A 72,089-nucleotide genomic window follows, 5' to 3' on the forward strand; every position below is an offset into this window, starting at 1 on the left:
TAAGTGTAAATATACTTGGAAAAGCAGTAAGCCTGAAATATACCTAAGAGTAAGAGAAATAGAAAACTAAGTAGGGTTATAATTCAAATGGCCTCACAAAGCCAAACAGAAATGGTGGATGCTAAAATGAAATGAGAAAATAGTGTAGCCAGTTCTGAACATACCAGCTTAAATCTGACAAAACTGCTTAAGAACTCCCAAGCTGAGTCAGAGGAGTGACCTAGCAAGTTCAATATTATGTCCTGACAGAGCCACTATTGGACATGTTTTAAAAGTATGGTTTGGTTTGCTCTTCATGACATCAACTTCAAAAAGGTTAGGGATGCACTAAGAAGATCCCTAATTTCCCCTTAATAACTCACTGGAGCCATACAGCTAAAATAGATTTTTGAAAGGTCATCTAGTGCATGTAGTCTATTCCCCTGCCTCTGCAAAGTACACCACCCTTCTAGAGGTGTATCGACTAGTTAGATTTTTTTTATATATGAGGAAACCTTAGGAAAAAAAAAATGTACTCCCTCTTGACCCCAATCTTTGAGACACTGAAGGAAAGCTACATTATTATTTAAGAAGAATAAAATCCAACTATTAAAAGATGGATTCAATGCCCTGCTCTGTTTCTTTCTATATTTGGGCAAATGTTTTCCTCTAACTTTTTCTTGTTGCTCATCACTTTTCTTTCGACCATTATCTGGGGAAGGACTTTATCTTGCTTTACCACATTCTATGCCTCATATTAATAATGCCATGTTCCATCAATCATGCTTGTTTCCTTTTGTTTTCAATTATATATCAAATATATTAGCTAAACAGCACATTTAAATAGTGTTCTATATGTAAAGACACTTTGTCTTAGCAAAAATATCATATTATTATTTTTAATATTGTAGTGAAGTCTCAAAAAAGCATAAAATAGTCTATTGGGGAACAGAGAGGTTAAGTGAATTGCCCCAGGTCACACAGCAAGCCAGTAGAAAGCTGGAAATATCATATTTGAATAATAAAAACATTAAGATGGGAGAATAATTATTTAGGGTCATCAGTAGAGGTGTAACTTGAAGTTTTGTGATAAGAGAAATGTATTCTGAATCATAAAGGAAATTTCATAATGGTAAGATCTGGTAGAAGGTAAAATTGCATCCCAAACTTCATTCTGCATAATTTATTCCTGAAGTAGATAAAACATATGTGAGTGAATTCTATTTAATCTAAATTGGTATATGAAAAATAATAGATAATATTTATATGTGTGGACAGGTGCAGTCATTCATTCTGATAGCTAAAATCAATCATATTCCCCCACATTTAATTTTCATGATAACATAAAGACCAAAACACTGAAGCACAAATAAAATGTAAAGGTATTGACTAAAGTATTATTTGGTTTTTTGATAAAGCATTACTTGAGGGCACTTATATAACACAAACAACTGATATACACATTGCCTCCTTTTCTGATTGATAATGAAAGTCAAAATGTTAATATGTGTGTACATATGTATGTCTATGTGTGTATAACACAAACACATTGTTAGAAAATCATTTCTTAGTTTAACTTCGTCTCAAGGTTATATAGAGAGTAAAAGTTTTCTAGACAAGACAAAATTTATAGTAAAGTTTTTGAAAGAATAAGAAAAATGTTATTTGAATATCAATATACTGATCACCTCCAGAACGTTGTTTCTTATAATTATAGTATGCAACTTTAAAGCAGCATTTCTCTCTTGCACCAAAATAGTCCTCATAAACAAAGATCACATTAGAAATGTACATCAGTCATAACTATTTTAGAGATTAGAAGTTAACAATAAAGGAGAACAAATAGACAACATAGGTCAAATGGAAAAATGGGAACACATTCATCATCATTGATATTGTTTTGTTCAATTCATTGGAAACACCCATCACTTCAGAGTCCTTAATGATGTTTTTTGTTGTTCAGTAGTTTTCAGTCATGTCTGACTCTGTGATCCCATTTGCGGTTTTCTTGGCAAAGTTACTTGAGTGGTTTGCCATTTCCTACTCCAGCTCATTTTACAAATACATTTTCTAAAAATATTTTATGAAAAATCAGGGCAGGTAGCTTGAGAACTTGAACACCTGTTACCTTCTTCTAAATCTGCTACTAAATAGCTGGCTTACTCTGATGATCTGAATTCAATTCCCAGTGTTTATGGTGATAGCTAACTCACAGCTCCCTCATAGGAATTAATTGAGAATATATATATATACACACACATTTATATACATATATATGTGTGTGTGTGTGTATGCATGTATATGTATGTATACACATACATATACATATATATACATACATATATATATATATATATTTACATGAAAGCTTTACACTCTCTTTCAGTCATACAAATAGCATACATAGTTCAGACCTTTATCTCTAAGAAAATGGGTCCTAGGAGATAAACGTGTTTCAAAAGTTGCAGTGTGAAGAATCACTGTGGAGTACAAAAACAGCATTCTACCTGCCCCAGTATTTATCATATATCTATTAAACTTCCCGAGGGTAAACAATATCCCGTTGGCCAAAAATGCATAATCATCATATAGAGTATTCTTAAAAACCTATGATTCTATCTTCTTGAAAGTTAGAAACATGGTAGAGAGAAGAATTAGATTAGGAAGGAAATAGTCCAATCCAATATATAGGTAAATCACAACTATTTAGTCACTGAATTGCAGCTGACATACATTTTCCAAAAATATTACATGTTGAAAGAGCAATATATTCTTTTAAAAGGGTTATAGCATCAAACATGGTGCAGTTTAATGGATTTAGAGTCATAGGACTTAGATTCAAGTCTTGGACCTGAAGTTACTGATGATCATCTCAGCTGTAAAATGAAGGACTTGGGCGAGGTGACTTCTAAGGTCTCTTCTCTAAAACTAGGAACCGATATTTTAATATATTCATAGCCACAATCTTTTTGTGAATAATCAGATGAGTTTTACTCCCCAAAGTTTGTGTGTTTATTTAGATACATTTGATTATGGATTAAAAAAAAGATGTGCCCATAAAATGCTTTTATAGTTTCCCTTTGGGGAAGCGATAAAACCTTGAGAAAAAAGGAACTAAAAAAATATACTACAAAACTATATTCAGACACTATCAGTTTTTTCTCTGGAGATGGACTGCATTTTTCATAAATCGTTCAGAGTTGTCTTGGATCATTGCATTGCTGAAAATAGCCAAGTAATTAAAAGCTGATCATCTTATAATATTGCTGTCGCATTGTATACATACATTTCACTTTGCATCAGCTCATGTAAATCTTTCCAGATTTTTCTGAGAGCATCCTGCTCATCATTTGTTCTTATTTTGTTTTTTGGTTTTTTTTTTTTTTGGTTTTCATTTAATTTAGAATTTTATTTTTTTCCCAAATTAGATGTAAAAACAAGTTTTAACATTGCTTTTTAAAACTTTGTGTTCTCAATTCTTTGACTCCCTCCCACTCCAGCCCCACTTAAGAACTCGAGCAATTCAATATGAGTTATACACGTGTAGTCAAGTAAAACATTTTCACATTAGTCAGGTTGTGAAAGAAAGCAGACAAAAAAACTTTAGAAAAAGGAACTAGGGGCAGCTAGGTGGAGCAGTGGATAGAGCACCGGACCTGGAGTCAGGAGTACCTGGGTTCAAATCCGGCCTCAGACACTTAACACTTACTAGCTGTGTGACCCTGGGCAAGTCACTTAACCCCAATTGCCTCACTTAAAAAAAAAAAGAAAAAAAAAAAAGAAAAAGGAACTAACCCAAAGAAATATGTTTCAATCTGTATTCTGAAACCATAATTTCTTTCTCTGTAGATGGATTACATGTTTCATAAGTCCTTCAGAGTTGTCTTGGATCATTGTATTGCTGAAAATAACTACTTCATTCACAAGAGATCATCTTACAATATTGCTGTTATTTTTAAAAGTACATCTCACTTTGCATCAGCTCATGCAAGCCTTTCCAGGTTTTTCTGATAGCATCCTATTCATCATTTTTAATACTAAACTACATTCATATAGTACTATAAGAGAGAATTCCTTACAATAAGCACATGAGGTTTATTATAGCAAAAATAATAGGGGGCAGCTAGGTGGAGCAGTGGATAAAATACTGGCCCTGGACTCAGGAGGACCTGAGTTCAAATCCAGTTTCAGACACTTGACACTTACTAGCTGTGTGACCTTGGGCAAGTCACCCTCATTGCCCTACCAAAAAAACAATAAACCAAACCAAACTAAACCAAAACAAAACAAAACAAAAAGCTTTATCAAGTCTTTAGGGCAGCTAGATGGTACAGTGGATAAAGTACCAGCCCTTGATTCAAGAGGACCTGAGTTCAAATCTGGCCTCAGACACTTGATACTTACTTGTTGTGTGACCCTGGGCAAGTCATTTGATCCTCATTGCCCTACTGAAAAAGAAAGAAATCTCCCTTTAAGGGGCATCTAGGTGGTGCAGTGAATAGAGTACTGGCCCTGGATTCAAGAGGAACTGAGTTCAAATGCGGCCTTAGACACTTTACACATACTAGCCGTGTCAAACTGGGCAAGTCACTTAACCCCAATTGCCTCATTAAAAAAATAATAGTAGATAACATTTATATAATACCTTATACTTGACAAAGAATTTTCTTCACAATAACCCAGAAAAGTAAATACTATACAGCACACAGTTTATAATCATCATCATCCTCATCCTCATCTTACATTGCTCTTCTCTGCTTCAAAATTTTTTCATTTACTATTGTTAATTCTTTCCCTCCATCCTATTCCCTCCCCATGATACTTACTCTATTTTCTATCTTCTTTCACCCTATCCCTCCTCAAAATTGTTTTGATTCTGACTGCCCCCTTCTCCTATCTGCCTTCCCTTCTTTCACCCCCTCCCACCTTATCCCCTTCCCTTCCTACTTTCCTGCAGGGTATGATAGATTACTATACCCAATTGAGTGTGTGTTATTTCCTTTTTGAGCCAATTCTGATGAGAGAAAGGTTCATTTAATCCCCTTTATATTTCCCTCCACTGTATAAGCTTTTTCTTGTTTCTTTATGTGTGATACTTTACCCCATTCCAACTCTCCCTTTCCCTTTCTCCCAGTGTACTTCTCTCACCCCTTATTTTAATTTTTTCAAAGATATCATCCCTTCATATTCAACTCACACCTGGGCCTTCTGTCTCAATATATTCTATTCAGTTTCCTTAATTATGAGAATGTTCTTATGAGTTACAAGTATCATCTTCTCATATGGGAATGTAAATAGTTTTACCTTTTAATATCCCTTATGCTTTCTTTTTTCTGTTTACCTTCTCTAGGGTCTTATATTTGAAAGTCAAATTTTCTATTCAGCTCAGGTCTTTTCATCAAGAATGCCTGAAAGTCCTCTCTTTCATTGAATTACCATTTTCTCCTAAGTTTTGCTGGTGGTTATTCTTTGTTGTAATCCCAGTTTACGTTCTCCTGGGATACAAGGAAAACATATATAAAAATAAGTAAACCCCAAATTCATGCAATGTAAATACAATTTAATTTATTTAGGAGTGGAAGAAGGGTTTAGGAAACATTATTAGGGTAGTTTAGTAATTTTTACTTCTCTAGAGTTATGTTGTTATATCATCTGTACATATGGATTATACTATGGATCCTTTCAGGAAAATTCCAGCATTAAAAAATAATAATTTTTCTTTTTATAAATTAATGGAGGAAAGTTCACAACAATGTTTGCCCAAAGTCAATGAGTATTATAGTTATGATAGAGGAATAGGTATGGACTTTGCCTGGGTAAGTAGGTACAATTGGTTAGCAGAGTACACAGTGATTCTGGAATATAGTGTCTGGAGTCTATTTGGCCAATAAGTATGTACTTAATCCTTGATTTCTCTCAATTAGGGACATATTGTTAATAGAGCAATCATTCATCAGAACTTTCTTAGAAAGAAATAAGGGCTTGAGACATCCTGAGAATGAAACAGTAGGGAAAGTATAAATGAGATATCTTTCTCTCATACGATAAAATGATAACTCTCCACCATCAAAGTCAATGAAATTGTCCATTCTTAAGTTTGAATCACTGATATGGATATATTTCCTATGGACTTTTCAATAAAGATGGTGCTCAACTGTGGCATGAAGATAGTAGCAATTGTTCTCATGTTGTAAGGGGCTAAAATTCTAGCTATACTATCTGAAATCTAATGAGTGGTCGGCAATAAATTATAAGCTTTAGCAAGAGTATTTAAGTGTTTAAGTATTTACTAAAGAGCATTAGGATCAGAGACAAAGGTAAAAATCTAACTATTTCTAAGAGACCCCATCCACCATGGGGAGGTCTGAAACCAAAAGAGACCGAACCCCTCCACCAGCGTTTGCTTCCTACTTTGTATCCTCCTCCCAGAAATGGGAGGCTCTTCAAGTTGATTGGCTGGTAGCCTTGAGAGACAGCACCCAAGAGCAAACATTACTTCCTGACGCCAAGGACCTTGACTGCATGACTTGTCATCAGAGGCCTTCTCCTCATGGTGGAGCTTTTCTACAGTTAAGTCTCCAGCAGGGGGTGTCATTCCAATCATTACAATGAACATCCATAAGTACAAAGTAACTTGCCATCTGGGGTGATATTTTGCAGACACCACCACACCAACTAGAATTGTCCAGCACCTTCACCTCCCAATAATATCTCTTGCAAATGATGGACTGAGTACCAGGAATAGGAACCATATCTCTAACATACTTCCTGTTGTTGGGCACTTCCTCTTCTATTCCTCCATAGGTCACACTCTTCAGATATTAAGATATGATGAGACCTGGATGGGTTGTGTTATGATCCAGGGTCATGTCCACTTTGAAATTGGAAATTGCTTCTATAGTTCCAGGGATGGTCCAAACTCATCTTTATGCAGAAATTTTGTATTTCCTTGTGGAACACAGATTCATTGCTCTTTAATATTTCTTTCTTGTTCTAGAGCAAATCCATATCAGGTTTCTTGTACTCCTCTAATTCTGTGATTCTTTTCTGTAATTCATCATGCTGTTTTTTTGTTAATTTTGTTTTCTTTTTTTTTCAGTTTGAGTTTAGGGTTTTCTTTTGTTTTGTTTTGTTTGTTTGTTTGTTTGTTTGTTTTGCAGGGCAATGAGGGTTAAAAGACTTGCCCAGGGCCACACAGCTAGTAAGTGTCAAGTGTCTGAGGCTGGATTTGAACTCAGGTCCCCCTGAATCCAGGACTGGTGCTTTATCTACTTTGCCACCTAGCTGCCCCTATCATGCTGGTTTGATAGTTCTCCAATTCTCTTCTTCATACTATCCAAATTGTCCTTGGTCTGTGTTTGAACTGTCATTCTTTCTGGAATTCAGACAAAGTATTTTTCTTCACACAATATTGCTGTTAGCATGTACACTGTTCTCATGGTTCTGCTCACTTCACTCAGCATCAGTTTCCTTAAATCTTTCCAGAATTTCCTGAAATCTGCCTGTTCATCTTTCTGACAGCACAATAGTATTCCATTATATTCATATACCACAACTTGTTCATCCATTCCCCAATTGATGGGACAATTCTTTAATACCACAATGAGCTGCTATAAATATTTTTGTATGTGTGGGTACTTTCCCTTTTCTGTGATCTCTTTGGGATACAAACCAAATAGTGGTATTGCTGGGGTAAAGGGTATATATGGCTTTATAGCCCTTTGGGTATAGTTCTAAATTGCTCTACAGAATGGCTGGATCAGTTCACAATTCCACAAACAAGGCATTAGTGTTCCATATTTTCAAACCTTCCCCAATATTTATTATTTTCCTTTTTTTGTCATATTAGCCAATCTGATAGGTGTGAGGTGGTACCTCACAATTGTTTTAATTTACATTTCTCTAATCAAAAGTGATTTAGAGCATTTTTTCATATGATAATAGATAGCATTGATTTCTTCATCTGAAAACTTCCTGTTCATATCCTTTGACCATCTCTCAATTGGGAAATGACTTGTATTCTTATAAATTTGATTTAGTTCCCTAAATATTTTAGAAATGAGGCCTTTATCTGAAACACTGGCTGTAAAAATTGTTTCCTGACTTTCTGCTTCCCTCTTAATTTTGGCTGTATTGCTTCTGTTTGTACAAAAACTTTTCAATTTAATATAATCAAAATCATCCATTTTGCATTTCATAATATTCTCTATATCTTGTTTGGTCTTAAATTGTTCTCCCCTCCATAGATCTGAGAGCTAAACTATTCCTTCTTCTTCTAATTTACATATGGTATCACCATTTATGTCTAAATCATGTACCCATTTTAACATTATTTTGGTATATGGTGTAGATATTGTTCTATGTCTAACTTCTGTCATACTATTTTCCACTTTTCCCAGCAGTTTTTGTCAAATACTGAGTTCTTATCCAGGAATCTGGAGTCCTTGAGTTTATCAAACCTTAGATTACTATAGTCATTTACTACTCTGTCTCCTGTGCCTGAACTATTTCATTTATCTGCCACACTATTTCTTAGCCAGTACCAAATAGTTTTGATGACTGAGGTTGTATAGTATAGCTTCAGATTTCCTATGGCTAGCCCACCTTCCTGTGCATTTTCTTTTTCATTAGTTCCCTCAATATTCTTGAGCTTTTGTTTTTCCAGATGAATATTGTTATTATTTTTTCTAACTCTATAAAATAATTTTTAGATAATCTGATTAGCATGGTACTGAATAGGTTATTTAATTTAGGTAGAGTTGTCATTTTTATTATATTAGCTTGGCCTATTCATGAGTAATCAATTTTTTTCCAATTATTTAAATCTGATTTTATTTGTGTGAAAAGTGTTTTGTAATTGTGTTCATAGAGTTCCTGGATTTGTCTTGTAAAATAGACACCCAAATATTTTATATTGTCTGCAGTTACTTTAAATATAATTTCTCCTTCCATCTCTTGCTGCTGAGCTTTGTTGGTCATGTATAGCAATGCTGATGATATTTGTGGATTTATTTTTTATCCTTCAACTTCGCTGTGGTTGTTTCAAGTAGTTTTTTAGTTGATTCTCTAGGATTCTCTAAGCATACCATCATATCATCTGTAAAGAGTGATAATTTTGTTTCTTCCTAGCCTCTTCTAATTTCTTTAATTCCTTTTTGGTGAAAATTTAACTTTCCACTAGAAACCATTTATTACTGAGCCCTATAGTATACTGCATACAAAGTGGTCACTCTCATATAATTAGATCATAAATTTTGGAATAGTAGGGACCTCAGAGATTATCTAATTCAGCTCTCAAATTTTACATGTAACCCAGTCTTGTCTGGGCATGCCCAGTTTGCTTAACATGAAGGTCCCTCATTCAGAGTCACCTCCTTTAATTGGCTATTTGTTTTTTTCAATTGACTGAGTAGTTCACTTTTTTCTGCTGCTCTCTGGGCTACAATTTTTTTTGTTTCTTTTGTGTTTTCCTTCCTGCTATGCATTTATTTACAGCATGGGTGATGCAAACTGAATTTGTGAGAGAAGGAATTCTTTCCCTGGTCTCCCTCTTTTACCCTAACTCCAAGAAATGGGCCTAGGGGTATTTGTTTCTATTCTGTCTTGATTGTTCCCCTCAGTTTCAGGTGCCAGAAGTGATCTTCACAAGACCTAGGAGGTCAAGTCATGATTACTTTGGAAGCAGGTTTCTAGGTAGGATCGTGTAGTTGTCCAATCTGGCATGGAAGCCATGAGAAGCCAGGATGCCTGACTTGAGCCTGTGAGGGGTATTGGACTTGCAACTAGGATTGTGCTCTAGAGGAGCCAAGCTAAAGTATGAACCAAATCTCCTTTCCTTTCCCAGAGATTGAGGTAGTACAAAGGGCAAGTGGTGACATGCCTCCCCCATGTTTGGACAAATAAATTTTTATCTTTGTGATTATAACTCTTGAAGTTACTATTTTTGTGTAAAAGCTAATCTGACTTTAAATGGAATTTGTATTCTGTCTAATAATAAAATATAATTGGCATAAGGCAATTCCATGTAAATGAACTCAAGTACAAGGGGGTTGGATCACCCTGTACAATTAAGGAGTACCATTAGTGGAAGCTGGCGTCATTAGTAAAGAACCTAGATACCCCTAAATCCTAATCCATATATAGGCCTGCCTAGAGTTAATAGTTAACAAATGAGAAAGCCAATAGGTATCCAGATCTTCTGACTCCAAATATAAACTTCTTTTGATTACATCATTGTTACCTCTTACTATGTTTTTCTAGAGTAGTCAAATTACTTGTCAGTCATTATTCTTTGTAACCCCAGTTCATGAGAACCTTTGAAGCTCTTAGAAGAAAATTTTAAGCATTTTTACTTGGAAGATTTATCATCTCCTGCATCTTTGATCTATGATCAGCCTCATCAGATTTATGGTACCTAATTGTCAAAGATGACTCTACCTGCTAAATAACTATCCCTTAAAGTCTAGAGGTAGTCCCAAGTATAGGGGACAAAACTCAGTGAAACCAATATGTAGGAAGGTGGTTTCAGGTTTATTATTATATATGTGTATATATACACATGTATGTGTAAGTGTTTTGTTTTATATATTACACAGAATCTTAGGTGTATAATGAAATCTTATCATCAAGGAAACCTTTTGATCTATGTAATTACAGCATTATTGTTCTCATTTTCAAATGAGCAAATTGATCAATAGAGAGAGTAAATGATTTATCCAAGATTTGGTGCTTCCATGGGTCATTGGTGCAAATCACAACCAACCATACATCATCCTATGTGACCCTTATCCATGTTCTACCATAACTATTATACTGGAGACCTGCCCAATGTGTTGAAGAACTGCTGCACATGGGAGATACTGAATAAATATTTGCTGAAGAGACAGTATTTTGATAAAAATTAAATTTAGTCAATGTCTTACACCAGATATCACAATAAGCATATGATAGGTAACATAAATAGAAAAGATGACACATAAACACATATACATATGCAAACATATATTTGCATACTTATGTATATAATCTTTATATACATACACATATATACACACACACTCAACTTATCTTTTCAAATGCAGTTATCTTTCCACTATATCTCAATGCCCTACTGCCTTTTTTCATGGAGAATGAAGACCATAAGATATAACATGATAGTTTGCTTAAGATGTGTTTGTTCAGTGAAATGTAATGGGATTAGGATTCAGAAAGGCTTGTGTTCTAGTCCTCAGTGACATTCCTTAAATACATCATGGTCAAAAATTCAACTAATTTCTCTATTCTTAAGTTTCTTCCTATGACATATGGAGATAATACGATTCTACTGTTAAGGGCTAAAATTCTAGCTAAACTGTCTAAAATATCCAATGAGTGGTCGCCAATAAATTATAAGCTTTAGCAAGAGTTAGACTTTTAAGCATTTATTAAGGAGAATAAGAATTTGGTAAAGAGAGAGAGAAAGGCCTAGATTCCTATCTATTAAAGGGAGAGCACATTTCTAGCTCCGCTCTCCACCAGAGTCCAAAGGAAAGAGCCCGAGACTGAGCGCCAGTCTCTTCCTTCCTCCTCCCACTAGCCCGCGTCACTTCCTGACTCCTGGTCTTGCCCTCAAAGACCTTCGCTTCATGGGCAGAACTCTTCTACAGTAAGTCTCCAGCAGGTGGCGTCATTCCAATCGTTACACTACCTACATCACAGAATTATAATAAAGATTGAGAAAATGTATGTGGAAAAATGGTTTAACTTTTAAAATGCTATATTACATAAGGAAAAATAAAGCTATAGAACACCCAATATAGTTTCATATTCAAATTCCCTTAATGATACATTTTGTTATCTCATTGTCCTTGATTGCTAAGTTCCTTCTAATGCTTACCTGTTCTCATGAAAATTATTTTTCTTTAATCCTATCACATAATAACCTAAGTTTATATTCTGGTACCACTTTAAAACTAGGAACTGATATGTATATATTATTAATTTTTTATCCTCACAATAATCCCTTGAAGTGAAAGTGTAATTGTGCCATTTTATAGATGAAACCGAGTATCACAGATGTCCTGTGGAACTGAGATCTGAAATCAGGTCCTCTAACTCTCACTCATGTGCTCTATGATACTATCTTCAACATTAATAAATAGCTAATTGCTATTAACCATCCTCACTTTCCTCACACATGCACACACACACACACACACACACACACACACACACACACACACACACACACACCCTCTCCAGGATTATTTTCTATAGTAAACACAGTACCAATTCCTTTTCTCATAATTCATATTTGCCAGTCTTTGCATAGCAAATCAAACCTTTCAGTGTATTTTGAAGCAGAGGAAAAAATGGTTGAGGAATAGCAAAGCATTCAACTTGTCATTAGATTTACCTTGAGAGGAAATATGATGGATGTAGTGACTAGAATGCTAGACTCAGAGTAAGAATATATGGATGCAGGGGGCAGCTAGGTGGCACAGTGGATAAAGCACCGGCCCTGGATTCAGGAGGACCTGAGTTCAAATCCGATCTCAGACACTTGACACTTACTAGCTGTGTGACCTTGGGCAAGTCACTTAACCCTCGTTGCCCCACCAAAAAATTAAAAAAAAAGAATATATGGGTGCAGATACATCCTTCAATAGTTAAAATTTATGTGATCATGGTCAAGTGACATAATATCACTGAGCTTTAGTTTTCTCAACTCTAAAATTGAACTTTAAAAGATCTTTAAGATGAAATGTGATCATTTATGTAGAGTTTCACATTCCTTAAAGCTTTCCATAAAAGCCTACTCTTATTTTTATTATTGTTCTTCACTAACCCACAATGGGTAGAAGGTATATTTAATAAAAATTAAACTAAAGTAAGTGATTTTCATGTGAACTTGGTATCTTATGTGTATGCTTTTATTTTCCTTAAAATCACATAAAATGTTGGAAAATCTTGTATATATGATGCCACATGATCATTTCACTTGCTTCTATATTTTTAATCCATAGACATGCTCTCCTGCTTTAAATTGCCCCCTTATTGACTTTGGTACCAAGGGAGATATGCATCCTAGTGTTAGCGGTATATTAATAGTAAAGTATGAACACTGTGCACTTCGGAAATGCCAATAAATGTGAAAGAGAACGGAATGTGATTTTCAGAGTTGGGAATTGCTGGTGGCGAGCAGAGTGGGAATAAATATCAAATGTCTCCTCTTCAGCACTAAATGTAAAGTGTTCCAAGTCATCTTAACTCCAAATCTTAACTGAAATGTAAACGCACATATTGAATGCAATGGTGGAATAGCAAACATGGTTCGTGACAGAGCAAGGAGTGTATTGGGAAGCAAAGTTTTAATGTAGATGCTCAGACTTGAGAAATAGTTCTTGTACTTCATTAAAAAAGAAATTAGTGACTGCATTATCACAGGTACTCATTCTACCTGTGCAGATTAAACTCTTCAAAATTTAACAAATTTTTTTCCTAAGTTTCCATGTGTGAAAAAAGAGTCTGGTGGTCAACTTTTTTGTGATAATCCTCTCCACCTTAGTTTCACTGGTTCTTAGATGGCTTATATAGAATGCATCATAGTTTTGCCTGAAAGCCTTTCTTGTTAGCATCTGCCAGTTTGTATTTTCCTGGCTTAAGTCTTGAGAAACCAAGATCACCAAAAGGTCATAATCAGTGATAAGAAGAAACACTGTATTAAATACAGTATTAAAAAATTATCACAAGACCAAAGTTGAAATATATGCACAACACAATCATAGGAGCATAGATTACTCCTCTATGTCAATTTAATTAACATTGAAAGACATATACGCTAATTTTCAATAAGTACAGCTAATGCCTTCTATTTTTACACTTCTCATAATTTCCAGATGTACATACAACATCATGATTAATTATGTTTTGTAACAAAATAAAAGAAGACAATGAAGCAAAACTAAAAATATGACCAATATTTTACAGTATGCAATAATCCACACTTATAATTTCCTTCCTTACTATGAAAAGGAAGAAGATGTGTTTCATGTTTCATCATTTCTTCTCTGAAGTGAGAGTTGGTCACTACAATTCGAGTTCAGTTGCCTCTTAGTAAATTCTGTTCCAAAAATATGGTCATTGATATTGCTCTCCTAGTTCTGCTAACTTCATTGGGCATCAACTCATATGGCATTTATTATAACATCACGAACTCCTAATATTTATTTGCCATTTATTATAGTGTAAAAATATTGTACTATATCTGTGTAATAATAATAATTGGTTCAATCATTCCTCAATGATGGGTGTCCTTTGTATTTCTTTTTTTTAACTATGAAGAAAAATGCTGCTAAGAATAATTTTGTCCTATAGGCATCCTTAAAATATATGCTTACATTGGGACCACTTGGTTAAAAGGCAAAAAAATTATTAGTTCCATTGCATCCATAATTTCAAATTGTTTTCTAAAATGAATAGATTAATTTACAGCTCTACACCAAGTATATTAATCTACCTATCTTCCCAAACCTCTAACATTTATTATTCCTACCTTTTGAAAATCACTTATTTTGAGAACTATGGCATGAAAATTACATGTTGATTTATTTAGAATTTCTCTTATTAGCAATTTATTACCTTTTTCATGTGGGGTGTTTAGTTTTAAATTCTTTCATTAAAAATCATTCACATATTTTTGTTACTTATTTTTCTAGGCAATTGTTCTTAGTCATATGCATTTTATCATTTTCTTAGCTATCATGAAATTTACTATTTTATCAGATAATTGATACAGATCTATTTTCCCAATTGACACTCTTCTCATTTTTGGCCACATTGATTTTATGTGAAACTTTTTTTTTGTGTAATCAAAACTGTTTATTTTAAAAATTACTGTTATCCATTGTTCCACTGGACATTCATGCTTGCTCTCTCTCTCTCTCCCTCTCCCTCCCTCCCTCTCCCTCTCTTTTTTTACTTGGGTTGCAATAACTTTGATATGATTATGATATTTTTTCCTACTATTTAATAGCAAGAAACAGAAATTGTATCCACAAATTAACTTTGTAATCCATGGTGTTGAAAGAAAGAGTTGAATAAGGCAAATTCAGTTGATTGTATGAAGAAATTATTACTATGGTTGTTTCTATGTTCCAGAAGGACTATATTTATTACAATTTTATTTCCTCTAAACTTTTGCTCTCTGGGCAAATTACCGAGAGTCCAATCTTGGTTATGGCTCTGCAAAATTATAAAGCAGTCCCCTGGCAAGTGGGGACAATTCTTATTCTCCTTACCTTGTACATAGAAGATTGTATTTATAAAATTAAATGTTTATATGTTTACTTTTTTGCCTTTTGTTTGGCAGCTTTCTTGATGTTAAAGTATTATGATTGAATATAAAGAAAAATTTACTGGAAGTTCAAAAGAAGCAGGTCTTCTGAATTTCCAGTTCATTATTTTAGGCCTATTTTTGCCTCTTCCTAGCTGTGTGATCTCAAATCATTAATTTCATTTCATGTCTCTGAAGCTCAGTTCCTGTATCTGCAATATTAGGCAACTTCATAGAGTGTGGAGTATGAGATGGGTTCCTGTTATCTACATTGGGGAAACTGGAAAAAAAAAGTCAGTTTGATACAATTCAGATAGGCATCTCTTTAATGGAGAACTTTCATCATGATTTACTCCTTTAATCCTGGTCCATAACACATATAGACTCTGCAGTAGCAGAGTACCTATTCACTTAAATGACAAAATAAAAGCAGAAAGCCCCAGGACCAAATGCAGTGCACCAAATCTTTGCCACATCTTTATTCTTCTTGCATTCATTTTATTTAATCCTCTCACATATAGGCAATTCTCAGCTCAGCTCACAGGAGTGAGTTCAATCTAAGTTAGGCTGGTACCCTGGTGTCCACCTTTTCTATCCCACTCCCAGCATCTAATTCAAGGATCTATTTTAACCTAGGATCTCTGAGCTTTTTTTTATAATTTTATTTCAATATCATTGACTGCCTTTCTAATTCTATGTATTTAATTTCATATATTTTATAACACACTTCAATGGAAGGGTCCAAAGTCTTCAATGACAAAGGTATCCATGACACTAAAAAGATTAAGATTTTTGCCCTCCCTTATTTAAATACTCTGATTATCTAAGGTGGTTCCAGCACAATGATAAGCATTTCAGAGAAATTTTATGTATGTAGCCGTAGGCCCCACCTTCATACCTTTTACTCAACAATTTTCAGCATTCCATTTGTCCTACTATAATTACTAGGCCCTTACCAATTTGTGTACGATATTTTTATAATGTCCTTTCTTACAGAAATTAAATTAGTTTATGAAAAAGACAAAGGTCTACAACTCTTCTTTTGACTTTTACAACATCTTTTTCTGACTTTTGCCAACCTGGTCTCTTTCCTATGACAGTATAAATAAGGAAATCAACAGTTAGGACTCAACAAAAGTATACAGTATACCATCTCCAAGTACACATGATGAAGATGTCAGGAAAGGAAGAAGCAATACCCCTCTTCAAAGGACTATTTTCTATAATTCTCTTCATCTAGAGTAATATCATTCACCACTGAACATATCACTTATTATGTGCCCATTCAATGCTTGGTCACTCATCTGAGACTGCCGGCAAGGAGTCATTTCTTATCTTGAACTAAAAGCCTCCATACTTTAAAATTATTCTTAAGAAATATTTTCTGGGAATGTCTATAGCTACTTATCCATAGCTACAACATCTATTTTTTTTTTTACTTTAGTTTTCCCTGTGAAGTTTATTTAAATTAAAATTGCAAATCAAGGGAATCTTTAAGAAACTAGTCCACTACCATTATTTAGATCAACAATTATTTTTGTGTAAGTGATAATAATGCTTGATCACAAGGCTCTCTGTAGGAATTTACTCATTAATTAAACCTCACGGCATCTGTATATAATGCCAGAGAAAGAAAGTCTGATCCTTTGGTAAAATAAGAAATAAAATACTTTATAGGTGAATTAACTCTTTTCAGCCACCAGGGTGATTTTTAGTGTTCTGGAAGAGTCATTAAAAGGAAAACTACCGATCTAAAATAGCATAGATAAAAAGGAATAAATACAAAGTCAGGGTGGACTGAAAGTCATGATGTTTTAATACATTTTTGAAAATTATTTTTTCTTTATTTTCACTACTTAAGAGATTTTATTTTTTACACATAATGTAAATTCATTTTCTATATATACCACATATGATGCTGTTATTGTAAATTAAAAACAAAAACTACAGGAGTTATTAAAATTTGAACCCCCTTTTTGACTTTTGTCCCACTCTATATATGTAAAGTAGATAAATACAAGGTAGTTTCAGAGGGAGGGCACTAACAATGGGAGTGTGTGTAGTGGAATCAGGAAAGGCATCAAGTAGATATTGACTGAATTGCATAATAAAGGAAGAGGAGGTACTACATGAATCTGTAATAAAAGCAAATTAAGTTCATGCATACAGACATAGTCATTAGGAATCTTTTGAGTAAGGAAAGGAAAAGAATTTAGAAGTCAGAAGAAAATGTGAAAAACAATCTGAAATATGATTTTCTCTAAATATATTTATCTTATTGAGGATGATAATGGAATTGGAAGATTTTACAAACTGAATTGGACAGTTGTTTTGGTCCTATGTAGATACAATCCATCCAACTCATTAATCAGAACATTTCATAACAAGATTATAGCACTGTCCAGGAAAGGATTCATTCTTTTGTCTGAGTACATTTTCATTCAGTAATAGTAATAAATGAGAAGAAAATTGCACTGCTTGCTTTTCCTCCATTATAAGTAACTATTTCACATATATTTTAACATGTTTTCTTCCAAAATTATATGACTTTCACTTTTTTATCTCAAATATAAAAATACCATTTCTCCATGATATATTTAATAAATCAAATTTGCCTTCAGGATTGCGTTTTTTGTTGTTCATTTAATTTACTAGGAATGTTTGCACATCCTCTTTCCTATGTATGATTTTAATTTTAACACAAGCTCAATCATATGTGAATTGTTTATAAAGGACCAGCATGACCACTCACCAACAGAGAGCTGGTTGATAGAGATCAATATGGAAGGGAAATGATCAAATCTAATTTATTTAAAAGATTGTCATTGCCAGTGAAAGGTAGGATTGATGATACAGAGTTTTAATCATTACAATGGCATATACAATTCCCAGAGATAAGAATTTTACCAGGAACTTAGCATTATGAACTTAAAAATATTTTTTCTAAAGTACTTGAAGATGGGAAAATTTAATAATCATAGTACATTATATTTGTAAAGCACTTTACAGTTTTAAAAGTGACTGTTACATTCTCTGTTACCAAGGACCTTGAAGACTAGATTCTTTTTCTTCCTTGATATTCCATTTCATAGAGAAATATTAAGGTCTTATCATAAGGAATGGATTTTTGAGTCTTGCCCAGACACTTACAAACTGTGTAACCATAGGTAAGTGACTCAATCTCTCTGAAGCCAGTTTCAATTTTATCATCTATAAAATAAAATTAATTATACCTACCTACCAGGATGGATATGACACAAATGATTCAGCATTACTCACATGCAAATACAAGCATGTAAATTTACATATCTACATGTACATATAAATATTTATATGTACACATACTTAAAAGCACTCTTAATATAAAAGTTGCTTATTATATCCACAATCCCCAGACATAACACCATAGGGGCTACTGCCTCTTTTTCTTTAATATTATTTTATTTTTTTCCCCAATTACATCAACAATATTTAGCTTTCAGTTTTACAAGATTTTGAGATCTGAATTTTTCTCCTTCTCTTCCTCCCCTCCCCTCTTCCTAAAATTGTAGGCAATTTGATATAGGTAATACATGTGCTATCATGTAAAACATATTTCCTTATTAGTCACAGTTAGTAAATAAACGGTTTAAAAGAAAAAAAAGAATAAGAAAAAAAGAAAAAGATCAGTGGGGAAAAAGTATGCTTCAAAATGCATTCAATCCATCAGTTTTTTATCTGAATGTGGATAGCATTTTTCTTCATGAGTCCTTTGGTACTTGACTTGGATCACTGTGTTGCTGAGAAGAACTGAGTCATTCATAGTTGATTATCACTCAATGTTGCTCATACTGTTTGCAATATTTTCTTGGTTCTGCTTATTTCATTTTATATCACTTCATGCAAATCTTTCCAGGTTTTTTTCCCCAAAATCTACCTTTTTATCACTTCTTATTATACATTAGTATTCCATTACATTCATCTACCAGAGTTTGTTCAGACACCCCCCCCCAATTGATGGGCATCCCCTCAATTTCCAATATTCTTCCACCATGAGAAAGGATACTATAAATATTTTTACACAAGTAGGGCTTTTCTCCTTTTTATTATCTCATTGGGAAACAGATCTAGTAGTGGTATTGCTGGATAAAAGGGTATGCACAGTTCTATAGCCCTTTGGGCATGGTTCTAAATTATTCTCCCGAATGGTTGGATCATTGCACAACTCCACCAGTAGTAAATTAGTGTCCCAATTTTCCTACATCATCTCCAACATTTATAATTTTCTTTTCTTTTTTTTTGTCATATTAGTCAATATGATGGGTATGAGGTGGCACCTCAGAATTGTTTTAATTTGTACTTTTCTAATCAAAAGTGATTTAGAGCTTTGACTCAAGGAGGGATTAACATACACACTCAATTGGGTGGAGGAATCTATCTAAATTGGGCAGTGAATGATCCTTACAGTCATCAGAATTTGCTCAAAGACCTTTATCTCACCAGAGTTGGCTCAAGGAAAGATTAACATACAAACTCAACATACACTTTCCTTGCAGGAAAATAGCAGAGGAAGGGGATAAGGAGGGAAGTGTGAAAGAAGAGAGGGCAGATTGGGGGAAGGGGCAGTCAGAAGTAAATCCCTTTTGAGGAGGGATAGGGTAAAAGAAGATAGATAGAGCAAATATGGGAAAGAGAATAGGATGGAGGGAAACCATTAATAATAGTAACTGTGAAAAACAGAAAAGGAAAAAAATGTAAAAAAAATATTTATAGCAGCTCTTTGTGGCAGCAAAGAATTAGAAATTGAAGTAACACCCATCAAATGGGGAATGACTAAACAAGATGTGGTATATGATTGTAATGAAATATTATTGTGTTATAAGAAATGACAAGCAGGATGATTTCAGAAAAACCTGGAAAGACTCATATGAACTGATGTATGGTGAAGTGAGCAGAATGAGAACAGCATTATTACTCTATGAGCAATTGTGAATGACAACTACTGCCAGCAATACAATAATCCAAGACAATCCCAAATGATTAATGATGAAGCATACTATCCATCTCCAGAGAAAGAACTGATATTGATTGAACACAGACTGAAGCATGCTATTTTGCACTTTAAAAAAAAATAGTATTTTTATATAAAATGAGTGATATAGGGGCAGCTCAGTGTTGCAGTGGATAAAGCACCGGCCCTGGATTCAGGAGGACCTGAGTTCAAATCCAGCCTCAGACACATGACACTTACTAGCTGTGTGACCCTGGGCAAGTCACTTAACCCTCATTACCTAGCCAAAAAATAAAATAAATAAATAAATAAAATGACTAATATGGTAATGTTTTACATAATTGTACATGTATAACCTATATCTGATTGCTTACCACATCAGGGAAGGGGAGGGTAGGGAGGGAGGGAATGAGAGAGGGATAGAATTTGAAACTCAAAACTTTACATAATAGATTACTCCTCCCAATTGTGTATGAATGCTATTCCCTCCATGAGCCCACTACAATGAGATAAAGGTCCCTGAGCTAATTCTATATTCTAAATTTTTCTTCCTCCCTCTCTCCTCAACCCTTCCTATGAGATCAAGCAATTCAATAGATCATACTTGTGTAGTAATGCAGAACATCTTCAACTTCCTTGAAAGTGTTTTGCGTTTTTACTGTTCTCTCCCCCAATCTGCCCTTTCCTCCTTCCCTCCCCCCCCCCCCTTATCACCCTCCCCTCCCTCAGGGCAAAAATATATTACTATACCTACTTGAGTATGTATATTAGTCCTTCTTTGAACCAATTCTTATGATATTAAGGTTCATTTACAACCCAACTCCTTCCCCCTATTCTCCTCCCCTCCCTAAGCTTTTTTCTTGTTTCCTTCATGTGAACTACCTCTCCCCAGACCATCTCTCCCCTTCTCTGTCCCCCAATCTATTCCTCCTACACCTCAACCCTATTTTAAAGATATCATCATGGGTTAGTTAGGTGGCACAGTGGACAAAGCACCAGCCCTGGACCCAGGAGGCCCCAAGCCCAAATCCGGCCACAGACATAAGAGACCCCACCCTGTCTGTCCCACAAAGAACAAAACATGAATGCTTTACAGATATCATCCCTTCATATTCAGTTCAGACCTGTGTCTTCTGTGAATTCCTTACTGAGATAGTTCTTATGAGTTCAAAGTATTATCTTCCCATGTAGGAAAGTAAACAGTTTGATCTTTTAATATCCCTCATGAAGCCTTTTTCCTGTTTATCTCTTTATGCTTCTCCAGGGTCTTATATTTGAAAGTCAAATTGTCTATTCAGTTCAGGTCTTTTCATCACAAATGCTTAAAAGACCTCTTTCTCATTGAAATACCATTTTTTCCTCTGAAAGATTATACTCAGTTTTGCTGGGTATGTGATTTTTGACTGTAGTCCCAGTTCCTCTGCCCTCTGGAATATCATATTCCATGCCCTTCGGTCCTTTAATGTAGAAGCTGCTAGATCTTGCTTTATCTTTATTGGAGCTCCACAGTATTTTGAATTCATTTTTTCTAGCTACTTACAATATTTTCTCCTTGACCTAGGAGTTCTGGAATTTGGCTATAATATTCCTGGAGCTTTTCCTTTTGGGATCTCTTTCAGGAGGTGATTGGTGGATTCTTCTAATTTCTATTTTAGTTTCTGCTTCTAGAATATCAGGACAATTTTCCCTCACAATCTTTTGGAGGATGGTATCTAAGATTTTCTTTTGGTCATGGTTTTCAGGTAGTCCAATGATTTTCAAATTATCTCTCCTAGATTTATTTTCCAGGTCAACTGTTTTTCCAAGGAGATATTTCACATTGCCCTCCATTTTTTCATTCAATTGGATTTGCCTTACTGTGTCTTGATTTCTCATAAGGTCACTAGCTTCCATTTGTTCAATCCTAATTCTTAGACAGTTATTTTCATCAGAAAGTTTTTTAATCTCCTTTTCCTTTGGCTTTTCAAACTGTTTACTTTTTTTCTCATGACTCTCCTGCATCACTCTCATTTCCCTTTCCATTCTTTACTCCCTTTCACTACATATTCTGTCTTTTTCTCCTACTTTCTCTTCAAAGTCCCTTTTGAGAGGACCAGTTCATATTTTTCTTGGAAGGTTTGGATGTTGGAGCTTTGACCCTGTTATTATCTTCTTCTTCTGAGGTTGTATTGTGGTCTACCTTACCCCCAAAGAAGTTTTTGATGGTCTTCTCATTTCTCTGCCTACTCATCCTGGCTTACAATTTCTTGGCTTTTAACTTCTTCTTAAAGTGTGATGCTGCTTCCATAATACACTGAGCTACGGTGTGGCCTGAGGGATGATGATTTGGTTTCTTCTCAGCCTGCCTGGCCTCACTTTTATTTGATTTTAAACTCTCCACTGAGAGATGGGGGAGGTGGGGGTGGGGCTGCTTCTCGGCTCCACTCCTGTTCCCAGCTTCAGAGGGTCCAAGGTGTTTTGGTTGGAGGGGAGACAGATGTTAATCTCACCTGACATGTTCTCTGGTCCGGAGATAACCTCAAGCCTATTTACTAAACAACCAACCAGCAAATCTTTCTGTGGTGTGGTTCTTAGCTTTAATGAGCCTGCTCCCCTGCTCCCCTCCCCCACCTGGGCCTCCCACTGCTCAGGATTTCATCCTGGTTCCCCGCTGTGGTGGGACAGTTGAATCCTTCCCCCCAGTCCACTGGTACCCCTGCACTTACGCCCTATCCCAGCCAGCTGTTCAACCCAACAGAGCACTTGGTTCCACATGGTGCTCCAGCTGATTCAGAGGCACTGGGGCAAATTCCTCAGGTGGGTGTCTGGTGTGTTGGTCTGATTGCATGGGTTAGGCTTGATTCATGGCCCAGCATGGCCCCCTGAAATCTATCTATAGCTGGAGAAAACTCTCAGCCCATATTTTTGTGTGTTTTTCTGCTCTAAGGGTTCTTTTAAGTAGGAGGGGAGGAGGATAAGGAAGGAAGGGTGAAAAAAGGGAGTGCAGAGTCGGGGAGAGGATAGTCAGAAGTAAAATACTTTTGAGGAGGAATAGGTAAAAAGAAGATAGAGTAAATATCATGGAAAGGGAGTGGGGTGGAGGGAAATAGTTATGATGGTTGATTATAATGGCAAAATGTATGGTACCTACTTTGCTGGGCTATTAGGAAGAAAATTCTCTGTGAAGCTTAAGGTACTATATAAAGGTTATGATGAACAGGATACTATCAGAAAAACCTGGAAAGACCTACGTGAACTGAAGCATAGTGAAATCCATTGTATACAAAATTACAGCAATAGTGTGGGATGATCTACTGGGAAGCATGTGGTTATTTTCAGCAAGGCAATGATCCAATATAACCCTGAAGGACTTATGAAGATTGCAGCCCATCTGCAGAGAAAGAACTGATAGTATCTGAAAACAGATGGAAACACATTTAAATTTTTTTTTCTTTTCCTCTTTGACAATTTCTTAATCTGAAGTTTTGGGGCTTTTTGACTGGGATTATGGGAATGTTTTCCATGACTACTCTTGTATTACTTATTTTGAATGGCTTGAGTTCTTGGGGGTGGGGTGGGAATGGAGAAAGGAAGAGAAGTTGAAACACAAAGTTTTTTAAAATTGATGTTAAAATTTGTTTTTACATATATTTTGGAAAATAAAACTCTATTCAAAACATTAAAAAATAAAAACTTTACATAAATAAAGAAAACTGATTTAAAGCACTTCTTTATATGCTTATAGATAGCTTTGATTTCTTCATCTGAAAACTGCCTTTTAATATCCTTTGACCATTTCTCAATTGGGGAATAGCTTGTATTCTTTTTTTTTTTTTTTGTGAGGCAATTGGGGTTAAGTGGCTTGCCCAGGGTCACACAGCCAGTAAGTGTTAAGTGTCTGAGGCTGGATTGGAACTCAGGTCCTCCTGACTCCAGGGACAGTGCTCTATCTACTGCACCATCTAGCTGCCCCCAGAATGGCTTGTATTCTTAAAAAAACTGACTCAGTTCTCTATATATTTGGGAAATGAGGCCTTTATCAGAGACACTTGTAAAGATTGCTTCTCAGCTTTCTGCTTTTCTTCTTATCTTGGTTTCATTGGTTTTGTTTGTACAAAAGCATTTTAATTTAATGTAATCATAATTACTTGTTATACATGTCATAATATTCTCTATCTCTTGTTTGGTCATAAAACTGTAATTCACTTGACTTCTCCTTTAAGGATTTGGATGCTATACCACTTGGTGAATATGTTTACTATTGATATTACTACATTGTCTGTGGTACCTCTTAGCAAGATATAGTTTCCTTCCTTATCTCTTTAAATTGTCTATTTTTGCTTTTCCTTTGAGATCAGGATTACTCACTCTCCTTTTTTTTTTTTTTACTTCAGCTAAACTAGATAGATTTTGCTCCATCTCCTTACTTTTATTCTGTTTATGTCTCTCTCTGTTTCAAGTGTGTTTCTTGCAGAAAAAGAAAACAAAACAAACAAACCCGGCCCCCTCCCCCTAAAAAAAAAAACCATATTGTAAGATTCTGGTTTTTGATCCACTCTGCTATCCATTTCCACTTTATGGGAGAGTTCATCCTATTTATATTTACAGTTATGATTACTAATTATGTATTTCCCTCCAGCATATCTTTCTTCCTGTTTTTCCTCTCTCCTTCACTGTTTCCACGCTCAATTGTTTTGCTTCAGTCTATCACTTCCTCTAGGCTGCTCTCTCTTCTCTCAGTGACTCCTTCCAAGCGTTTATTTAATTTCTTCCTCTCCTACTTTCCTATAGGGTGAGATATATTTCTATATTCAATTGTTTGTGCATATTATTCCCTGTTTGAGTCAATAATGATGAGAATAAGGTTCAAGCCATGCCCATTTCCCATCCTCCCATCTTTGCCTCCATTATAACAGGTTTTTCATGAACTTCATTTGAAATAATTTACCCATTCTACCTCTCCCTTCCTTCTGTACCCAGTGTACTTTTCTTTCTCACCCTTTATGCCATTCCCTCAAATTCACCTTATATGCATCCCCTCTATGTGTATTCCTTCTACTTGTACTATCAGTGGTACTTTTTTTTGGTGGATCAGTGAGGGTTAAGTGACTTGCCCAGGACCACACAGCTAGTAAGTGTCAAGTGTCTGAGGCCAGATTTGAACTCAGGTCCTCCTGAATCTAGGGCCGGTGCTTTATCCACTGCATCACCTAGCAGCCCCTGGGAGAGTAGTTTTTAAGAATTGCAAGTATCATCTTCCATGTAGGGATATAAACAGTTAAGCTACACTGAATCCCTTATATTTTATTTTCCCTTTTTCTCCTTTTCCCCTTGCGTCTTGATATTGGAGGTCACATTTATGTTTTGGTTCAGTACTGGTCTTCTTCTAATGAAAATTTGAAACCTTTATTTTTCATTGAATGAACATTTTCTCCATCGGAGTATTATTCTTAGTTACACCAGGTAGCTGATTATTTGTTGTAGTCCTAGCTCCTTTGCCTTCCAGAATATCATGTTCTGTGATTTCTGAGTCTTTAATATTGTAGCTGATAAGTCCAGTGTAGTTCCAGTTGTAGCTCCCTGATATTTGAATTCTTTCTTGTTGGCCAATTGCAATATTTTTCCTCAACCTGATAGTTCTGAAATTTGGTTATAATGTTCCTTGGAGTTTTTATTTTGGGAACTTTTTCTGATGGATTGTTTCAATGTCTATTTTGCCCTCTGGTTCCAGGATATAAGGATAGTTTTTCCTTGATAATTTCTTGAAAGATCCTGTCCAGGTACTTCTATTGATTATGGTTTTTAGTTAGTGCAATGATTCTGATATTGTCTCTCCTGGATCTCTTTTTCAGGTAAGTAGTTTTTCCCATGAGGGATTTTGTATTTTCTTCTATTTTTTTAATTTTTTTGAATTTCTTTGATTGTTCCTTGATGTTTCATCGAGTCATTAGCTTCCACTTGTCCCATTCCAAATTTTAAGGAGTTATTTTCCCCAGTTAGCTTTTACACTTCTCTTTTCCATTTGACCAATTATACTTTGTAAGGGGTTGGTTTCTTCAGTGGATTCTTTTGTATCTCCTTTTCTCTTTGGCTAATTCTACTTTTTAAAGCAGTTGTTTTCTTTTTCCAAGCTGCTGGCTTTTTTATTTTCACAGTTCTCTTGCATCACTCTCAATTCTTTCCACAATTTTTCTTCTGCCTTTCTTATATGATTTTAAACTTCTTTTTCAGCTATTTCATGAGTTCCTTTTGGTCTTGAGACCACTTTCCACTTTTCTTTGGGATTTTGCCAATAGATGTTTTAACATTGCTGTCCTCTTCTGAGTTTGTGTATTGATCTTCTCTGTCATAAAAATTTTTAATAAGCCAATTTTCTTTTCTTTTTTTTTTGCTCATCCTTTTGGGCCCTTCTCATTTATTTAAAAATTGAGCTTACATTTGGTCACTGTTTGAGGCTTATTGTGCCAGAGGCTGCAGGCCCCAGCTATTTGCCTGGTGCTTTATTGATGTCACCTTTAGTCCCATGGGCACCTCTCATATCTGGTGCTGTGTTGAGGGAGTATAGTGGGGTTGGAGTATAGTTGGTGCTGCTGGAGGCCATAGGGGTTTGGCAGATTACCTGGTACTGAGTCAGCATCCTAGTGCTTGTATCTGCCATAGGCTGAGGCTGTTAGAGATTTTCTATATTTTCCTGGAGCTACACTGAGTCACAGAGGTCTGGCCACTGGAGGCTGCTTGTTTGCTTGAGGCTATGCTGAAGCATGTGGTGGTGGACAGGAACTGGCAGCTGCCTGTTTGCTTAGGAACCCATAGGATTGGCATCTACCTGTTTTCCCAGGGTTATGCTGAAGCCCATGGATGTCTGGTCAGTGGTGGCTGTCTGTTTGCCCAGGGCTATACTGAAGCACATGGAGCTTCTAGGACTGGAGTCTGCCCATTCCCCTGGCTATGCTGAGGCACATGGGTGGGCCTGATGTTGGTATTTGCCTGCTCCTCTGCACTAGATCTCAGGATCTCCCACTGGTTTGCTAAGGAAGAGCTTTTTGTTGGCTTCCTGGGATCCTTTTTGTCCTGGGCTGCGTCCCCCTTTTGCCTGAGTGAAACAGACCTTTCTTGCTGATATTCCAAATTTTTTGCATTACAAGATTATTTCACCCCATTTTTGCTAGTTCTGCTGTTCCAGGATTTGTTTTGGGATGCTATTTTATGCTTGTTTGGAAGGCAATATGGAGAGTTACAGCAAGTTACTGCTTACTCTACCATCTTGGTTCCTGGAAGTCCTACCTGTTTTTAATTAAAAATCAAACCATTAATCAACATGCATTTATTAAGCACCTAATATTACCCAGGGTGTGTGCAGGGTATTGAGGGAGGACTAGTATCTCTAGCACCTCACCTGCTGAGAGTGCTTATTGAGCCCATTTCAGGACTGCTTATCCACCTTTGTTATCCACCTGGCACTCAACTCTCACATGTAGCTCCAAGAAGCTTCATCATGCACAGCAGCCACACCCCAGTAAAACCATTTCAGCAGAGGGGCTAAAACAGGTTGAGGGTGACCAAAAGCTCCATGCCCTTGGTGAATTAGTGGAATGTCAACTCAAGCATATGAAAACTTTCCCCAGTGGAATACGTGCATAAAAATAATTTGTTCCAATGACTTTGAAGTTGGCAGAAGTAAGGATGAGAAGCACCTAGAGCTTGGTCAGATATGGAAGATGCCAAGCTCATCCAATTCATCTTAAACCATTACCAGTCATCCTGACTTGTATCCTGCCACTGGACTTCATTGCCTCTGGAAGAAACAATGATACTAACAATTTGCACAACTCCACCTCACTTAAATCCAATTCACAGGAAAGTCAAAACATTACTCATTTGTAATGTCATTAGTATAGCCTATATCAGATTGTCTTTCACCTTGGAGAGGGAAAGGAGAGAATGAGAAAAATCTGGAATTCAAAATCTTATCAAAATATGAATGTTGAAAACTAAAACAAATTAAAAAAGAAAATATAAAAGAAAATAAACGTCTAAAAATAACCACAGTTATTTTCCAGGGACTGTCTTTGGTCCTGAACATATAAAGAAAAAAAAAATTAATTCCTTGCCCTTATGGAGCTTACATTCCTTTGGTGGAAAAACACATATACATGTAGGTAAATGAAAAATATGTATGCATTATATGCATGGTACAGATTTGCTTTCATCTTTGTATCTCCAGTGCTCAGCACATAGGAGTTAATTAATAAATATCTGTTGGTTGATTGATTTAACTTATCCTGGATGATAAGATGGATCTTGTTTTATTCCCTTAAGTAATCAGATTAAGGGTGACCAACTGCTATTTTTGATAGTGGATGCCACAATTATTCGACAGTTGTTGTTCTTGAGTCATTTCTGTCTTGTCAACACTTCATTACCCCATTTGGGGTTTTCTTGGCAAAGATACAAGAGTAATTTGCCATTTCCTTCTCCAGTTTGTTTTAGATATGAGGAACTGAGGCAAAAAGGATTAAGTGAATTGTCCAGGGTCACACAGCTAATAAATTTCTGAAGCTAGATTTGAACTCAGGAAGATGAGTCTACCTGACTTCAGACTCAGTGCTTCATTTACTCTACCATGTAGTTGCTCTATTAGGAGAGTAGTTCTGCAGTAATTAGGGGAGCTTATGTTAAAGACCTGCTCCTACTTTTTTTGTTTTGTTTTGTTTTGTTTTAGTGAGGCAATTGGGGTTAAGTGACTTGCCCAAGGTCACATAGCTAGTAAGTGTTAAGTGTCTGAGGCCGGATTTGAACTCAGGTACTCCTGACTCCAGGGCCGGTGCTCTATCCACTGCGCCACCTAGCTGCCCCTGCTCCTACTTTGAATGCTGCAAATATTTGATACCTACCAATATTAGAAATTATATCCATCTGATTTTAATTTAAAAGACAATGGAAACACAGATAGTCATCAAATTTTCTCTCCATTTCTGGTTCATCTATGGTACAGGGAAATATTTGCAATAGAATCCATAAAATCTTTAAAATAGTGAAACTAAAATATGAAATGTTGAAATAGTGAAACTAAAAGGGAAAGTAGAAATGAATTTCCCCCACAATACTTTGAGAGAAGTTGGTGGCTTTTCTTCCTTTGGCCAAGGAGCACTGCCTCTAGAAGTCAAAGAGGAAATAAAAGCTTAGGGAGGTGATGTCTTTCCCAATCATAGTACCCTGGTGTTTGAAACTTTTCCCAAAGATGAAATATTGCTTTTCCCTTATATGCCTATGTACCTTCTAAAAGCCTTGGGCTTTCTGGAAGTTATATTTAAAATTCTAGAAATTCCAACATTAATTTTAAGACACCAAATATTATTCAAATAAATGAATATATTCCTTCATTCATCTATTCAAAAACATTTATTAAGTTAGTATTTCATATAGTTAATTGGGTTTGGTTGAGAAGATATAAAGAATAAATACATAGGATCCTTGACCTCAATTTAAGGTCTTATGCTTCTCTTTCTATAATCTAATCCTTGGCAATTAGCCACTCCTGAGCCTTCAGTATCTTATATAGTTATGAAGTCTATCTGTCAGGTCTCTCTACTAGACTATAAAGTCCAGGAAGGCAGAGAACTTGGTTTTGTTTGTTTGATTGTTTTTGCAGAGAACCTATTTTAAATTAATCATTTAATATTCAAATACAAATTACTTATTTTCTTCATCTTGTTCTTCTCCCCCACTCTCAGACAAACGAACTATTTTTTTTCCCCCAGCACACTACATTAGAACCAAAATGTCTGATCTGGATTTTTACCTCTCCCAGAAGGGTGTTTATGCAGTTAAAATTCCTTGGCTTCCAGGTTGACCAGTTGTCTTTTTTCTCTCTCTCTCTTTTTTTAAATGAACAAGGCAATTTATTACTGAATCCCATGTAGTCTGACCTGATGCTTCTTGTTGGTAGTGGCCACCTGTCCAGCGATTCTGTTCAGGTCTCTCTGTCCCTGACTTGTCAGCTTCTGGGCCCCATCCTGGTCCTTCTCCACCATCTTGAGGCCTTCCAGGGTCTACAGAACCCTTTGGGCTATGCTCTAGGAGCCTCTGCTGAAGTGACTGGGCATGACCCTGTTGTGCTGGCACCCACCCTAGATCTTGGTCATGGATCCCACCCGTGCACCACCTTGGAGGTACAAGTGGTGGGCAGTAGAGGCAGCCAGGGTGTAGAACAAGTTCTTGTCATAGGGTGCCAGCTCCTTATATTTGGCCAGTTTGATCATGTTCACCCATTGGGGGAGTTTCAGCTTCCCTGACTTTTTCAGGCAGGCAGCCAGGGCCCAGATGAACTCCTGCTGGTTCATGTCCTTCACCTTGACTCTGGGCACCATGGGGACTCTGGGTGGCCAGCCAGGGGAAAGTGACCAGATGCTCTTCTGAAGAGAGATGAAGCCTCTTGCTAATAGGTATATGTAACCTTTAGACAAAACTTTGAAGGTGTCAGTGTTTGTCTTCCATGACATTCCTATCTCCTCCTCCCCATATTTGTTATCCCATTTGGGCATATTATATGCCCCCTTTATACACACATATAAACACATCTCCAGTGTTAACAAAGGCCCTGTTATACCATTGTTATCCTCCTGCCCAAAGTAAGGGGCCTCTCAAGGTTTCTTAACATTTTTAATGTCATGCATAATTTTGATAATCTGGTAAAAACCTATGTACCCCTTTTCAGAATAAGGTTTTCATATTCATAAAATGAAATAAATAGGATTATAAAAGAAACTAAATATATTTAAATACAGTTATTATGATACATAACCCCCCCAATATTATGGTGCCAAATTCTTTTCTTTCTTCTAGACCTATACTTCTTCCTCTTTTATATAAAATTTGCCTACTTTGTGTCTCCTTTATTCAGGGTTCTGCCAACAACTCGACCAATGCTTTGCACATAGTAGGCACCTAATAAATGGCTAACTAAAAAAATTAATGAGTATCAGCAAACAGTTGTGTATTTCATAAAATATACTATGTGCTAATGTGTTAGCTATTTCTTCTGCCTATTTTGTGGTGATTTGGAATCCTTTAGGGTATACATATTACTGTTCATAAGTAAAAGCATGTCAACCTAGTTCAAGTAATCATATTTCTTGAAAATCTATAAGCAATGATGTGCATAGGGATGGATAACAAGCCCTGTCACTGGCATCAGTCCCTCAAACTATGTCAAAATAATAGCTATTTACCTATCATCTAGGGTTACTTTACTATTGAACAAGCTCACTAAATATCTAAGGTAAGTTTTCAGAGATGATGAGGAGCTTTTCCACCAAAATCGATTCATTTAATTATTGGTAAAATATTTATTAAGTCAATATTTATACAGAACATTTTGGTAGGCTAGAAGACATGTGATGAATAAATAAGATATAGTCTTTGGCTTCCACTTGAGTTGTGAGTTCTGTGCTTCTTTCTCCACATGCTAACCCTTGGAAATTATAATTCACTCCCATGCCTTCAATGAATATTATAGTTATCTGTGTATGTGTCATTATCCCTCTTCTAGACTATACAGTTCAGGAAGGCAGGAAACTTGTTTTTTGTTGTTACTGTTTTTACTGAAAACATGGCTTGACCTAAACATTTTATGTCATTCAGAGCATAACATAGTGGCCTGCCCATATGAACATAGTATAGTTTGTTTTTTCATTAAATTCAATATTTAAACATGATTGGATCAAAGATAGCCTCCCCCCTTATGTTTTTATTTCCCTCTCTGTGAACACTATTTATGCTTCTGTTTCTTTGTCCCCTCAACTAAAATCTCCAACCTACAACCACCTTTATTTGGTCATAGGAATTGGTCAGATTATCCTAAGAGCTGTTTTCTTCTCCTGTTATTTATTTTTAAAATTATGGAAAACAATAGGGTACAGTGGAGAACCTCTTGGATTTGGGGGCAGAACATATGTATAAATCCTTCCTCTTCCACTTTCTACTTGTTTTAGTTTGGACAAGTCCCTTAACCTCTCAGCATCAGGTCTCACATTTGTTTAAAGGAAATGATGGTATTAGTTTAGCAAAGTGTTGCAGTAGCAGTGAATAAATCACCTACCCTGGATACAGGAGGACCTGAGTTCAAATCTGGCCTCAAACACTTGACACATTAGCTGTGTGTCCCTGGGCAAGTCACTTAACCTTCATTGCCCCACCAAAAAAAAAATGATGGTATTACAGTAGATAATCCATGAGGATCCATGAGGGCTCTTTCACCTATAACTAATAATTATAACAATACCCTGCTGCATTTTTCCAAATTAAATTTCAGGGAAATTGATAACTGAGTTGAATTTTTAATCCTAACATTGATGTTGAATATTTGTAGAAACTTAACAAAGGTGAATTTTAAGAAGCATCTCAGTGGAGTTTTTTGATGTTGTTGTTGCTGTTGTTCCATGCAGAAAGTTATCAAAAGCCCTCAGAAAACTTCAGAAGGCAACATATTTCTAAATAGGTGTCTCCACAATGAAAAATAAATGTAATCAAGCATGTTATTATAACAAAATACATTAAAACTTCCCCTTGCTGGAAAAATGGCTTTCCATGGATATTTCTAAGTATGAATCACTTTTCTACTCTTCCCATCTCTACATGTGACTGCTTGGTCTGCCTTTTGTCAATTTATACAATATGGGTGTCTAGGAATCAAAGCTTTAGGGAATTAAGACAAAGATAGATGTCTGCCATCACAAATCCAGAGCATGTTTGATGACACAATTCTTGTAGGAATATTGATCTCTGAGTAGGTTGCTTTGCATATCTAGAAGTAGTTGCTGTGGGTGAGACATAAAAGATTCAAACTTTCTGTTCTCAGAATGTATGTTAAAATTTTATAGTACTTTCTCTTCTGTAAGGGACTTTTCCAATATGTTTTGTAATCCAACTTTAGGGTTTCTCCATGTGTTATCTTCAAAGACACCTGGATGAATTTCTCTCTTTTTATCTGTCTTGTGGCACACTTTGGAATACTTCTCAGTGAAAAATTATTTGCATATCCAAGCAGAACCCAGCATTTCAAACATGTCAACTCAGGATTCCTTTCTTTATGCTTTTATCTAGTATGTTAGCATTGTTCCTCCACGGTTTTGAGAACAGTGTTCACAAGAAGTTATGATTTCAAAAACAGAGATCAAGGAATTTCAAGAGAACTAATGATAACCATTCCATTATATGGTACGGTGCAAGTTTACTGCAATAATTTGGAATATTATAGAGTAAATTTTAATTGGATTATTGACGGTTGAACTCATTACCATGTTATGTCTATGTTAACACATAATATCTATGAACTCTTTACATTACAAACTTCTTACACACACATGTAATTGAAATTAGGGCCTATAGTAATATAGATATATAATATAATATAGATATAGTAATATAGATATAGATATAGATATAGATATAGATATAGATATAGATATAGATATAGATATAGATATAGATATAGATATAGATATAGATATAGATATAGATATAGATATAGATATAGATATAGATATAGATATAGATATAGATATAGATATAGATATAGATATAGATATAGATATAGATACATACATATATATAATATTTCTCCATCTAAGTAAACAAGTATTTATGTATACAAAGAATATAATTTAAACAATTCTAAGGGAATTATTCCAACTATAATGACAGGAACACTTTAACACTTGACCCACGATAAAAACTGATACTTTTGAAGGATGTTAAAAACTGTTCTTTAACCTGTATTCAAAAAATCCATGTGAAGGCATTTGCCTTAGATACAGGATAGATTCACTTGAATTATAGTCAGACTGCAGTGGCCTGTGGATAAAGGCTGGAGCTAACTGCCAGCCTTGGAGTGGTTGATAAGTATAATTTATCTTCACCACTTGCCACTCCCCAACCTCCTTTGTAATCACAAGGGGAAGTATTCTTGGATGCACAGGTTAAATATAGTAACTAAAGAGAAAATGCAAATAAATTTGCTATTGGGCTCTGGGTACAATAAAAGCAGTTTCCTAAAGATAGTGATTTTTAATACTTAGTGAATTGAAATAGGATAGATGAATATTTGTGATATTATGGCAGGTTTCATCAATGTCTAGTCCTATTCTATTCTGTGAAAATAAATTCTTAATGACTGCCAATCACATACCTTAAAATTTTACTCTGGGGGAGAACTGTGAAGTGCTTGCAAAATAATGGGATAAATGATGAGAAAATAAAAATACTGGATAAATTAGCATAGAACCCTAAAAAATTGGGTTTGACATGATCTCAGAGGTCACATAGCTCAACAAATACCTGGAAAGGAATCCCCTGTAAAACATGCCTGACAAGGGGTCATAAAGCCTTTTAAAGCCCTCCAGATGGGAAACCTAACTTCTCTTGAGGCAATCTGTTGCACCTTTGAACTGCTATAATTATTTTTAGGGAGCATATTTCTAATCACAAGCCAAAATCTACCTCTCTTCCATGTCTACCCCATTATTTCTGCCCTGAGGCCAAGCAGAACTAGTATTAGCCCTCTTCCACATGATGACTGTCTTCATGTAATTCAGAGAATCATACAGAATCTCTGAACTGGAAGAGACATCAAATGTTAATTAGACCAACCTGTACCTGAGCAAGGATATCCAGTACAATATACCTGACAAGTGGATGTCTCATCTTTGTTTGATGGCCCCTAATGATGGGGAGCTGAAAACCTCCCAAACCAGTCCATTCCATTTTGAATAGACTGATTTTTTTTCATATTAAACTTTAATCTATTTCTTTTTCACCATTGCTTCCAGTACTGCCCTCTCTAGACCAAATCTACATTCAATCCAAAGGACATTCTTTTTCAAATATTTAAAGATTGCAATGTTCCTTACCACCCCCATCTTCACTCCATTTCAAATCTTCTCATCCTTAGGCCAAACACAAACAACATACACAATTTGCATGACTAGATTTTTTTTTTGCCCCTTCATAGTAAATTCATTTGTAATGTTAAGGTCATTGTATATTATTACTTTGGGTTCTTCATTTTATATCAGTGCATAGAAGCATTTCCATATATCTCTGAATTCTTTATTTTTGTTACTCCTTATGGTGCAGTTATATTCCATTATAATCATATATAATACTTTATTCATGCATTCCCTTAATTATCAGGGACAAAATTTGCAATTTGGCATTTTATTTTTCATTAGATTACTGCCTTTAGGGGAGCAGCGAGGTGATACAGTGGATAAAGCACCAGCCCTGGATTCAGAAGGACCTGAGTTCAAATCCAGTCTCATACACTTGACACTTACTAGCTGTGTGACCCTGGAAAAGTCACTTAACCCTCATTACCCCACAAAAACAACAACAGCAACAACAAAATATTACTGGCTTTAGAGAGGGCTCTGGGTTCTGCTGCTTACTACCTTTGTGACTTTGGGATAGTTATTTCTTTGGGAGATTTAATTTCTTCATCTATAAAATGAGAGGATTGAAATAGAAGACCTATTGAGGTCCCTTCCAGCTCTCGCTCTATGATCTTATAATCATTAATCTCCTTGGCATCCCAGTAGTAAAGCCTCTAGGTTAAAGAGTAAGAAATATATATATATATATATATATATATATATATGTGTGTGTGTGTGTGTGTGTGTGTGTGTATATGTATGTATGTGTGTGTATATATATATATATATATATATATATATATATATATATATATATATATAACTTTTCTTCCATGATTACAAATTGATGTCTAGAATCATTCAGAAATGTAAATGATATCCAGAAACTAATTCACAGCTCTGCCAAAAGTGAATTTGCATGTCCCAGGGCAACTGAAGTTAACCACCAGTGGAAGGAGACAGGACAAGACAGACTATCTTCCAGGAACATTGTTCTTAACCATTGTTCAGTTTGCCTGGAATTGAAACAGAAGAAGCAAGTCCTGACAATCCCAAAGAAATCAAGATGAGACTTAGCCATCTAACGTCTACTATGGAGTGTTTTTCCATACCATCCAAGGTTATGGAATCAGAATTTGACCCCCATATTCTTAAGGAATTAATTCAGAAACTGAAGCTTGAATTGTAGGAGGGGAAAATACTGATCCCAATGAAGAAATTTGTTCTACTGAGAGTAGTCATAAAAGCAAATACAGAAAAAGAGAGTAATTTTATTATGTCTAAGTAGAGCCGCAGGGTAAAGAATGTCCTGGACAAAAAAATAAAAAATAAAAATGGATAAAAAATTCCAGGGGCAGCTAGGTGGCACAGTGGATAAAGCATCGGCCCTGGATTCAGGAGTACCTGAATTCAAAACTTGCTTCAGACACTTGACACTTACTAGGTGTGTGACCCTGGGCAAGTCACTTGACCCTCATTGTACCACAAAAAAAAAAAGTCAAATAAGAGAAGTAGAAGAAAAAAATGGGAAAAGAAATGAGAGAAATGAGAGCTATAAAAAAATATGAAAACAGAGTCAACAGCTTGGAAAAGGAAAGACAAAAACTGACTGAAGAAAACAATTCCTTAAAAAATACAATTTGATAAATGGGGAAAACAATCCACTGAAGAAACCAACTCCTTCAAAAGTAAAATTGGCCAAATAGAAAAGGAGATGAAAATAGCTTACTAAAGAAATAATGGGGGGGCGGCTAGGTGGCACAGTGGACAAAGCACCGGCCCTGGATTCAGGAGTACCTGAGTTCAAATCCGACCTCAGATACTTAACACTTACTAACTGTGTGACCATGGGCAAGTCACTTAACCCCCATTGCCCTGCAAAAAAACAAAAAAAAAAAAGAAAGAATGCCTTCAAAATATATAGCTGGGGGATGGGGAATTAATACCTTAGAACAGATGGTGGTAAACTTTTGTTAAGGGCTAAAATTCTAGCTAAACTGTCTAAAATATCTAGTGAGTGGTTGCCAATAAATTATAAGCTTTAGCAAGAGTTAGACTTTTAGGCATTTATTAAGGAGAATAATAATTTGATAAAGAGAGAAGGAAGGCCTAGATTCCTATCTATTAAAGGGAGAGCGCATTTCTAGCTCCGCTCTCCACCAGAGTCCCCAGGAAAGAGCCCCAATCTCTTCCTTCCTCCTCCCACTAGCCCGCATCACTTCCTGACGCCAAAGAAAAGACTCCTGGTCTTGCCCTCAAAGACCTTTGCTTCATGGGCAGAACTCTTTTACATTAAGTCTCCAGCAGGTGGCCTCATTCCAATCGTTACACCTTACATAAGAACTTCACTCCCTAAAACTTACAATGGGTCAAATATAAAACAATGTTACCATATTATACAATAGAAAATGTAAAAAATACCCAAAAAACAAAATCAAAAGATTAATAAATAGAATTAAATAAAAATATATTATCAAAAACAAATTACATGGAAATTTGCTATAATTATTGTATCTATTTCTCATTCTTCATTCTACTTAATATAAATATTTGCAATTTTTAAAAATTTTTTCACATTTATTATTCCTTATACTGAGGTCATAGAGAGATAATCAAGAATTATTGGAATACATGAAAATTATGAGAAAAATATTTGGATACCATATTTTAAGAAATTATCAATAAATACTTCCCAATTTTCTTGGAACAAGAGGGCAAATTCAAAATAGAAAGCAGCTAAAAGCAACTCTAAAAGGAAAACTCCCAGGAACATCATAGCAAAATCCAGAGATTCCAGGTCAAAGGTGAGGCGGGGGAGGGGGAACTGAAAGTAGCTAAAAAAATAGCATTCAGATGTCAAGAAAACAGTTTTAGAACAGTCATATTAAATTAGAGGAAACATTCCAAAAAACAAAGGGTAAAGTCTTTAGATCATGAATAACCTATTACAAAAAAAGAAACATATTATGAGGAGGAAATAGATCATTCATAAAGTGGAGGATTGCTAAACATGCCTGATCAAAAGTCAAGAACGGGGTAGATATTTTGAAATGTAAATTCAGGTAATAAGAGGAAAGATGCAAAATTTTCAAGTAGAAAGTATTATGATGATGAATTATTTATTTCCTAAAAGAGAGAAGAAATTAATGTCTTCTCAGAAACCTAATATTTTCAAAGGTCATATAAGGTGTTAAAGTGGATAGTCAGTGGTACTGGGACTGGTTTTTATCCTGTTTTTATGATCTTGGGAGAAGAGTATGGAAAGTGCAAGGGAGGAAGTATAAGAAAAGGAAAAACAATGGGCATAAGCTCATTTTTCAGTATAAGGAGTGTAACGATTGGAATGACGCCACCTGCTGGAGACTTAACTGTAGAAGAGTTCTGCCCATGAAGCGAAGGTCTTTGAGGGCAAGACCAGGAGTCAGGAAGTGACGCGGGCTAGTGGGAGGAGGAAGGAAGAGACTGGCGCTCGCTCTCGCGCTTTTTCCTCTGGACTCTGGCGGAGAAGGGAGCTAGAAATGTGCTCTCCCTTTAATAGATAGGAATCTAGGCCTTTTTCTCTCTCTTTACCAAATTCTTATTCTCCTTAATAAATGCTTAAAAGTCTAACTCTTGCTAAAGCTTATAATTTATTGGCGACCACTCATTAGATATTTTAGACAGTTTAGCTAGAATTTTACCCCTTAACAGATGGCTGACCACGAAGAGGAAAGCTAACCCTTAGTCTTCTTCTGATCTTCTGGTTGGGTAAGAAATTTCCCCTCCCTCTCCCTTTAACTGCTAAGTACTGGTGTACTGGCTGTGTTTTTCTTTTAAATTTTTTCAAATGGACCTTTTAAACTCCCTAATTACCCTATTTTTTATTTTAGTCTGTTTAACCAGACAAATGGGAGATAAGATCATGTTAATGCTTTGTTTTTGTGGATTTTCTATTTTTCTTTTTATTTTTGTTAAAAGAGCCAGCAACATACTCACACAAGGAAATATCTCCCACTCTCCCAACCATGCTTTTTCAGAGAAACCTGAAGAGATTCCCACAGCTTTTCCCAGTTCTAACACTAATTGTTGCTCTAATTTTGCATGCCTGGAGGCAATGACCCACCCTCTTGAAGCTTTTAATCCCCTAGCACCTGGAGGCAAAGTGGGGGAAGAGGAATCCAGGCCTGAGTTCAAAATCAAGTCTGATTCAAATTGCTCTGGTCCCTCCCCTCCTCTCCAGACCCCACCCTCTACTCCTCCCATGGCCAAGCCCATTGCTTCCCCTGCCTGGGAAGTCCAGAGAACTGATGCGCATGCTCAACTTTCTCTAACTACATTTGCAGCTTCAGGCTCAGCCCTTCCCCAGCCTGGCTGTGCTTCTGAGACAACCTTAGAAAGCCCTTTAAATTCCAGATATGCTCGTTTTGTTCATAATTTTGCTAACCTGCTTTTGTCTTTAATTAGTAATCTTATAAAGCATTTGTATGGTGAAACGACTGACAGACAATATAGAGGGGTTAAAGAAGAAAAACTTAAGCTGAATAAGAATGACAATCAACATAGTTCAAGACTCTGCTTCTTTTGCCATGGAAGGGTATATATTGTACAGAAATGTAGAAGTAAGAAGCAAGGTATTGATATAAGTATTGGGGATTTTAGATACCGGAATCAAAAGTGTTCTGAATTCACTCAGAGTAATAGTATCAGTTCAGAGGTTACATAGGATTTCTATGCTATTACATATACATTTTGAAATTAATGGTATGGGTTTATTTTCATAGAGATTTTAATGCTTTTGAGATTGTGTCTTATACTTAGTTTCTAAAACAAGGAGAATATTTGTAAAAGCTTTTTATAGTCATGTGATCAAGTTTATATTTTATAATACTCTTATTGATATTAAGTTCATATTCATTTAGATTTCCTTAGTTTGAATTTCACTGTATTTTATTGTTCCATGCGTATTTTTTTCTATTCATTTATCTAATTTTAAAAAATTGCAAGATGGTTTTGATTTCATAATACAATGTTAATTCTAGGAGTATCGTGCTCCCATATTCTGAGTTGTTTGTTTTTGTTATTTTTTCTCAACTGATTATTTGATCAAATTCTTTAAAGCATTTCCCTGGCAAATTGGTTGCCATGGCAAGTGTAAATTGATTCCAGAAGTATTATTTTTGATAAGCATATTCCAAAAAAAAAAAAAAGAGGGGAACATTTGTAAAAGTTTTCTTTGAGATTGTGTTGTGATTTAACTTGTATTTAAATATGTTCAGATTTTTCAAAAAAGTAATTGTATACTAAGTTAAAAAAAAGGGGTATTATTTGAAATTGTTGCATAATTATATATTGTGTTCTGAGTCAAGATGTATTCACATTTTTTGCAATCATTTATTATCCTCAATTTTTAAATCCATATGAGATTTTAAATTATGGGAATTTATCATTTAAGACATTAATTGCCGTTATTCTGAGTTATCAGATGCCAGTTGGCCAAGATGCCATCCAATCACAAGAGGAATACGCAAGAGCAGACACTGAACTGTCACATGAGGGGAGACATGCATGAAGTCAAGGTATGGCCGAGGGAACGGCTTTTGACTAATGTTGAGGTTGGATTCTCTTGGTTTAATATTTTATTTTATTTTTCCCCACAATATTGTACAGATGGCAGGAAGTATTCATCCCACCCATCTCACTTCTACACCTGGCTTCTATGCTCCCTCCTATATGCCTGATGCCATGGACATCTCAATCCCATGCATCTGATTAAGTCTGACTCAGTTTCCTCCAATATGTTCGGTGGCATGGACATATATTCCATCCACCTATTTTAAGCCTGGCATACTGCATGGACAGTATATATTGCTCAAGTGTGGGAATGCTCATATCCCATCATTTCTCTGTTCTTTTATGGTAACCCCCATAATTATCTCAGATGTCATGATAAATAACAGTGTTGAATTTGGCCTTGACATCTGTTACCAATTATTTTAGATTTGTAATTTCTCATAATGGCATGAGGATAATTAGGCAGATGATGCAAAAGGTGATGAAACAAAGATAAAAATTATTTTTAAAAAATTAATATTGCAGCAATTGTCTTCTCAATTACCCTCCAAAAGGGGGGACTATAGTAATATATAATTTTAAAGGATGTTTCAATTTTTGTTTTATTATATGTTTCATGTGTAACAACTAAGAGTCTGTATTCCCTTAGACATGTTTTTGAGAACTTTCATTGTTTGATTTGATTATTGACAAAGCTATTTTAAAGTTGTGTTAAGCTCAATTTTGTAGGAAATTTCCTGGCTGATTACCAGTATCCACACATCAACCCCTGAAAAGACTTCCATTCCACGACTACACCTAGAGGACATCTGAGAAAAGACTTTCAGAGACTTTAAATGAACAGTTTTGATTTGTTGTTTTTGTTGTTTTTTTCTCTTTCTGTTATAATATACACCGTCTGTAATATGTATTCTCTGCAGAGGCCCTCCCTTTGCAAGACTAATGTCAAAGCGTCGGTTCATGAGGACAAAAAAAAAAATCGCCCCTCTGGACAAAACTTTCCTCTCTTCCTTTTCTATATTGTTGTTCACATATTATTAGTTAGCAATAGTTATTATATTGTTTTTACTGTTCCGTCAAGGAAACATTTTGTTTCTTGAGGAACAACAGGGGGGACTGTAACGATTGGAATGACGCCACCTGCTGGAGACTTAACTGTAGAAGAGTTCTGCCCATGAAGCGAAGGTCTTTGAGGGCAAGACCAGGAGTCAGGAAGTGACGCGGGCTAGTGGGAGGAGGAAGGAAGAGACTGGCGCTCGCTCTCGCGCTTTTTCCTCTGGACTCTGGCGGAGAAGGGAGCTAGAAATGTGCTCTCCCTTTAATAGATAGGAATCTAGGCCTTTTTCTCTCTCTTTACCAAATTCTTATTCTCCTTAATAAATGCTTAAAAGTCTAACTCTTGCTAAAGCTTATAATTTATTGGCGACCACTCATTAGATATTTTAGACAGTTTAGCTAGAATTTTACCCCTTAACAGGAGAAAACAATAGTCTATAAACAAGGAAATGTGATCAAATGAATGGGCATTCCATAAGACTCATTTTTGTTGAACTCCACAAAAGAAGCTTGAGCACAGACACAAATACAAAACTATTCACATTCAAAAACCATGATACAGAAATAAACTTAACTCAACAGAGGAATAACAAAGTTAAGATGAAGGAAATCTAAAAGAAATCAAGATAAGTGAAAGAATAGTTATAATGTTGACATGAGAGAGATTAAAAGGAAATAAAGTAAAAGTCCCTGATTAAGGTGAAAGGCAAAGAGGAGTGAGAAGCAGAATATATTGTATCATTTATAGATGATGAGTTAGTCAAAATTCTCTTTCTACAGCTTCTTATATGTAAAGATGGGACACTAGGGAAAAGATGAAAACTTCAAAAATGAAAGGATGGAGAAAAAATATAAAATCAGGTGTGTACTTTAAAATTCTAAATGTGGGTTCTAATCTGTCCCCCCAGTTTGGGGGGAACTGACTAAAATCACTGATAAATGAATTTAGGTTTTTTAAGGGTTTATTGAAAGATAGTAAAAGAAAGAGAAAGATTGAGAATAGAGTTCCTATAACCTGATGATCCTAAACTTCCCTAGCTTCCTCTTCTCAAGTCCTCTGCCACCACCATGATCTCTCACAGCCAAAGAGACCTAGCTTTCTGCCCAGCCTCTGCTTCCTCCTTCCTGTTCCCCTCCCAGAAATGGGAGGTTCTTCAAGCTGATTGGTTCACTGCGCCCAAAGGTGGTCAAAGTTCAAAGTTGTTAGCGTCTGAGAATAATTACTTTCTTAAGTATCCTTAAGTACCAGCCAGATGTGTTTATAATCTAGTAATTGGTCAACAGTCAGTCTCCTTATCTAATTCAACCAGTTTAAATCTCCAGGTGGGTCCCTCAGTATCTGCTAAATCCATTATCTTAACACACAGCACTGATACCTATGAATGTAAAGGGAAGATAGAAATATTGATTAGAAGGCAACATTCAACAGTGTTGTTTACAAGAAACATACTTGAAATAATTGTGTGTTTGTGTGTGTTTCATTATGGAGGCAGCAATCCTAAATTCAGACAAGTGTACAAGAAAAAATAGACATATTATTATAGCCAAATTGACATTGGTCAAAAGAGAGCTCAAATCTGAGAATCATCTGAATAGAAATAATAGTTGAATCCATGGGGATGATGAGAAAACTAAATGAAATAGTGGAGGGAGAAGAGAAGAGAACCCAGGACAGAGACTTGGGAGACACCCATGGTTAATGGGTATGTCATCTACCTTTCTTACTTTATTTTCAAAGTCTATTTTGAGCCCTTCTATGGCCTGAGAACAATTCATATTTTTCTTGGAAGCTTTGAATGTAGTAGCTTTGACTTTGTTATCTTCTTCTGAGGGTGTATTTTGATCTTCCTTGTCACCATAGAAACTTTCTAGGGTCAGCATTTTTTTTTTCTGTTTGCTCATTTTCCGAGCCTACTTCTTTACTTTTAACTCTTTGTTAAAGTCGAATACTACTTCCAGGAAGGAGGGTGTACTGTCCCAAGGTTCAGGAGGTTTGAGTAACTGTTCTCCAAGATACTTCTAGGAATTTGTAAGTCCTTAGTTTTTCCAAGGTGGTATGATTTAAGGAGAGGTATATTCACCATTCTCTCCAGGTCTGTGCTCGGGGTTAATGAGTACGTCATAGAGAAGATCTAGCAAAGGAGACTGAAGAGTAATCAGACAGTTAGGGTGAGAAACAAGAGAAAACAGAGTCATGAAAACTTAAAGAGATATATCTAGGAGAAGAGTGTGATCAACAGTTTCAAAGGCTGAAGTCAAGTAGGATGAGCACTGAAAAAAAAGGCCATTTAGATTTGGTAATTAAGACATCACTGATAACTTTGGAAAGAACAATTTCAGTCTAATGATGAGATTGAAAACCAAACTACAGAGAGTTAAGATGGAGTAAAAAGAAAAGGAAGTGTATAAATCAAGTGTAGGCAGCTTTCTCAAGGAGTTTAGACAGAAAAGGAAGAAGAGAATAGCACACAAGCATGGATTAATCTAGTGAAGGGTTTTTGTTTTTTTTTTGGAGATGGGGGAAACAGGAGCATTTGTGGGCAGATGAGAAGCCGGTAGTAGACAGAGAAATTAAGGCTGAGAGAATGGGGATGATAGAAGGAATAATCTGCTGGAGACAGAAGGATGGAATGGGAGAATGTTCTCATGTAGAGAAATTTGCTATGTCAAGGGAAAGTGCCATATCTTGTGTAACAGTCATAAGGAAGAAGAAAGTGTCAGAAGACATCTTAGTGATATGTCCTAAGAGGAAAGATGAGGAAGTTTTCAGAAAATGGCCTTCATTTTTTTTTCAGTGAAATATGTGTTTCAAAGTTCTCAGCTGAGAGGGTGCAGGGAAGAGAAGTTATGGGAAGGATGAGGGGAGCTTATGAAGGTATAAAAGTTCCTGTGCTAGCCACCCTTTCTTCTGTGCTCTTTTGAATACCTGCTCCATAAATAACAAACAAGTTTTCATCTTAAATCTTTTCTTTTTCTGATCCTTCCATCTACTTTCATTCACTGATACCTGGTTTCTTCCTGATGACAGCTTTCCTGACCACTTTACACTTTTACTCAACCCCTTTCCTCAACTAACTGATTGTAGAATGCACGAGTTGGAATACTCCTTGCTTGTCATCACCATGTTCCTCTACTACTGTCACTTAGTAACCTCCCTTCTTTTGAGGTTCATTCAATGCATAATTTATCACCCAATCGAGGTTCTGATTGTGGTTGTCTACCAAATTCCAGGACACTCTCTTTCCTTCTTCAATAAGTCCAGAAGGACTTCAACATAATATTGATATTTTCTTGAACACTTTGACTTCCCATTTCCTCAATTTACTAATTTCCTATTCCACTCAATTTCAGCAATACACAGAAATGGTCATACTCTTGACCTTGATAACACTAAAAAATTTACAACTTCCATGTTCATGTCAGGCCAAACTTTATTTCTACCAAACTCATTTCCAATTTCCCCAACAGTTCTTATCAAATAGGAAGAATTTTTTTCTTTTTTTCTCAAATATTTTATATTCTTGTAATCATCAAACATTGAATTATGGCATTCGGTTGTTTCTGATTCTTCCTCATATAGTCTGTTCCATTTATCTACTTTTTGCATTAATTTTTTTTTTTGCAGGGCAATGAGGATTAAGTGACTTGCCCAGGGTCACACAGCTAGTAAGTGTCAAGTTTCTGAGGCTGGATTTGAACTCAGGTCCTCCTGAATCTAGGGCCAGTGCTTTATCCACTGTGCCAGCTACCTGCCCCCTTACTTTGTGCATTTTTTAAACAGTACCAAATAGTTGTGGTAATTGTTACTTCATAGCATAAGCTGAGTGCCATTTCTCCTTTATTTTTACTTTTTATTTTCCAATATAGTAATATTCCCTTCTATTATAATTTCACCTTCAAATTTTATAATTATGGAGTTAATATCTTCATCTAAGGCATTATTAGTAATGGTAAATAGGATTTTGGAAAGGTTTTTATTCCCCCCCTTAAATTTTTAGTTTGTTTAGTAATTTTTTAAACAATTAAAGTAAGAAAAGTGACTGAAATTATAATAATGCTTGTCTTAACCTTTAGTTAACCCATTTCCAGTGATGGTCAGTTGTTTAAGGAAAACACACACACACACACACACACACACACAGAATTACCAAGCATGCAATTCATGCAAACAACTGGTTAATCACTGTGTAATAATTGTGCTGTTCTGCCCAATTGATCAAAATCATTATCTACACAAACATAACTGAAGTTCATTTTTTCAATAGGAATAATGGTTCTTTTGCTCATGCATGAGATTTTTTGTTTTCTCTATATCTAACCCCAGTGTTCCCCTGAGCTTCATTCCCACATCATCTGTTGCCTATTAAACATTTCAAATTGTACACCCTGGAGAGATCTCAAACTTAACATGCCTAGAACAAAAGCTACTATCCCTCATCCCCCCAAAAAATCCACCTTCTTCCAATTTTCTTATTTCTGTTGAAGTCATCTTTATTCTTCCAGGTTTCTAGCTCTGTAACCTTAGTTTTATCCTTGACTCCTCATTCTCCCATACCCCCACATATCCAATCAGTTTTCACATGGGTCCATCTTTACCTTGATACCATCTATTCACAAAACTACCACTTTAGTCCAGTCACTTGTGACCTCTCACCCAGATTGTTTCAGTGGCTTCCTAATTGACCTCCCTGCCTTATCTCTCCCTGATTCATTCCATCCTTCTCACAACTGCCAAAGGAATTTTCTTCAAAAACATTTACTATATCAGTTAAAAAACACTATTGACTCCCTATTGCCTCTAGCATTAAAATTAATTTCTTCTGTGTAGCTTTTCAGATCCTTCATAAATTTGCCCTCATGTATCTTTTCTGGCCTCATGGTACATGACTCTTCTTTCTGGACTCTTTGGTAAAACCAAATTTCTTTATTTGTTCCTCACACATGATCTCCATTGCTGTCTTTATAACCTTACACTGAATGCTCCCCATGCCTAGAATGTATTCTTTCTTTATCTCTGCCTTTTTTATTGGAGTGTAGAGTACCAAACTCTTCCCAGTGCTTTCCTTTATAGAGGGTAGAAATTGGACTCAATTCATTCCACTTTGTATATGCTGCTCTGCCTGGTTTCAACAATATGGGAACAAGATGCCCCTGAGAGATACCCTTGGAGTCCTGCTCCCACCTTGCTTGCCTTCTTTTGTGTATTGTTTCTCCCTTTAGACTTGTTCAAGATAATGGAATGTGGTAGATAAGGGGATTTAGCAGACACTCAAAGGCCCACCTGGAGATTAATCTAAACTGATTTAATTAAGTGAGAGTGATTGACTGCTGATTAGCCTACTTCAGTTAACTAGATTGTAAGCACATCTGGCTAGCCCTTAAGAAGGTATTTTTCTCAGAAGCTAAAAAAACTTTGAACTTAACTCTAGACCACCTTCAAGTCCAGTGAACCAATGGATTTGAATTATGCTAGCCAATCAGCTTGAATAACCTCCCATTTCTGAGAGGAGTACACGTAGGAAGCAGATGTTGCTTGAGGGTTGAGGTCCTCTTTTGGTTCAACACATCAGTTTGGTGACAGGACTTCAGGTGGGAGTTTAGGAAGGCTAGGATTTCCATGCTATAAGAAATATATTCTCCATCTTTCTCTTTCTTTACTATCTTGTATCTTTTAATAAACCCTTAAAAATCCTAAACTCATTTATCAGTGATTTTAGCCAGTTTCCCCAAAAAACTTGGGGACAGATTAGAACCCACATTTATAATTTTAAAATACACAGACTGTAAGCTCCTTGGGAGCAGGGATGGGCTTCCTTTTTATTAGTTGTATCCTCAGCAATTTGCATAGTGCTTTTAATAAATGTTTATTTAATTGGATTTACATTTATTCTCTACAAACTTAATATGTACTCATCACGTATACTATTAGAATGTTAATTTCATAAGACTAGAAATTATTTCATCTGTTGTATTTGTACCCCAATACATAGAACAGTATGTGGCACATTGTAGTCACTGTGATAAAACAATGGAATTTGGCAGATGCCCAGAGGCCCCACCTGATTGATTTAATATTGTTTGAATTGGGTGAGAATGAGAAACTAAGTAACTACTTAAGGATAATTGGATGGAGGCCACACCTGGCTGGCCCTGAGTAATGTGTTGTTGTACTACTGATGTCAGCAAGAGACCACTCTCAACCAACCAGCTTGAAAGACCTCCCCTTTGGGGGAGGGAAAGAGGAACTAGGAAGGGGACACTCACTGATAGAAGAACTCTCTTTTTGGTGAGGAAGAATGAGTATGGTGGCAGATGGAGAATGGCAGGGAGGGGAGGGGGGTTCAGCAAAGTCTTACATCAGAGGTATTAGTCCTTCTTGAATACCCCATACATACACATATAAGGTTTTATTTAGCTTTAGGGAGAATGGAAAAAGGAGCCTATCAGTTGAGGTCTGTTTTAGTAGCAGCATAGATGGGGTGTTCGTATACATATTTTTGTATGTATATGTGGCTATGCATGTATATGTGCATATACATGTATATATGTATGTATATATATATATACATATATAATTAAAAACCTTTGCAATGAACACACAAATTAATATTACAAAAATCAGAGGAAAACTATAGTGACACATTTAATTCTAAATGTAAAATATAGGATTTGTTTCCCATTTATTTAGAATTGTATTTTTCCCAAATTACATGTAAAAACAATTTTTAATATTTATTTTTAAAACTTTGTGTTCCAAATTCCCTTCCTTGCTCCCTCCCTCCCCACACCCCTTAAGAACTCAAGCAATTCAAAATAAGTTATAAATATGTAGTCATGCAAAACATTTCCACATTAGTCAGACTGTGAAAGAAAACATAAAGATAAATGGAACTGGCATCACCTTCCTGAAAAACAATGCTTTATCTAAACATTAAGCGGTTATTGTTGCAAAGCTGATAGCTTCAATAAGGCCAGTCTGAAATGGACAGTATTCTACTCAGCCATGAATGAATAAGGGCATGATAAGCTTTGGATATCAACCTGAACCACAAAGGATATGAAACCTGTTCCTCCAAAGTTGGAAGTAGAGAGGAACTGAATGGGGAGTTGACTTGCCTTTTCCATTGGAGGCATGGAAGGTAGGAGACATCCAGCGGAGGATAAAGTTTTTGTACAGATATGAGATTCTTGATAGTTGGTTCAGTTCTGTTTTATGATCATGCTGTATTCTATTTCATGAAATACCTTTTTTTTTAGATTTCTCTTATTATCTGGTTTGGTCTAATAAAGGGTCATTGAGGAATGGCTCTGAACTTTAATTTAAATAGTTGCCTGTACTGATATAACATATGGAACCAAGAAAGAAGCAAGAGTTTGTAGATTCCTTTTGGGGAGGGGTATGCTAAATATAACAATGGGGGGGGTAATGAAGAAAGGGGCAGAAACATAGCAACAGAGACCACTCTAGCTCCATATGATGTTTTGCCTAGAGCTCTTCAATGGCTAGGTCTATCACTTAACTGGTTAACTCAAATATTTACTTGAAATTTACAATATCATCTTATTTAAATCCATTCTCTGAACTCAAATGAAGCAGCCAGCTTCATCTTGTTCTACTTTAAGATTTGTTGATATCAAATACTTTCAAAAAAAGGGAGACACAGATAAGCAGAAAACATTCCAACATCTAATTCTGCTTGTTGCTATATTCTATATTATGTTGTCTTTTTTAATGTAATGTGTCTAAGCTGCCATCAGGAAGAAGCCCATTGTGAATAAGCTGTCAGGTTTAATTGGGCTTTACTGTAAAAATATCCTTGATAAATAAAACTGTTTCTCCTTGAGTTTGACTCTAAAAGGGCCAAATTTGGGTGCACTCAAAAGAAATTCCAGTAAGCCTAACCAAGACACAAACATCTTGGGATATTTTAATGGAAAAGAAATAAATAGCTTTGCTTTATCTTGATCTTGAATAAACATGATATTTTATGAGTGGGTGAAAATTGTATGAAAGAGTATAAGATCATCTGAGTGATTTTTTATTAATTTATTTTATTTTTAATTTATGGAATAAAATAAACATTTCTATGGCATACTATAATAAAAAGATAATTATATATGAAACTGTAAGTCTATTGTGTGCAACTTGCTATTCCTTATAAAGTTATCATGGAGGCAGCTAGGTGGCGCAGTGGATAAAGCACTAGCCCTGGATTCAGGAGGACCTGAGTTCAAAGCCAGCCTCAGACACTTGACACTTACTAGCTGTGTGACCTTGGGCAAGTCACTTAACCCTCATTGCCCCACAAAAAACAAAGTTATCATGTCTTTTTTTCCCCTTTTTTCTTCCCCCATCCCCAGAGATGCTATTAAAAACAAATATGTATATATGTAAGACTATTCTATACATACTTCTATTTATCATTTCTTTCTCTGGATTCAGGTAGAGTTTACCTTTGTATTTCCTTTAGTTTAATGTAATTCCTGTTAATTTCAGCATTTATATTAATAAAATGACATTCTCTTAAAGTTGTTCTTAAAACAATATTGTTGATACTGTATACAACATTCTCTTGGTTCTGCTTATTTCACTCTTCATTATTTCATGTAAGTCTATCCATGTTTTTGTTTTTGTTTTGCTTAGTAAATTGGGATTAAGTGACTTGCCCAGGGTCAGATAGCGAGTAGGTGTAAAGTGTTTGAGTCCAGATGCAAACTCAGGTTCTCCTGACTCCTGACAGGTGCTCTATCCACTGTGGTACCTAACTATCCCTGTCCATATCTGGTTTTTTTTTTCCCCCTAAGATCATCAAGAGATTTTTAAACATCTACTTCACATTTCTTTTGTTAAATCTCTGTAAGACCCAAGAGTGCCGGATAATATAGCACTCTTGTTAGCCTTTGTTGATTTTCCTTGACTTTAAGCTATAGTTGCTCCATTTCTCTAAATACTATTCCTAAATTTGAATTTCTTTGATGTGATGCAACATAGTTGATACATTGGGATGATATGTCTTTTCCTTTCTGAAAGAATATTATGGAGAAGTGATGAAACGAAATGATCCTTAACTCTTTCACAAATATTTTAACTACCTTCATCAATCAATCAGTTAATTAACATGTACTAAACTCTGTGCTCGGCATTGAGGATACAAAAGCAAAAATAAAATCATGACTCTCAAATAACTTAAGTTCTGTTAGGAGATGCAATGTACACACATCAGTTCTACCTCAGATGTAACCTTCTAGAGACTAGGTTTCCTTTTCCAACTCAGCCACAACTCCTTTGGAATATGCCACTCTTTTTTGTTTGTTTGTTTTTTTGGTGAGGCAATTAGGGTTAAGTGACTTGCCCAGGGTCACACAGGTAGTAAGTGTCAAGTATCTGAGGTCGGGTTTGAACTCGGGTTCTCCTGACCCCAGGGCAGGTGCTCTATCCACTGCACTACCTAGTTGCCCTGGGAATATGCCATTCTTTTTTGCAGGGTATGTCTTTTAAAATATTTTATCATAATATTTACAGAATGAAAGTAAGTTTAGAGCTATTGAAGGGAGCTTCCTTCCTGGAAGTTCTCTCTATTGGTTTAATCACAGGCTAGGTCCTAAAAGCAACTTCATGTTTGAAGGAGAGGCTGAGGATCATAGGATATTAAAAGTAAGAAGCTGGAAGATCTAGTCAGAACAAGGAAGGCAGGAAAAAATTTCCCTATTCCCATAAATCATGGGCAATGTTGAGATTAACAAGGAAAGATTATATTGATATTAAGTATAAAGAAATACTCGTTTCTATATAGTTCATCTAAGTGTTGACACACATTCTCTAAGGATTATAATCAACATTTGGACCATGCTTAAATTTAAGATGTTTGCAATGAAACCCCTAATATCTTTTGTTCCTATGAGTCAAATCTGTTTATATTTTTCCTTCTTACTTTTAAAATTTTTCTCTCTAGAAATGTGAGGCTTTTTTAAAGTCTTGTAGACTACTAGTTCTGTTGATATGTAAAACCATCCCCTCCAGAAGGTTTTCTAACATGTAGTCATTAACAAGCCATAAGCTAATGAACTATCATTTTTAATAATTGGGTACAAAAATATAAGAGGGTTGAATGGAGAAGAACTAATGTGTAAATTTCTCTAAAAAAAATCAAATGGACTGATATCAGCATTATTTCCAATATATGAGTTAAGGAGAAATTTTTCTTTTGTTGTTGTGTCTGTTATCTTGCAATTCCAGTGAAGCTCTTTTTTATAACTGCAAAGAAAATGAAAATGCAAGACTGTCCAGGAAATGGTTCTGCAAAGCACAGGAAAATTTAAGTATAAGACCAAGATTTTCCCCCCACATCTGTAGAGTTTTGCCACCTCAAGCTTTTGTGATTTCTTATCTTCATTTCTGTTCCTTTTCTCCAAATGGCCTTGCCTGGCCTTTTTCTCAATCTCACTTACATGATCAGTAGTGTACACAATAGGAATGGTTAGCATCAGAAGAAAAATCTATTCACCAAAGATAATTGAAAATCACTGATTTGTTCTCCATTTTGTTCTCTTGAAGCCTTTTCCCTACATAGCCATTATTGTGGAAGGTAAGTTCTGTCAGAAGCAAAGCCTTCTCAAGTTTGATTCTTCCTTTAACCAAAGATCCTCCACTATTGTGGAACACAATGTAGGTCAAATTACAGATAAAAATCTTCCACTTCACACAAATAGAAATTTCTGTGTGGGTGGGGATGAGTTTATTAGAATTTATAGGAAATTTGGGGGGGAAATGGTACCTTTCTGTTCTTGATTCCATGTATTCTGGAGTCTTTATTTTAGACTTGGCCATATATTATTAATAACTGTAGACATAGAGGGGTATTTTTTCTACTTCCAGCTATTCTAGTGATTTAGCATCCAGGGAAAACTTGATTCTCTCATGTTTGAGAAGGATGGACAATCTATCTCTTAGAGAGATTCTGGGGTCTAATGAGCATCATAGAGCAACAATAATATTTGAAGTCTCACATACCTCTCTATTTGCATTTCAGCTTCTTTAAATATCTAGAAGAAATGAAGAAATTATTTTTAACCCCCTGTCACACTAACATTGACTCTTCAATTGGCCTATTTGGAAACTACTAAGCAATGTTTTTAGTGGAACTGACTTACTAAACTATCTTATAACCAGAAAAATATGATGATATGTTTTTCATTGACATTTTTCTTATTGGAAATATTTAGTGATGAGGGAAAGGAGTTCATCATTATTTATTTATCAGTTGCTAATACCATGAAGGTGAAGGAGAGGGATTTAGAGTGACACAATGATCATCTGGGTGACATTTTCACCACTGCTACAATCCTTCAAGCTGTAGGGTAAACTTCATCTCCTAATTTATATAAGCATATCCTTATAAATTTAAATTAATATGCATATACATATGAAAGTAGTCTGAATATGGGCTGTGTCCAAATTCAGGAAATAACTCTAGAATAAAGTGGTTTTCAATGACAGTTCATGTCATTTTTTTCTTCAGTTTTGTCTGATTCTTCATGAATCCATTGGGGTTTTCTTTTCTTTTTTTTTTTTTTTTTTTAGTGAGGCAATTGGGGTTAAGTGACTTGCCCAGGGTCACACAGCTAGTAAGTGCTAAGTGTCTGAGGCTGGATTTGAACTCAGGTACTCCCGACTCCAAGGCCAGTGCTCTATCCACTGTGCCACCTAGCTGCCCCTGCGCCACCTAGCTGCCCCTGGGGTTTTCTTAGTGAAGATACTGGAGTGATTTTCTATTTTATTCTGCAGCTCATTTTATAGATGAGGAACTGAGGCAAATAGGGTTAAGTGACTTGCCCAGGGTCACAAGAGTTTGAGGTGAGATTTGCATTCAGGAAGATGTTTCTGGACTTCAGGCCTGGCACTTCATCCACTGTGCTACTACTTGCCCCTATAGCAGTTAACATATAGGTGTATGTGTGTGAGAGAGAGTCATATATATGTAGATACACACATATGTACATGTATGTGTGAACTGTATTGTGGCCCTAGGAATTTTTGTGTTGTGATACTATTTTTTCTCATCTAGAGGGATTGTTAAGCCTTGAACAGTTTGACAAAAAAAGATTCAGAATATAAATGGATAATAAAGAAAAATGCTATATTGTCATCATAATTATTTAATAATTATAAATGTATAAAATATTTTGCATAAATATAAAATATTTTATGTAAAATAGAAAAATTGTTTAAATAAAAGTCTGCTGATGATGTGGAGAGTTTCTAGAACTGTGACCACATGACACTGAAATAATCTGTTAAAAATGAAAAATTCAGCTAAATCTTTAATCTGGTATCATGTAGTTGGAAGAGAAAAGGCTATTTTACTGAATTCTGTTTTAGTTTTAATTGGATTCTAGTAGCCCACTTCTGGTTATAAACAGAACTTGGGAATACTCCCTTATGAAATGTTACTTGATAAATATTCCTTCAGTAAAATTTTTCCCTACTGGGTGTGAAGTCACCTTTATTTAAGGGCAGCATACATACATATTTTTTGTTATTATTGTTCAGTTGTTTCAGTTATGTCCAACTCTTTGTGACCCCATTTGGGGTTTTCTTGCCAAATGACACTGGAGTCATTTGCCATTTCCTTCTCTGGCTCATTTTATATATGCAGAACTGTGGCAAACAGGATTAAATGACTTGACCAGGATCATCACAAAGCCAACAAGTGTCTGAGGCCAGATTTGAACTCAGGAAGATGAGTCTTCCTGACTCCAGGCCAGGCACTAAATCTGCTCCACCATTTAGCTCCCTACATAAAATATAGGATCATAGATTAAAGCTGGGAGAGAACTAAGACATAAATTAGTTAAATATAAGGATACCAGGGTTTAAAGAAGTTAAATGGCTCTCTCAAGATGATATGAATAAGTGGCAAAATTGGATTTTGAACTCACATGTTCCAAATCCAGATCTATGGCTCTTACCAAAACACTGTGTTGCATTGAGCAAATGGACAAGTACCTATGTTAAATCACTTAGAAGAGCCATTGCATTTTTTTTTCAGTTGTTTGCATGGCCATTGTTTCTTACAGGGTGGTAATCTAGAATTTTGGAAAATATCCCAGATAAGGAAGACATAGCAACATATCATTGGGAAGTCCAAATGAAAATTTTTTCATCCCTTATCAGAGAGGAAGAATGTGAAATATTTTTATATGATCCTGATTAAATTCAGGACATTTTTATTCAAGTTTATTTCTGAAGTTACACAAGAATTGCTCAATCAAAATAATTGCAAGGGTTGCAAAAAGGAAACTGCATAATATATGTTTAGTGCTTTTTTTCTTGCTCTGATCTACCCAATACTCAATAAAAAGTTGTTCCTACCACATTGCCACCTTTGTGTAACACAGTCTGCATATCAATTTCCTTTAGAAAAACTCTGTAAATTCCTGCATCTCTCCTCTCAGTCATATGACTTATATAATTTTGAGAACACAGCAGCCCTGCAGCAAAGCATTCAATGAATTATTAAAAAGTGCTGAGAACTGCGTTATGGGTGTAAAGAGCTAAATAGGCACCATATAATTCTACTAGTTATTAACATATAAATGCAAAAAGGAAAAAAGTCTACCTATAAGTATTTTGTTTCAAATGATTGTTTCTTACTTTTAACAACATCATGGAAGAAACCTATAAACTTTAGTTATACTTCATTACAAGTACATATATTCATCAACATATCTATAACTTAACTTTCTCACATAATTATAAAGGTTTCCTCAGGTACAAACATAAGAAAGACAGATTCCTAGCATAAGTAAAAAAATGTTGAGGCAAAAATATGAAAAACTTTCTCTTTCTCTCTAAATATATATATATATATATATATATATATATATATATATATATACACACATACATATATACATATATGTGTGTGTGCATGCATGCATGTATATGTATACATACATACATGTATATAATATATACATATATATCAACACATTGAAATTCATTAAACAGAAAAAAGATGAAGTCATGCATACATTAGAGTATATTTCTAAATTATTTTATTTGGACATAAGGGTATATAAATATACAAGGGTATTTGCTAAAATAAGTACAAATTTGATGAAAGTTTTAAAAAATAAGACCTATAAGGAAATGTTAAGGGAACTGGGCAAGTTTAATCTAGAGAAAAGGCTAAAGGGAGACATTATAATTGGGTAAAAATACATAAAGCGATGTTCACAAGAGGACAAGGACCAGTTTTTCTAATTAGTCACTGAGGATATCATAAGAAGAAATGGGCTTAAGCTGCAACAGGGAAAATGTGTTTAATATTAGGAAAAACTAACTATGAGATCAGTAAGGCAAAGAAATCTGGTGCCACAAGGGAGCTGCTATTATTGGAGATTTTCGAGACTGATATTAGACACCTCCTATTAAGAATAGTTCATAAATAATTAAGTAAGCCCTGCTATGCTATGAGGACATGAACATTGCCAAACAGAGCATTTATTTTTTCCCCTTAGTACCTAGGACATAGTTTTATTGTATCTCTTTAGGAACTTATTCTGTTGATGGTGACAATGTTTAACTAAATCACTTGATCAGCTTACTAGAAAAAATATATGACTTACTGATACTAATAGGATGAAATCCATAAGGAAAAAGTGAGGTAGGTTTACTTGGGGGAATGTAAAGGTGGGTAAAAATGATAGCAAAATGATCTCACATAACTAAGAATGAAAATGAACTGGAAAGATTGAATACCCTACAAGCTAATTTGGAGTTCATCTTGTTCTTGGGCAAAATTTAGAGGATGTTAGGTCATAGACCTTATTAAGGTGAGGTTGTGGGTGTGATTCCCATAAAGGCTTTCTTTATACACAATAGTAACTAATAAATCTAAAGTGGGGTGAGTACCAAAAAAAAAAAAAAAAAGCCCAGGTCAAGCACAATGAAAGATGCCTTCAAAGCAACTTCTTACAGAGAGAGCACTTTGGGACACAATTGCACTTGGGAAGAGTCATGCTGGTTTACTGATCCATAATGTGCTATATTTTGGACAGATACAGACAGTAGATACAGACACAATTTAGGCTATCACTCTGGGAGAGAGCAGAATACGGCAAAGGAGAGGAGCTCATCCAGGGTATAATCATAGGAAGAAGGATATAAAATAAGAAAGCCCATCACCTTTATCTAAATATTCTTGCTAAGTGCTAAATTCACTGTTTCTCCCTTCCAAAAGAATACTAATACCATCAAAAATCCCCTAAATTCAGCACTTTTAGGATAAACCCCAGTCTTTCTGCTCTATTTGCAGCCAGCTTTGACTTCAGACTCACTTGACACCTATCCTTCTCTCTGTTATAAATCATTTCATAATTAGATGTCATTGGTAGTAAGGGGAAACAATATGTATGACACTGCAAATCCATAATCACAATTGGGGGAAAATATGCTAACATTGGCTTTATCATCATTATTAGTGTTGGCAATATATTTACTATAAGTAAAATACAATCGATACTTGAATTAATTTTCCAAAAAAAGAAATTCCTTCAAAAAAATAACACCTAAACTACTATTAATGAATTTGGTTCTTAATCCATGCCAACTTTAAAATTCAGCTGTTTTATTCTAAATACATAGTATGTGCCTACCAGGGGCAATACTTTTTCTGGTTTCAATTGCTAATACATAGCAAGGGGACATCTTGTTTAACAATATTATTATTCATTACTATGGCAACAAATCATAGCAAAACTACATTAATTTAAAGATACTAATTCAAAACTACTTGTGAATTGAATCAAGGTTGGTTGGTATTGTGTTTTATTTGTTAAACTCTATATTTGTCAGTAGTGTATTTTTCTATTGACCTGGTTATTCATCAGAAAATTTGGTATTCACTTCTAATAAATTTTGGATGTCATAATTCTTGTTTTTAAACAATAAACATTTTTTATTTAAAAGTTTTGAGTTCCAATTTTTCCCTCCTTCCCTCCTTCCCCTGCCTATCCTTGAGGCAGTAAGAAATCAGAGGTAGATATTTACATGTGTAATTATGTAAAATACTTCCATATTAGTCATTCTGTAAAAGAAAACTTGAATAAAAGAAAAAAATGAAAGCAAAAAATAGCATGCTTCAGACTATGTTCAATCAATATTAGTTATTTCTTTGGAGGTATGCTTCATTATTACTCCTTTGGGATTGTATCGGATCATTATATTGCTTAGAACAGTTGTCTGAATGACAACTAGTTCTTCATCAAGCAATATTGAGGTCACTGGGCAAAATGTTCTCTTGGTTCTGCTCATGTCACTATATATCAGTTCATACAAGTTTTTCCAGGCCTTTCTGAAATCATCCTGCTTGTCATTTCTTATAGTACAATAATATTCCATTACTGTCATATAGCAAAGCTTGTTTATCCATTCCTCAATTGATGGGCATTCCTTTGATTTCCAATTCTTAGCAACTACAAAAAAAGCTGCTATAAATATTTAGGATATCATAAGTCTATTGAATATATATGATTCAAATATTTTCAAATCTACATTCTCCCATTTTTATTCTAGATTCTATTCTTTGTATTTTGGGGTGCAAAATTGTTATTGTTTTAATGCTGATTATCATCATCATCATGAGTTAAGACTTGTGTTTGATTTGGTGGAGTGAATTTCCAGGAATAGCTTTCCCTAGCAATAAAAGTAGACAGACAATTATCTTGAAATTTTAGAGTTGCCTTGGGGTAATTAATAATTCAAAAAAGACTAGAGGAAATTTTTATATTATTTGGATCTTTCCAAGCTTTCTTAGGCTTCCAATAGGTATCCAATTCTATACATATAAAAAAAGTTAATTACAGACTATTAAGTCAAATTCTCTAAGAAGGTAAATAGGTAAAACTGATTACTCTTAATAGTTGACTGCACACACTTGAAAATATTAGAACCAAATTTAATACTTTTTTGATATGTAAGTCTTCAGACTTATTAAGACAATTCTTCCCAAGTAGTACAAATCACTGACTTAGTGACGTGTTTCTGAAGTATAGGACTTGTGTATCAGGGTAAAATTCTTTATTTTTAAGATTAAAAAAAATACTTTTTTTTTTAAGAGACTAGTTTGGGCTTAGTCATTTAAATATTATATAAGTTAAATTTTGAATATTCTAAGGAAAAGGAACTAAAAATTGCCAAATACCCAGCTTTAATCCCTGCAGTTTCACTCTGGGCTGAAGTATTTACTATTCCCTAATTTCTTTATCTTCCAATTACCCATATTCATTCATTTGCCTTTGTCATTCCTTGTATCTAAAATCTAATCTCTGCCATCTCTCCTCACTGAAGTTCTCACCATTCTGCAAGACCTGATGTCTAACTTCATCTTTCTCTTAAGTCTCTTGTTAGAAAGAATTGAGCATTATAGCATGTTTGGGGGAGGAACTACTTTTGCTGAACTATTTCTTATGTATTTTTGTCAGAGTGGGTTCTAAACATATTATTTCTTTGGTAAGGGAAATCCAAGGTATGGAAACTCCCTGATCCTAGTGGTTCTCGAAGTGTGTTCTAGGGAATCCATGCAAGAGCCCAAGACCCTTTCAGTGGGATCTAAAGATCAAAACTATTTTCAGTATAATACTCAAATATTTTAATTTCTCATATGGTACATATCGAGACGTAAGCCACACAAACAAAAGTTTAATTATTTTTTGAGTGTAAAGGGTCCTGAGAAAAAAAGGTTTGAGTCATTGCCCTACTCCAATAACTAGTTTTTTTTCTAACTTATAGTCTTGGAACAGTGTCTGACATATTTTCTGGTTAAGTGGCTTACCCCACTATATGTTACTTTATGAAATGCACCCATATTTAATACTCCCTACTACATTATGAATTTCTTAGGATCAAGTTGATGAATGCATTTTTTATTGAATTTGTTCAGTGATTGAAGAAATTGTTTATTTAGTGTAATGAAGTAGATGGGGGGATCTAGTAACAATCTTTAAATCTATAAAGTGACAGAATATTCATGATCCTGTATTCTTTAGGTATACATTATCAGCTTATAAACTTCAGATAATACTGCTTATTGTAGGTCCTCAACATTTGATAGAAGAATAAATAAATTCATTGGTGGATGGATGGATATTAAAGTTAAAGAAAGGTAAGAAAATGACTCATGGACATTTGATAAGTGTTTATTTGTTAACAACAAACTTTTGAAAAGAAAGCTAAGACAAAGCTTAAGAAAAATAGAATAGAGTAGGTTTGGAGCATTAAATTATTGCCAGTTTATTCTCTGATGAAAAATCATGTTAGTGTTTATGCAGTCTTTTTCTGGAGAATTTAGGAAAATAGAAAAATAGACTCTTCCCCTCATAAACTTAACTGCTTATAAAAGTCATCTCAATTCCTCAGCCTGTTGGATGTTTCTTAGAGCCCTTCCTCCTACTCCTACCTCCTGTAATCATATTACCAATCAATTAACAATTATTAAGCACTTACAATATGCCAGGCAGTGTGTTAAGCCAAACCGATTTTTGTATTTGATCATAAAGATAATAGAGTCTATCAAATAGAGATCTATCTCATTATATGATGTTTCTTATTACAATTGGATGAAATATAAAACCAGCCCCACATTCCCCAATTCTTTCATTTACCACTCCTAATGGAACCTGTGATCCATACTTTCATTAGTGTAAGTGATTTTATTCGAGGTATTTTTATAGCAGGAAATTCAGGATTGCTATGATTTAATTCTTCTAGCAGTGTGTGAAATCAATCATCAAGTTGGAATCTTTTTTTTTTTTTTTTTTGGTTTTTTGATGAGGCAATTGGGGTTAAGTGACTTGCCCAGGGTCACACAGCTAGTAAGTGTTAAGTGTCTGAGGCCTGATTTGAACTCAGGTCCTGCTGATTCCAGGGCTGGTGCTCTATCCACTGTGCCACCTAGCTGCCCCTAAGTTGGAATCTTAAGTTTAGATTACCCACATATTTAGATTACCAACATATTTATATTTAGAGATAGGTGAAAATCTGTCCACTTCTTAGTATCTATTTCTTTCTTTTTTAAACTTCTACAACTAGTATTATGGAAATGAAAGGGGACCACAAAGTTTACACTTAAGAAATGTTTATTGATTGATGATCTTATATATATTTTTTTCATTTCTCATTTCTCTTTGTTTTATGTATTATCATGGCCAGGGTTATGGTGACAAGCCTAGGAATGATTACTTATTTACTTGCTTATTTAATTATTTATTCCTTTATTCATATATTTATCTTTTCATTTATTTATCCATTTGTACATCTATTCATTCATTCATTTATTTATATAGATTTGTCTTTAGAAAATAGACCCATCTTCTTGCCAGGACCATGTTAAAAACCTTGAAGTATTTTCAATATTGTCAAAATGACCATAGCTTGACCTTTCAAAGCATAATTTTTGGAAGCCAAGGGTGACCACCAAAACTGTAATGAGACATCAGAACAAAACTTTTGGGCAAAAAAATAGCACTAATTAATCAACATTCATATTATGTTTTAAAATATATAAAATACTATACATACATTGTTATAGTTGATGCAATTGATGAGATTCCTTGTATAGGTGAAGCATTCTTTTTTGCTAAGAACTATATATATTGTGTAATAATGAATGAAATTAAGAATGCTTAAAAGTCCCTTGGGAAAAGTTCATCTAATATAGATCAGAGGATGCAGAAACAAGCTGCAGAGGTTGAAAATGCCATTCTAAAGATACCAAAATAGCCATATATTAACCTGACATAAACAATATGGAGATAGTATCTTTTGGGATATATCTTATATTGCGAATGACAATGTGACTAGAAGTATCAAATCATTGATATTCTTTTTAATCTTTATTAAAGGCTTAGATGAAAATAAAAATTGCTGATGAAAATTATAGATGATTCAAAGCAGGAATGAGCAGGTAACATTGTATGGCAGAAGTTAATGTCCAGCAAGATCTTGAAAGTCTGAAACAGTTTTCCAAATTGAATGCCAAAATTTAATAAAGGCAAATCTTTAAAACTACACTAGGGATCAAAAATCAACTCTTATAAAAGATGGTGAAAATTTAGCTAGATACGATTTATTTGAAATTGAACTTGTTTTTAGGGAACTATCAGCTCATTTTATTACAGTATAATGTGTCAACCAAAATTTTTTGTGGTAATTTCCATGGTGATTCTATATCACATCCTGGTATACTACATATGGACAAAATTATATTTAGTTCTGCATTTAGAGGTGTAATGATTGGAATGATGTTACCTAATGGAGACTTACTATAGGAAAGCTCCACCATGAGGAGAATGCCTCTGAGGGCAAGGCCATGAGGCTTTTCCTTGACTTCAGGAAGTGACGTTTGCTCATGGATACTCTCTATCAAGGCTACCAGCCAATCAACTTGAGAAGCCTCCCATTTTCTGAGAGGGGACAGGAAGGAGGAAGGAGGGCCTGCGGGGAGAGCTCTGTCTCTCTTGTGGGTTTCTGACTTCACCGTGGTGGCGGTGGTGGCAGAGGAAAACAGAGGAGTTGAGGAAAGATAGGATTGCCAGGTTGCAGGAATTCTGTTCTCAATCTTTCTCTTCTTTTACTGTCTTTCAATAAACCCTTAAAAACCTAAAATCATTTTATCAGTGATTTTAGTCAGTTTCCCCCAAAACTGGGGGAACAGATTAGGACCCACATTTAGAATTTTAAATTACACAGAGGGATATTGACAATTTAGAGTGCATCTAAAAAACGTTGACCAGAATGGTGAGAGCACTTGAGGTCATACCATGAATCAATTAGTTGAAGTAGGGATGTTAAAATCAAAGGAAAAGAAAGCTTAAGGGGAGATATACTAAAGAGGTCATGTGGTATACTAGAAAGAATGCCAAACTTGAGTTCAAAAAAGACTTGTATTATATTTCATCATCAAATTTGAACTTCACTTTTGATACTACATGTGTGCTATGGGAAAGTCATTTAAACTCTTAGATCCTCAACTTCCTTATCTATAATATTAGAATAAGAACATTTACATTATTTACTTCACAGTGAGTATTATTGTGAGGATAAAAATTTATATATAGTTTATGAACCTGAAAGCAGGAATTATTATAATAATTGTAAAGACTAAAATTCTAGCTATACTGTCTAAAATATCTGAGTGATAGCCAATAAATTATAAGCTTTAGCAGGAGTTAAACTTTTAAGCATTTATTAAGGAGAATAAGAATTTGGTAAAGAGAGAGAGAAAGGCCTAGATTCATATATCTATTAAAGGGAGAGTGCATTTCTAGCTCCCTTCTCCACCAGAGTCCTGATGAAAGAGAGCGAGTCAGAGCACCAGCCTCCCCCTTCTTCCTCCCACAAGCCAAAGTCACTTCCTGACACCAAAGAAAAGCCCATGGTCCTGCCCTCAGAGGCTCTCTTCTCATGTTGGATCTTTCCTATAGTAGGTCTCAAGCAGGTGGTGTCATTCCAATCATTACATAATTGTCCAAGTGCTTTCAGGATTGTCATATGAAAAACACAAAAAACATTAGACTTACACTTCTAGACCTTAAAGAGCAGAACAGAGAGCAATGGACAGAGAGTTGGAAAGGCAGATTTCAGCTCAATATAAGGAATAATCACCAAAGCTTTTGAGTCTTTGAAAGGTAAGATGGGCTATCTCAAAAAGCAATGAAGTTCCTATCACTGAAGGCCTCTGGTTCAAACGATCTTATCTTAGATGTTGCAAAAGAAATTCCTGTTAAGGTATAGTTTGGAGTAGATCATATAAGAGATCACTTCCTATGCTAAAATTCTATGATTCTGTGATCTTAGAATGAATTATTTTATTCTACCTACCCTTGTCATTTTATCATTTTCTAGCATTTGTTTGACCTAATTATGGTTGAATAGTTTCAATCCTATTTCTCCTTAATTTCTTTTTAACACCAAAAATATGACTTACAAGCAAGTTTCACCAAAGCAAACTACAATATAACTTATTAAATTGTAAGAATATTATAAACCAGTCAGGTATCAGGGAGCACTAACTCTATTGTCAACTGGCTGTAAAGAGATGTGGATATAATTATTTTTAAAGAAAATAAGTTTTTCTTTCTTTCTTAGTTAGTTCTTCTTTGTACATACCCAGTTAGTTCACTGGGGTTAAACTATGTTGGATAACCAATGTTAAAATTTCAGCGAGATAGAGTAAATTTTGGAATTCAATTTTCTTTTCTTTTATCCATTATCTTAATATTTACTGGAATGTATACCTAAGCATTCTCAACTGGGGACAAAATTATAAGACTTGACAGGAAATTTTTGAATTGGCGATTAAAAAAAGTTCTGATCTGATCTTTAGGCAAACTCCAATCCTTGTGTAGGGACCTTGATCTTGTATGTGCTCATGTCATTCAAAAGATGTTGCTGCTTGAAAAAATGAATATCACACTCTGAAAACTGATAACAGTAGGTTGAAATCTACCTGAGTAGTAAGAGGGTCCTTCCCTTCAAAATAAAAGATTCTCTGAGAGGTTCTCGACACACATACATTCATTAAAAGGTAAACTTTTCTTGGGCTGAGTGTCATGTCAATCATCATTTTCCTTGAAAACCCAGTTACCTTTTTCTCTGTTAGAAGCTGTTATCATCTTCAAAGCCATATCAAAACAGTGTTTGTTCTATACTTTGATTTCACCCACACAGTGAATTCAAAGAAGACAGGTCTATTTGAGAGTAGAGAAGAGACTATTTCTGATGTGCGAGTACTGTATTTGTTTTTGCATGCTTGGAAGCTTGATTTCATTGACTATTGCATAATAAGGTATTCCCAAATGTAGGGAAATGCTTTAAAATGTAGAAAAAGTCATGATTTCCTTATTCCATGTTTCATAAATGCTTATGCCCTGTATTTCATCACCTTACATGTAAAGCTCCAAAGGTTCATATAAATGTCATGTAATTATAATTTACCTTAAAGTGTGTAGTGTTGGACTTTTTTTTTAACTAAACCCATTTCAATTAAAAATAAACTAAAAAGCAGATTTTAAACAACAATTTCCAAAAATCTGGCACAAATGAACATTTTTTCCTTAGGAAAAACGTCATTAGGAAGATAATGTTACTTAAGGTGCATTTTGCATTGAAAATATTTGACACCATTCACAGAAGATAAACAGATGCATGTGATTTACATATGAAAACCTATCAGATAATGCAAAAATTTGTATGTGAAATGCTTTCATTCAGTGAATTAGCCTATGGTAATCTCTCTTTATATGAAAAGGAAAAATGATTACTAGAAATGTCTAAATAAATATTAATGTGGTTATATTGTTTTTTTTTAAATAAATATGAAAAATAGAGGGGAACCATTTAAAATAGTACTATTTTCCAACTAATTCATCTACCACACAATTAGAGAAGAATTGGAAAATATCAAGGTGGCATCTAAGGAGATATATCAACAATCTGAGGTTTTTGTTGTTGTTCTGTTTTGCTTTGTTTTGTTTTTAGGTATCATTTTCTCAGGCCAACCTTTACCAGAAAAGGAGGACCAAGGGAATATTAATGCATAATTTTTCTTGTTTGTGGATCTTTTCAGGCAGTAGAGGGGAAGAGAGACTCGATAAGCAAATATTCTTGATGAACTTTCAAAACTGGGTTGAGTTAAACAAATGCAAGTTGAGCCAAGTTTTTCTGTATAATTTAATTTGGAATCTACCACTTGCACCTTCCATGGAACATTACCATAGTGGCCTTGATCTGATTCTTCTCCATTTTTCATATTTTTTCTATTTTAATATGTTTTCTAATTTTATAAAAATAATTCTTAGGGAAAGGGATTTAAAGACCTAAATAAATCTTAAGTATATAATCCAGTTCAATTTTTGCTCTCCCTGAGTTTTTTCTCTTCCACCTAAATCTGTTTCTCTTCACAAACAGTACAAATGTACAATCACATAGAATATAGTCAAAATTGGGAAAACCAGCTGTGCAACTAGATGGAACGATAGATAGAGTGTCAATCCTGGAGTCCAGAAGACCTGACTTAAAGTCCAGTCTCAGAGAAGTACTAGCTAGGTGACCCTGGGCAAGTCATTTAACCTATTTGCCTCAGTTACCTCATCTATAAAATGGATATCATTATAGCACCTACCTCCCTGAGTTATTGTGCTGATCAAATGAAATAATAGTTTCTTTTTATTTTTCTTGGTAGTATTTTATTTTCTAATTATATGTAAACATTGTTTTCAAAATTCATTTTTGTAAGATGTTGACCTCCAATTTCTCCCTCCCTCCCTTTCCTCCACCCTCCCCAAGAAAGCAAGGAATCAGATACAGGTTTTGTATGTGTGTGTATGTGTATGTATGTGTATATACACATACACACACACACACACACACATATATATAGACACATACATACCCACATATATATGTGGGTATACACACACATGTATGTATGTATGTATACACACAAATATATATGCATATGTGTGTGTGTGTGTGTGTGTGTGTATATATATATATAGTGACAGATAAAACTAAATGCATGTGGTCACCTGTCTCCAGTGTGGGGAAAACTAATTACAAAAACAGTTTAGGTATTAAACATTTATTTAACTACATTACAGGTTAACAAAGAGATAACAAGTGTCTCTGAAAGAACAGGAAAACATAACTACCCTCCAGGAGTGATATGAGTTCCACCTCTCACAAAGTTCCAACCACCAACTGACAAAGCCAACAGCCTTCCACACTGCTTCAACCAGATTGGTTGAGAGTAGTCTCATGTTGATGTGAGGTAACTTTGGCACACTGAACCTTAGAAAGGTCAATCCATGCTCTCTCAGCAGTGGGCCCCTGATAATAATATTCTCACAATAATCATGTTATAAATAACAACAACAAAATATAAAGTGAAAATAATATATTATGATCTCCATTCAGATTCCATAGATTTTTATAGATATGGTGAGCATTTTCTATCATGAGGTTTTGATTGTTTGTTTGTTTGTTTTTTGGAACTGCCTTCAATCATTGTATTGTTGAGAAGAGCTAAGTTTTTTGCAGCTGATCATCCATCATACACTGTTGCTGCTGCTATGCACAATATTCTCCTGGTTCTGATCATTTCACTCAGCATCAGTTCATGTAAATCTTTACAAGTTTTTCTGAAGTCTACCATTTCTTATAGCACAAAGTACTCCATCACCTTCACATACCACAACTTGCTCAGCCATTCCCCAATTGATGGGCATCCCCTCAATTTCCAATTCTTTGACACCACAGAAAGAGCTTCAATAAATATTTTCATATATGTGGGTCCTTTTCCCTCTTTCATTATCTCTTTGAGATATTATAGACCTAGTAGTGCTATTGTTGGGTCAAAGGGAATGCACAGTTTTATAGCTTTTTGGACATACTTCCAAATTGCATGAGATAATCATTTCAAAGCACTTAGCAAAACTCCTGGTCCAATGTAAGTGCTATATAAATTTAGCTATTATTATTTTCAAGCCCTAGTATAATCTAGTGACACAAGCCTTCTTGCTATTGCTTACACATGCCAGTACACTTCCAAGTGTCTTGCATTTTCACTGTCTGTCCCCTATTCCTGGAATGTTCTCCCCTCTTGCTTACTTCTCTGCCTTCTAAGGTATCTTTTGAGTCACAGTTCAAATCTTGGTATAAAATTCTTTGGCCTTCCCAGCATCACCCCACCCTCCTATTACTAGTACCTTCCTTCTAAGATTACCTACCATTTATACCATATATATCACAGATGTACAAGGTAGTTTGATGCTGTTTCCCCCATTAGACTGGGAGCTCCTGGAAAGCAAGGACACTGATTTTTTTCCCTTTATTTGTAACTCTAGCATTTGTTATGTGCTTAGCACATAATACATGTTTTTAAAATACTTGATGATACTTTGTGAGATACTCCATTATCTCACTGCAGAACCTCTGATGAACTTTAACATAAACACTGTCATGAAAATAATTGCAACTTATGCACCAACATATTTTTGGAAGAAAAATTTGAGGAAAAACTCAATAAGTCTCTCCAACTTTAATGAACATATGCTATAAAACTGTGGCTTCAATGAAAAGGTAGATATTAAAGAGATTGACAGAAAATGTATGTTGAGAATAGAGTTCAGGATTAAGAAAACAAAGAGGCCAAATAGTTGTAAATTATACAAAAGCCATATGTTTTTAGAAATATACATAGATGTATGTATAATCACATACATATATATATGTTTTTGTATAAATGTGAAAGCATAAAGCTTTTCTATTATATTCATCCACACACACACCCACCCACACACATATATATATATATAAAGACACATCTATATGTATATATATATATATATATATATACACACATACATTTGGCCTTTTCATTTTCTAAATAATATATAGGTATTCATATATTTAAAAAAATGTATTTTAAATGAATATACATATAAACCATTAATACATCCTTTACAATGAAAGTAAGAAATTGTAGTAATGTGCCTAAATTGTTGATTCACAACCCATCTTCCCTTAATTTCCTTTATAGCAATATAGGTGATCAATGAACAACAACAACAACATAATAGAAAAGGGAGAAAGGAAAGAAACACTCTAAAAACAACTATTTTGGAAAATGATTCAAGATTATTTTAAAATGATAATTAAACATTTTTTTAAAAATTCAGAAATCTCACCACATTTTATATGCCATAAGGAAGTCAAAGAGAGAAAGAAATATATCATAAACTACACACACACTGATTATAATAATGCAGATAAAAATATTAAAAAGCAGGTAAACTTAGGTCAAATTTAGTAATGATCCTTAATCCTAGAAGACTGATAATGAAACATACTCCCCTCTTCTCCATAAAGAGGTGAGGCAGTATAAGTATTAAATGTTGCATATGCTATTAGTAGGTTTCTCTTATTTTTTTCTTTCTTTAAAGTTGATTTCAACCAGAGAAGCCTAAAAATAATCATTATATTAAAATATTTTATTTACAGATAAAAATCTCAGCAGGCAATATTTTCAAATGATTTCAATTTATCATTTTACTTCTGGGGTCATTTGAGGACCAAAATACACCCTCCCTGCCCCACACACACTTTTGGCCCCATAAGAGAGAAACCTCTGTGAAACTCCCTGTTGTCCCATCATAGAATAATTAAATAACATTTAGGATGTGGGTTTAACCCTACTTCCTATGACTTCAAATTTTAAATTGACCTAGTAAAGGGCAGATCACCTGGCTGTGTCACTTGTTTCCTTTCCTTTCTGAGAGGAAAAAGTTGATCAAGCTCATTAGGTGAGTGCCTTAGAATAAAGGGTGCAAGGAGAAAAAGAGCAGATTGGTTATCTTGTTAAACTGTTTATTTGTTCCAAAGGAAGGTTCTAAGATAATGGTTATATGAGAAATTCTTGTGATATAAAAAATTAATGGTAAAAATTAAAAAAATATTTATCATAGACACTATTATTTAAAGTATATAAAAGGTGATATCAATAGGTTACAACTCATAAGCCTACTTTATCATGTCTACAAAATATGAGTATAATGTACACATGTATTAACAGGATATCCAATGTATATATGAAAAGGGAACAGAATAGCCATTGCAAAGGATAATTTGTCACATACTATAACTTTATGATCACACTATTGACTAAAAGGTGTGAAGAATACACAATTGTGGTGTATTTATTACTTAGTGACAATAAAATGACATTTTGTTTGGTAGAAACAATTCCTTTATAAAAAGCCATCATCCAACAACGTTTCTCTCAAACATATATAAAGAACATAAAAATTATATTCTGTAATTGAGGAAAAACAGTTAACTTTATTTAATGATGCTCTGATTATAAATATCAATTGGGGAATCAGTCAATAAGCATTTATAAAGTGCTTGTTAGATACAAGGCATCCAAACACAATAAATGAAATAATACCTACTCACAAAGAGATTTTATCCTACTAGAGGAGAAAACAAGGATACATCTCAATATAGACAAAAGAATTGAACTTGTGATTTGAGTGGTATAGGAAGGGTCTAGGTGACAAAACTCCCTCTCCCAATGCATTTTGGTACCTTCTCTTTCACATAAAGTCTTAGAGAATTGCCAGAGGAGTGGTGTCAAACTCAAATAGAAATGGATCTTGGGCGGGGGGGGGGTACATACTGACATACTGACTTAGAAAAGCACAAATTAACATTATCCATGTTGTATTTTTATTTTATTTTTAAAATCCCAATTACATTTTTTCTTTGTATCTACTCTTCTTTTTTCTTTTTTTCCAATCTGAATAGTATTTTATTTTTTCCAGTTATGTATAAATATCATTTTCAACATTTATTTTTATAAGATTTTGATTTCCAAATTTTTCTTCCTCCTACCCTTCCCTTTCCCCTCCCCAAGAAAGAAATCTGATATAGTATATATGTACAATCACATTAAACACATTTCAGTATTAGTCATGTTGTGAAAGAAGAATCAGAACCAAGGGGAAAGAACTCACAAAAGAAAAAAAAAAACAACCAAAAAAGTAGAAATAGTATGGTTTAATCTGCATTCAGATTCCACACTTCTTGTTGGAACTGAAGATATCAGTTATGTCTTACTTGTTGCTAGCTCTCATGACTCATATGAGATGCTAAAATTGCCAATTTTGTGTCCAATTTCTAGGCTTATGTTATCTTTTAAAGATTATTTTTTTGTCTTTCACTCCCAGTCTTAGTCATAGACATTTTAAAGTGATATTCCATGAATGCCAGATACTGTCCATAGTACTACAGGATTTTGATACCATGGAATCAAGCATAGTCCTTTCTTGCCTTTACTCTTTCATTAGTTTCATTAGTATACATTTGTCTTAGCCCATTCCAACCTTCCTATTAGAGGGAGGAACTTGATGGAATGTTTATATTAATTTTTCCCATATGGAGAAGCTGTATTAAGAAGTAGATAAGCTTTTCTCGTGGGAAACATTTTGGAATCTTGGGATTTTCTTAAAATATGTGGGAAATGTCAATCAGCAATGATAAAATCTAAACCTCTTTCCCTGCCCATGATTTCCTGGATCCTGTCTCAAACATTTGAGCAAACTTAATTTGTCAGTACTCTAGTGGAGAAGACACAAGGGAAGAGGGTTGACCCATATTACTGTTTCTAATTTTATAACTTGGTCCCTGAGCCTCAGTATGCTGAAGCTTAACTTAAAACAATGCATTATAACTATAGTATGCTAAGCAATTACAGCAGTATACAGCAATATGAAATTATGTAGGCAGTTGAGGTGAAGAACAGAGTTACATATAGTTAACATAGCCTCATATTGAAGGGCAATGTTTAATCATGTATTTTAGCCCACACAGACAAATTCATTGTTTTGTACAATCATACCTACATGCAGATGGGCCAATAGGTCCTGCCTGAATGCAGAAAAGCATTCAAAGTCTTTCAAAACCATTATTATTGGATATTATATCAGATACACAAAGATAACACATTTATTTCCACATGGGAATTAATTCTATTCTTTTTCTGCTTTTCTGGCTCATAAAAGGCAAGTTTTCAAGGCCTAAAGATCAAACAAGTACAGGCTATCCTTATTCTTATAGTTGGCTATGTGCCGAGAGTCAATAAGTCAAAATGATGATGTTTGCCTTTTTCCATAAGAAGAATCTATGAAATAGGTCCCTTTATTGAGGGAGAGTTTGATGCCAAAATTAATAAATGAAATTATAAATATAAACAAATCTAAATGTTTTGGTCATGGAGATTCCACCAGGATCTTGGACAGCAGGAGTTCCCTATTCCTAATGCTTGATAAATGCAGAAGAAAAGAGACTATGTCTTTCGTTCCACTGCAGTATCTCACAAGGGGAAGATCTAAATGTGTTCCCCCTCCACAGAAAGACATTAAAACACAGTTATGTTTTATAATATTAGTAAATTAATGCAATGTGTTATTTGATTCATTTTGGTGCATACTAAAAGCCTATCATTAGCAAAATATGCCTATGTGCCCTAGCCCAATTATCTAACTGCCTTTTCAAACATTGTTTCTCTCAGAATGTACTTTTAAAATTTATATTATCTTGTAACAACCAAACTTCCAGAAAGTAGGGACCAGGCTGTTCTTTCTGTTGTGTTTTATTATTGGGAATTATGCATTTATAGGATATTCAACTACCCTTATATGTAAGTGATAGAACATTTACTCATGGAAC

The 72,089-nt window shown here is 34.9% G+C and overlaps 1 protein-coding gene across 1 annotated transcript; it reads right to left on the bottom strand.

Annotated features, from left to right (window-relative positions):
• Window positions 1-27,155: 27,155 nt before the first annotated feature.
• LOC122747784 lies at window positions 27,156-30,631 on the bottom strand. Its single transcript, XM_043993622.1, is given in 3 exon segments — window positions 27,156-27,377; window positions 30,171-30,439; window positions 30,442-30,631. Coding segments are annotated over 3 exon segments (681 nt in total).
• Window positions 30,632-72,089: the final 41,458 nt, after the last annotated feature.

The sequence above is a fragment of the Dromiciops gliroides genome, chromosome 3, assembly GCF_019393635.1.
Source record: "Dromiciops gliroides isolate mDroGli1 chromosome 3, mDroGli1.pri, whole genome shotgun sequence".
Lineage (NCBI taxonomy): Eukaryota > Metazoa > Chordata > Mammalia > Microbiotheria > Microbiotheriidae > Dromiciops > Dromiciops gliroides.